This window comes from Bubalus kerabau, chromosome 20, assembly GCF_029407905.1.
Source record: "Bubalus kerabau isolate K-KA32 ecotype Philippines breed swamp buffalo chromosome 20, PCC_UOA_SB_1v2, whole genome shotgun sequence".
Taxonomy (NCBI): Eukaryota; Metazoa; Chordata; class Mammalia; order Artiodactyla; family Bovidae; genus Bubalus; species Bubalus kerabau.
Genome location: NC_073643.1, coordinates 53,323,838 through 53,390,520, shown reverse-complemented (window position 1 = coordinate 53,390,520; position 66,683 = coordinate 53,323,838). Strand labels below are relative to the sequence as shown.

General features: G+C 53.0%; 6 protein-coding genes and 2 pseudogenes across 6 annotated transcripts; all 8 read left to right on the top strand.

The window, feature by feature from the left end:
- The first annotated feature begins 4,677 nt into the window (after window positions 1-4,677).
- LOC129635066 (cathelicidin-4-like) lies at window positions 4,678-7,709 on the top strand (annotated as a pseudogene).
- A 9,397-nt stretch (window positions 7,710-17,106) lies between these two features.
- Window positions 17,107-18,613, top strand: LOC129634997 (cathelicidin-2). The gene is made up of 5 exons (XM_055557578.1): window positions 17,107-17,304; window positions 17,418-17,525; window positions 17,670-17,741; window positions 18,332-18,363; window positions 18,493-18,613. Exons 1-5 carry the CDS (start codon window positions 17,107-17,109, stop codon window positions 18,611-18,613), a joined length of 531 nt encoding a protein of 176 aa, XP_055413553.1.
- An 8,850-nt stretch (window positions 18,614-27,463) lies between these two features.
- LOC129635065 (cathelicidin-3-like) lies at window positions 27,464-29,331 on the top strand (annotated as a pseudogene).
- Window positions 29,332-38,683: 9,352 nt separating this feature from the next.
- On the top strand, window positions 38,684-40,626 carry LOC129635000 (cathelicidin-3). The gene is made up of 4 exons (XM_055557581.1): window positions 38,684-38,881; window positions 39,509-39,616; window positions 39,777-39,848; window positions 40,438-40,626. Exons 1-4 carry the CDS (start codon window positions 38,684-38,686, stop codon window positions 40,624-40,626), a joined length of 567 nt encoding a protein of 188 aa, XP_055413556.1.
- A 5,746-nt stretch (window positions 40,627-46,372) lies between these two features.
- LOC129634998 (cathelicidin-4-like) lies at window positions 46,373-47,670 on the top strand. The gene is made up of 4 exons (XM_055557579.1): window positions 46,373-46,570; window positions 46,674-46,781; window positions 46,919-46,990; window positions 47,602-47,670. The coding sequence occupies exons 1-4, from the start codon at window positions 46,373-46,375 to the stop codon at window positions 47,668-47,670; spliced, it is 447 nt and encodes a 148-aa protein (XP_055413554.1).
- Window positions 47,671-53,228: 5,558 nt separating this feature from the next.
- On the top strand, window positions 53,229-54,586 carry LOC129634887 (cathelicidin-4). Its single transcript, XM_055557326.1, has 4 exons — window positions 53,229-53,426; window positions 53,530-53,637; window positions 53,775-53,846; window positions 54,453-54,586. Exons 1-4 carry the CDS (start codon window positions 53,229-53,231, stop codon window positions 54,507-54,509), a joined length of 435 nt encoding a protein of 144 aa, XP_055413301.1. The 3' UTR covers window positions 54,510-54,586.
- A 5,298-nt stretch (window positions 54,587-59,884) lies between these two features.
- On the top strand, window positions 59,885-61,198 carry LOC129634888 (cathelicidin-1). Its single transcript, XM_055557327.1, has 4 exons — window positions 59,885-60,082; window positions 60,196-60,303; window positions 60,453-60,524; window positions 61,109-61,198. The coding sequence occupies exons 1-4, from the start codon at window positions 59,885-59,887 to the stop codon at window positions 61,196-61,198; spliced, it is 468 nt and encodes a 155-aa protein (XP_055413302.1).
- A 2,895-nt stretch (window positions 61,199-64,093) lies between these two features.
- On the top strand, window positions 64,094-66,430 carry LOC129634996 (cathelicidin-7-like). Its single transcript, XM_055557577.1, has 4 exons — window positions 64,094-64,363; window positions 64,983-65,090; window positions 65,243-65,314; window positions 65,916-66,430. The coding sequence occupies exons 1-4, from the start codon at window positions 64,166-64,168 to the stop codon at window positions 66,030-66,032; spliced, it is 495 nt and encodes a 164-aa protein (XP_055413552.1). The 5' UTR covers window positions 64,094-64,165; the 3' UTR covers window positions 66,033-66,430.
- The last annotated feature ends 253 nt before the right edge of the window (window positions 66,431-66,683 follow it).

The window sequence follows — 66,683 nt, the reverse complement described above, 5'->3', positions numbered from 1 at the left end:
TACTGTTCCCACTGTTTCCCCATCTATTTCCCATGAAGTGATGGGACTGGATGCCATGATCTTCGTTTTCTGAATGTTGAGCTTTAAGCCAACTTTTTCACTCTCCACTTTCACTTTCATCAAGAGGCTTTTGAGTTCCTCTTCACTTTCTGCCATAAGGGTGGTGTCATCTGCATATCTGAGGGTATTGATATTTCTCCCGGCAATCTTGATTCCAGCTTGTGTTTCTTCCAGTCCAGCGTTTCTCATGATGTACTCTGCATATAAGTTAAATAAACAGGGTGACAATAAACAGCCTTGACGAACTCCTTTTCCTATCTGGAACCAGTCTGTTGTTCCATGTCCAGTTCTAACTGTTGCTTCCTGACCTGCATACAGATTTCTCAAGAGGCAGATCAGGTGGTCTGGTATTCCCATCTCTTGAAGAATTTTCCACAGTTTATTGTGATCCACACAGTCAAAGGCTTTGGCATAGTCAATAAAGCAGAAATAGATGTTTTTCTGGAACTCTCTTGCTTTTTCCATGATCCAGCAGATGTTGGCAATTTGATCTCTGGTTCCTCTGCCTTTTCTAAAACCAGCTTGAACATCAGGAAGTTCACGGTTCACATGTTGCTGAAGCCTGGCTTGGAGAATTTTGAGCATTACTTTACTAGCATGTGAGATGAGTGCAATTGTGCAGTAGTTTGAGCATTCTTTGGCATTACCTTTCTTTGTGATTGGAATGAAAACTGACCTATTCCAGTCCTGTGGCCACTGCTGAGTTTTCCAAATTTGCTGGCATATTGAGTGCAGCACTTTCACAGCATCATCTTTCAGGATTTGGAATAGCTCAACTGGAATTCCATCACCTCCACTAGCTTTGTTCGTAGTGATGCTTTCTAAGGCCCACTTGACTTCACATTCCAGGATGTCTGGCTCTAGGTCAGTGATCACACCATGGTGATTAGCTGGATCGTGAAGATCTTTTTTGTACAGTTCTTCTGTGTATTCTTGCTACCTCTTCTTAATATCTTATGCTTCTGTTAGGTCCATACCATTTCTGTCCTTTATCGAGCCCATCTTTGCATGAAATGTTCCTTTGGTATCTCTGATTTTCTTGAAGAGATCCCTAGTCTTTCCCATTCTGTTGTTTTCCTCTATTTCTTTGCATTGATCACTGAGGAAGGCTTTCTTATCTCTTCTTGCTATTCTTTGCAACTCTGCATTCAGATATTTATATCTTTTCCTTTCTCCTTTGCCCTTCGCTTCTCCTCTTTTCACAGCTATTTGTAAGGCCTCCCCAGACAGCCATTTTGCTTTTTTGCATTTCTTTTCCATGCGAATGGTCTTGATCCCTGTCTCCTGTACAATGTCATGAACCTCATCCCATAGTTCATCAGGCACTCTATCTATCAGATCTAGGCCCTTAAATCTATTTCTCACTTCCACTGTATAATCATAAGGGCTTTGATTTAGGTCATACCTGAATGGTCTAGTGGTTTTCCCCACTTTCTTCAATTTAAGTCTGAATTTGGCAATAAGGAGTTCATGGTCTGAGCCACAGTCAGCTCCTGGTCTTGTTTTTGCTGACTGTATAGAGCTTCTCCATCTTTGGCTGCAAAGAATATAATCAATCTGATTTCGGTGTTGACCATCTGGTGATGTCCATGTATAGAGTCTTCTCTTGTGTTGTCGGAAGAGGGTGTTTGCTATGACCAGTGCATTTTCTTGGCAAAACTCTGTTAGTCTTTGCCCTGCTTCATTCTGTATTCCAAGGCCAAATTTGCCTGTTACTCCAGGTGTTTCTTGACTTCCTACTGTTGCATTCCAGTCCCCTATAATGAAAAGGACATCTTTTTGGGGTGTTAGTTCTAAAAGGTCTTGTAGGTCTTCATAGAACTGTTCAACTTCAGCTTCTTCAGTGTTACTGGTTGGGGCATAGACTTGGATTACTGTGATATTGAATGGTTTGCCTTGGAAACGAACAGAGATCATTCTGTCGTTTTTGAGATTGCATCCAAGTACTGCATTTTGGACTCTTTTGTTGACCATGATGGCAACTCCATTTCTTCTGAGGGATTCCTGCCCACAGTAGTAGATATAATGGTCATCTGAGTTAAACTCACCCATTCCAGTCCATTTCAGTTCGCTGATTCCTAGAATGTCGACATTCACTCTGGCCATCTCCTGTTTGACCACTTCCAATTTGCCTTGATTCATGGACCTGACATTCCAGGTTCCTATGCAATATTGCTCTTTACAGCATCGGACCTTGCTTCTATCACCAGTCACATCCACAGCTGGGTATTGTTTTTGCTTTGGCTCCATCCCTTCATTCTTTCTGGAGTTATTTCTCCACTGATCTCCAGTAGCATATTGGGCACCTACTGACCTGGGGATTGACTTGGGAAAAGGATACAATTTGACCAAAAAGCCTCTGAGGCAATACCTGGACTGTGAAACCACATCACACAGAGGCCTACCTCTCTTTCCTTCTCCAAGGCTGATGTGTAACCAGTGCCATCCATCCAGCTGCCACCTTCCGAGGGGCCCTGTCCAAGCCCCCAAGGGTCCCACAGGAACAACTGAGTCCAAGAATTACCCCAGACCTCACAACTACATGATCGTTCCTCCCAAGACCTGTACAAGAATTTCCTTCTTGGCCTGTGGCCCCTCTATTCCTTTGGTTCATTATCCTCCCAGCTGTGTTCTCAAACCGCCTCCACACTGGCCACCCCAGCGTGGTGTCCCAATCAGGGCACTGGACAGAAAGTCACTTGAAGTCAAATCAGAAGAGAGTTCCTGAAGGCTGTGGGATCCAAGAAGTAGAGGTGCCAAGTCTCCTTGGACATCAGGGAAGGCTTCCCAAGGAGGAAGGTCAGGGCAAGCAGAGGGATCAGAGGCAGAGATGGGAGACGAGCAGGGGGCTCCGAGGGGCCTGAGGGGTTGAGGGGGATGGGGCAGCCTGACACCTGAGGCCCGCAAGTCTGGGGTGAGGACAGCTAAGAACGGCAACCATCTAGGCCCTGATGCCAAGCTGGGGGAGCGTGGGCTCGGGAGGCAGTGGTGACGTGGTCAAATGGGTGGTGTGTTGGAGCCCCTAGAAAATAACGTGGAAGGTGGACAGTGATCAGGGAGAGCCTGGTAATCGGGGAGATTGGAATCTTGAGGTTGTGGATTCACTGAGAGGAGAGAAGACTGGAGTAGGCCCAGGGCAGGGGTGCTGGGAGGTCAGCGGAGTGTCCTCAGGAGGAAGAAGGAGCAGGTGGGGCTCCCAGGCTTCCAGCTCAGGGCTCCTGCGGCAGCACCCAGCCAACAGCCCAGTGCGGACCACCAGGGCATTCATGGGAGTCTTGAACCCAGAGACAGAGCCGTGATGCGTGTTCAGGAGAACTGGTGTCTTGAGAAGGGCCGTCCCCAGGAACGTGTGAAGACTGGGAGGAGAAGCAGCCCAGATGCTTCTGAGCCAGCCCTGCCTCCTAAGAGGAGAGTCCTTGGAGGAGACTCAGCAGGAGCCCCCAGGGAGTTGGAGGGGACCCAGGAGAGCAGGGACAGGGGAGAATTGGTCAGGGGCAAGTTCAGGAGGACAGGGGGTCCCCCGAGTCTGTAGAGATGAAGACAAGGCTTGAATGTGAATGTGGATCCAGTGAGGACTGGGTAGCCTTGAGTGTAGAGAGGGCACTAAACTGGGGTCACAGTGCAGATGACCTTTCCCATGCTTGATTGGGGAGGGGTCAGTTGAACACACAATGCCTGTTGGGGGGGTATCTGTGAAGGAGGACTTTACTTTTTACCATTTTTATTTTGTATTGTAGTATAGCTGATTAAGCTAGAGGAGAACAAAGCAACCCACTCCAGTATTCTTGCCTGGAGAATCCCATGGATAGTGGAGCCTGGCAGGCCACAGTCCATAGGGTCTCAAAGAGTCTCAAAGAGTCAGACACGACTGAAGTGACTGAGCACGAATGCATGCACACATAGCTGATTAACAAACCATGTTATGATAGCTTCAGGTGAAGAGCAAAGGGACTCAGCCATCTGTATATATGTATACATTCTCTTCCAACCTGGAGGCGAACTTCCTAACTGAGAAACAGTGGAGATGAATCTAGGAGAGAGGACAGATGGAGCCAAGCTCCTGACAGGCTGACGGCTGGTCCCAAAGACAGGATGGTGTGGGGTTGATGGCTGCCTAGGGACAGGCTGGGTGGGTAAGGCTCAGAAGGGGTTGGTCCTGTCATCCACTCATCAAATGTTAAATGAGTGCAAACTGTGTGCCAGGCAGTGCCTAGAGCTGGAGGTTGAGTGCTGAATACACTCCTTTACCCTGAATCCTGAGGAGCCCATGGTGTGGAGGCAGAGGGGATGCAGACAGTGCCTGGTCCCTCCCTCTCCTGGAGGACACAACCTTCTTGAGCAAGCCTGCCGGTGACACTCCCCATGGGATCTAGGAGGGGCCAAGAAGTTGTCAGGAGATGGAGAAACCATTTCTTCACCTTGCAAATGGGCCTCCCTGCCCACTGCCCAGAAATCCCATGAGGCAACAGCAAGGCTTGAGGTAAGACCAGCCCACACCCTGGGAGGAGGGCAGGGATGGGGCGGGTCAGGAAGACTCCTGGTAGAGCTTTTGCATCAGGGCTCAGCCTGGGCATAAAAGAAGGGTCCCTCAGGCTGGGAGGAGGCAGACTCGGGACCATGGAGACCCAGAGGGCCAGCCTCTCCCTGGGGCGCTGGTCACTGTGGCTACTGCTGCTGGGACTAGTGCCGCCCTCAGCCAGCGCCCAGGCCCTCAGCTACAGGGAGGCCGTGCTTCGTGCTGTGGATCAGCTCAATGAGCGGTCCTCAGAAGCTAATCTCTACCCCCTCCTGGAGCCATCTCCCCCCAGCCTTGGCCACACTGTCGCCCTTTCGCTCAGGCTGGTCCTCCTGTCAGGAAGGCACTTTTCCCTCTAGGTGGGTTCCCATCTCTTCCAGGAAACCTTCCCAGACCTGGGTCATCTCCCAGCACCAGGCTTCCTGCCTTAGCATCTCTGGTGTGGGAACAGGCGCCCTGCACACCTGGCTCAGGCTCCCTGGACTTCTGGGAGCTCCAGGGATGGGGGGGCGGTCACAGGCTCTGTGAGGTGACTTCTCTGCTAAAGTCCCCCTGAACCTTGGTGTCTCTCTGCCAGGGGGAGCTCCATCAGCCTGGAGGCTCCAGTGACAAGGGCCCTCCCTGCAGGCGGCCCTGACCTCCCTCAGCCCCTCTGAGGGGAGGCGCTGCCATCAGCGCTGCTGTGAGGGTCGCTCCTGCTCTCTGTGTGTCCATGAGGCCAGGCACGGGCTCTGTCCCCTCCCCTGTGCTCCCGGCACCAAGCCCAGGGCCTGACACACAGAGGGCTGGAGAGGCTGTCGTCGGGTTGGGGGCAGGGAGACAGATCAGAGAAGGAAACATGAGCCGAGCCCAGTCTCCCCACTTTGATCCTTGACCAGGTGGAGGACCCGGGAGCTCGAAAGCCTGTGAGCTTCAGGGTGAAGGAGACCATGTGCCCCAGGACGACCCAGCAGCCCGCAGAGCAGTGTGACTTCAAGGAGAATGGGGTGAGCCTGGGGGCTGGGAGTGAAGGAGGATGCTTTCCAGGAAGCTGATCCGGGGACTTCAGGGGACAATTTCTCGTCCCTGGGGTGAGGTGGGGCGTGGCTGGCAGGTTATAGCCCAGGAGTTCCAGTTTGACGTCGAGCCTCCTTCTCCAGGTGCTGAAAGAATATGGGGTGACAGTCACCGTGGACCATTGAAACGATGTATTCTCGTAAGCCGTTGAGGTGAGTGGCCCTTTCTGTGGTGTGCAGCTGACAATGCGGTGGTGTTTGGAACGTGCTTTGGATCAATAACCCCCTCCCCAGTCCAGGGCAGACCTTGCCCCTGCCTTCCCGAGCCCTAGGTCTCCAGTCCTGGCTCTGCATACCTTAGAGCAGTGTGGTCTAACGGGGCCCCCAAGAGGAAACTAACAGAGAGGCAGGTTCTTGGCTCCACTCAGACCTCCTGAATCAGACTCTAGGGTGGAGCCCAGGCATTTGGATTTTCACAAAGCCTCCAGGGGGTTGTGAATATGCCAGGTACTGACTGGACTCATGGGCTTTCAGCCTCTGTTCCGTCCAGCTTTGCTGGGATGGGCTTGGACCCTGGAAAGGCCCAGGCTTCCTGTGGGCCTCAGTTTCCTCATCTGTTTATGGGTGTAAGGATTCAATTGCATGTGCCAAGGGTCATAGCCAGAGGTGAACGGGGACCCCAAGATTCCTGGAGTCCACCACAAATGGAATGTCAGATGGGAAGGGATGGGCCATGTCTTGACTGTCACCCAGTTCTCACCAGAAACCTGTTTTTATTGGTTCACAGCTTAAGAGTTTCAGGAAATTTGGCTCATCACCATTCAGTCCCATGAGAGTCCCTGGCAGTGGTTCCCTCTACCAATCTCCCTGCTCCACGGTTAGCTCAAGAAATAGTACCTCCATTTCCATTCCCCAGGCCACAGTTGAACGATATGCAGATAACTGCCTCATAGGGGTTTTTGGTGAATCAGAAGCTCAGGAAGACCTCTTGGGATCAGTTTTGCCCTGCGTCAGCATCTGAAAAATAAAATCTTGTGAAAACAACTTCCTTCAGCCTTCAATTTCAATTGTCTCCCCTCTTCCAACTTACTGCGACCTGTTAGGGATGTGTGTATGTGTTTGTGTTTGTGTGTGTGTGGTTTTTTTGTGTGTGTATGTGTTTGTGTGTGTGTGTGTTTGTGTGTATGTGTGTGTCTGTGTATGGTGTGTGTCTATGTGCATGTGTGTATCTATGTCTGTGTGTGAGGTCACTCCTGTGAACACAGAGAAGCATGAGGCCCCTGTTCCTTCCAGGAGGGCACGAGGCAGGCAGCAGCCCCAGGAGCTCCAGAACTGCATCCCTACCCTCGGGTCCCTCCCGAGCCCTTCACCCGCCCCTGCCCTCCTCCTGCAACACCCAGTAGGACGTAAGGAGACCTGCCATGGGGGCAGAGCTGGTGGGAATACTGCTCCTGCTCTCATGGAGCTGACAGTCCACGAGGGGCCAGGCTTCCTACCTTGTTAAACACTCACAGAGACGAGGTTTAGTCTCAGGGCTGAGCCTGCAGGTGCAACGCCCAGGACGTACTTCTGGCCCTTAATTCTGAAATAGCCTGCCCCTTCTGGTTTTTCCTGTGGCATTGTGACATATCACTGTTTCCTCAGCTGGGTCCCAGATTAAGCATGTGTTTAGGGATCACATGGTTTAAACTTTGCACCATTAAATACAAGCATCTTGTCCATCAGGGTGAAGAGCTCGCACGAGGGTGAGAGGCACAGAGTGACACACAGGTCACATGTCTACTTGCCTGTGTGTTTCAGACACTGCCCATGTCCTGCCCACTCCCCACTCTCCAGCTGACCTTTGCTCTGGGGCAGACTGGAAGCACTGGGGAGTTTGAACCCAGGGAGCAGCTTCAACTAACCATTGGGGGGACTTGATGGAAAAACACTTCCTCTTCCCCGCTCCTTGGGTGGCCAGCTTGCAGATGTTTCATCCCTCTGCCTGAAGTCCCCAGCCGGGTTGAGCCCTTGTCCGCTTCTTCATTGATGTGTTCACTGACACCTCCTTTTCTGATTCAGGTCCTGCCCTGTCTCCCCTCTCTACGTTCCAGCCGGTGCTTTCTGGAATCACCTCCCAAACAAACGACTTCTACTAAATGCTTGTCTTAGGTCTGGTTCTGGCCAACCTGTTCCCAAGAGGGACAGAGGGCAGGATCTCACAGAGCATTTACTTTGTTACCTGTTGGGTTTGTCTTCTCTTGGTGAGCTGGAGGGGCTGGTTTCAGGCAGTTTAGAGGAACCTCATGCTTCTCACTCTCCATCACCCCAAGTTGAGGGAAGAAACTCTACAGAGGAAACCGAGGGGGTTTTGTTGGGTCTGTGCCCAAAGATACAGACTTGCCAGAGCCAACTGATAAATGGTCTGGGTATTTTTGAGCTGGTTGTTATACTCTTGGTAGCTTGAAATCAGCCTTGGTAGGAATATTTACATCATGGAAATTGGCAAACACTCCATATCAATCCTATCACAGTTGGTACGTTCCCACCCAAACGGAGAGGGGGACCACTCATCAGGATGACACGGCATCTGTGCAGGTCACATGTGCCTTCAACTCCTTCCCATGATTGCCCGTCCTGCTTCCATGGCAACCCACCTGTAGCCTCAGGCCTATCTTGCCCTTTCATGTTTTATATCAGTGTGGACCAGATGTCCCTTGGCATGGAGGAGGCACTCAGCTTGCATATGTGACCTCTGATAGCAGACAGGAAAGGATGCAAACAGTTTTTCCATCTCAACCCTTGAGAAGGAGACAGAACTTGTCAATGCCTTCTACAGTGGTTGGGGAGAGAGTCTGCTGCTTGACCTTTTGACCTCTTACCCCTGAGAAGACAAGTGACAGTATTTCATGAATGGTATTGAGCATCTCTCCAAGACAAGCTTGATTTGTCAGTTCTCCTGCAATGGAGGGGACCCAAGCCCAGCAGGAGGGAAAGAAGGTGTTGTGGGGAGAAAATTACTCAGGAAAAAGCACAGTGACTGGAGTGGTAGGATTAGAAGTAACACTCAGTTCAGTGCTCAAGGCAGGCATGCAAAAATAGTGCATAAACTTCCGAATTCTCTATTTTCAGGATCACCTACACTTTGCCTAAAGTGTTGGTTTCTCTCTTTCTCTTTCCCTCCTTCTCTCTCCCACTCTCCCTGTGTCTCTGTCTCCCAGCATTTTCTATGTCCTCAGTGTTTGGCTTTATTCACCTGTGGTCCGAGCCCATCGTTGTGGTCCGAGCTCCCCTAGGTGGGGAGCCCATCGCTGGTGCAGAGTGAGTCTGTTACTCACAGTCCCTGGGGGAGCAGGAGCGGGTCGTGCTGCCCACACAGGAGAGGACAGTCACAGTCCGTGTGATGTTCTCAGGGAAGGAATAGGTGAGGCGGAAGCGTGAGGCTGACCAGGTTGAGGATGGATTAGCTTGAGTAATTTCAGTGGGCTGGTGTGGGTGTGGGGGCTCCCCAATTTGTTGGCACCTGGCCCTGGGGTTACTAGGACAGAGATTTAGAGTCTCAGCGATAGAAAGGGTGGGATGGGGGTGCTGGTCAGTTTGCACGTGAGAGGCGGGCTGAGGGAGAGAGTGTTAGTTAGAGCGTCTACTAACCCTGGGTGGAGCAGTGAGATGTGAAAACATCAGATACAGAAACGAGAAACCCTGGGTAACACAGGACCAATTGTATTACGTAATCATCGACACATCTGGAGTTTAATCTCACATTTTAAAGCTCTTTTATTCATTCAGATAGTACCTTATTCTCCCTTACTTTTCTGTCTTCTTTAGATTATTTTTTAGGATCCTAGCTTGCAGGATCTTAGTTCTCCAAACAAGGATTGAACCCGAGACTCTGGCATTGAGAGCACCAAGTCGTAACCAATGGACGGCCAGAGAGTTCCCCTCTGGATTTTTTTTATGATTCTGTTTTATGTCCACTTTCGGCCGACTATTTGTACTTCTGTTTAAAATACTTTTATGTGATTGTGGTAGGGTTTACAGACAGAATTCATCTGTCATCAACGCATCTGTATTCAATAATATATCAGCATACAGTGGAAGGGACTTGCCACAATATACTGACAACCCTGTCTAGTGTTTTTATGTGTAGGCAATGTTTGTTGGTTGGGAAGCCAAAAGTTTCCATCTAATTGCTCTGCCTTTTGTGTTATCAATAGTGCAGGCATGACTGAACAATAACAATACCTAGAGGCTTTTTCGCTGAGTGAAGTTGCTTGAAACATGAGGGCATTCCACAAAACGGAATCCCTGGAGCATCAATGTGAAATTGCTCCCTTTTATAAAGTAAAGGCAGGAGGAGAAGGGGATTGAAGGCAGAAGGAAAAGGGGGCGACAAAGGATGAGATGGTTGGCATCATCTACTCGATGGATATGAGTTTGAGCAGGCTCCGGAAATCGGTGATGGACAGGGAAGCCTGGTCTGCTGCAGTCCATGGGGTCACAAAGAGTCACTGAGTGACTGAACTGAACTGATAAAGTAAAGACCTTGAAGCTCCTGGTACTAGGACTACCTCTGTGCTGAACATGAAATGCCCTTTCAAAGCTGGTCCCTTTTTCTCTTCGTAGTAAACAAAGCCACACTCCATGGGGCTGTGGCCCCACGTGGTCCTGATGACATCCCTGATGACTCCTCTTTAGGCTGAGATGGTACTATAGGATGTCTTTTTTAGGTCACAAATGTTCCCTTTCAGGATTTCCCCGATGGTACAATGATTAACACTCTGCCCTTCGAATGTAGCGGGCACTGGTTTGATCCTAGGTTGGGGAAGCTCCGTAGCCATTCCGTGTGGCCAAAAGAAAAAAGGAAATAGTGACTTAATCCAACTAGAATGCAGTTAATAAAAGTGTATGATGCAGGGCACCCAAAGTCAGTGCTCTGTAACAGCCTGGAGGGATAGGCTGGGAATGGAGGTGGGAGGGGAGGTTCAGGATGGAGGGGACACATGTATACCTATGGCCGCTTCATACTGATGGATGGCAAAAACCATCACAATATTGTAAAGCAATTATCCTCCAGTTAATACATTGTGTAACCCTTACTGTGAGGGGTGCTGACATTGGGGAAAGCCCAGTTAGGACAGTGACATTCGTACAAATGCCCAGTGGGAGCCCTCCTGATCGGCTTGGCCACATGCGTGCCAGGTTGCTTCAGTCATGTCCAACTCTTTGCGACCCCATGGACTGTAGCCCGCCAGGCTCCTCTGTTGACGGGATTCTCCAGGCCAGAATACCGGAGTGGGTTGCCATTTCCTTCTCCGGGGTATCTTCCCCAGCTCGGCCACATGGTGGCAGTAAAGCAGTTTAGAAGACAAGGGTGGAAGTTTAGGAAGGCGCTCACTGCACAGCAGCTGGAGAGCTGGGGATGCAGAAGAACTTCAAGAAAGCAACTCGCGGGTTGTACAGATGCCGCCCGCTCAGGCCGATCTGCCCTAGGAGCCTTTCCAGTGACGCGTGCGGGGGGACTGAGAACCACACAGCCTGGAGCCCAGAAGGAAGCCAGCAGCAGGCCACGGTCTTCCTGCGGACACGGACACAGCACAAGCCTGACGCTGCAGCCCATTCAAGAGGCGTCACTGGCTTGTTACTGGGCATCAGTGGATGTTCAGAGCCTCAAAGAGCAACACCCCTATCACGGGAAGGGTGAAAATTGAAAATCTCAACAAAATGGCCCTTTCCCGGAAAACGGGAAAATGGGGCATTTGGAGGGAAACATGGGCGGTCACGTTCTAGATGCGGCTGTCTCAGACGTGGAGTCTGTGTCAGCGCTCCCGGGGGGTTGGGGGGTGGGGTTGGTCCACCAGGGTCCTGAAAACCCCTAGCCCTTCATGGATGGATCAGCTAAGTTAAAGGTGGATGTGTGGGCTGTGCCGCTGGGCAGGAGGGGAGGCTGTCCCAGCCCAGGAAGCAGCTTGCGGTGCGGGACCTCCTGGGCTCCTGCAGGCGGGTGGGGTGGAGGGTGCTGGGCTGGACAGGAAGACAGGGGCCCAGTCACGAGCTCCAGATGCCCCCAGGGGTGGACAGCTGGAGATGCTGTGGAGAGTGGAAAGAACACTGATCTGGGAGTCCAGCCCTAGGCTTGCCACGTGCACCCCCTGGCCTTGCTAAGCTCCCTTCTCTCTTGCTCTCCTGGGCCCTGGTTGCCCTTCTGGACAATGGGAGTTGCAAAGGCACTGCTCTTCTCCTGTATTTGTGTGTTCAGAGCCCTACTTTATTTCTTTCTTGCTCCCTCTCTTTTTTTTTTTTTTTTTAACAGAAATCACTTTATGTACTGTACACAGGAAGAGGTTTTTCTTTTTGCTTTTGGCTGCACTGGGTCTTTGTTGCTGTGTGCTGGCTCTGTCTAGGTGTGGCGAGTCGGGGCTCCTGTCTAGTTGCGGTGCATGGAGTCGTTTCTCTTGCTGCGGATCTCAGGCTCTAGGGCACCGGGGCTGCGGCATTTGTGGCTCCCGGGCTCTAGAGCACAGATGCAGTAGTTGTGTCGCATGGGCTTAGTTGCGCCTCAGCATTTGGGATCTTCCCTGACCAGGCATTGAACTTGTGTCTCCTGCACTGGCAAGCAGATTCCTAACTACTTAACTCTGGGTGACGTCCCCTTCTTTACTTCTTAGAGAAGACTTTAGAGAACCAGTTAATCAAAATGACAAGTGCCTGTTGTATTTCCCAGGCACTTAAAACCTCTACTATCTGAGGAACTCCAGAAGCAGGTACTTGGTTTCCTTCTTGCCAACACTGTGTTTTGGGAGCTGGGGACAGGGCCAGCATCATGGGTGTGTCACCAGGGAGGTCACACAGGCCCCTGTGCTCAGGAGGGCTGGGTACTTGGTTTAATGCTCTATATATCCCTGAGGTCTTGAAATTCTATATACCTTTTGGAGCTGGGATGCTACAGTTTCAATTTGCTAGTTGTATAGCTGGTTCTGGGCAGTGGTGACTCCATACCTCCCACAACACATGAAGGAGTCTATGGAAGTCATTCTGAGAAAACTTATTTCCCTGTGAACTTGCCCAGAAGATCCCCGAGTCCTTGCCCCAAGCCTTGAGCAGTCAGAGGGCAGGGGAGAGCCCAGGAAGGGAAGGAAGGGAGTGGCAACACACGTCAGAAGGGGACCCCCACCAGCCCTTCCCTGCACAGAGTGCTTTTGAACTGATGCTCAGCTTTTGAACTGAGTCTTCAAAAGCACCGGGCTGCAGGAGAGAGGCAGGGCAGGTCAGGATGATGGTTGCTGGGGTCGTACAGGGAACCAGGGAGCTAGTCTAAGAGACAGGGAGACCCCAGTGGGCCCCAGGAAACTCACACAGGAACCAGAGCTCTGGGTACCACCATCCACCCTGACTTGGCCAAGACCTCCCTCCCAAGGCCACACCCCACCCCACCCTGGGCCTCAATTTCCTCTCTGGTCTTCTGAGACTGGTCGTGAGCTGTGCTCTGCCTCCTGACAAGAGTGCTGTGAGCTCAGAGTGGGTGGATGCATGGGAGACCATTGTACCCTGCAGGACCACACACCCAGGTCACATCCTTGGACTTACGTCTCCAGACTCCGTAGACAACACAGCCATGGGATGCTGTGAGGTAGGGGCAGGACACCAGAGGCCCCAGGCTCCAGTGTTGTTACCATGACCATCCTAAGGATTAGTGTTAGGGTTGTTGCTTTGGTGACAGGATGGGCCTGGGATCCTCAGTCAGTGCTGCTGCCACTGGCAAATTACTTGGAAGAAAACTCTTTCAATGAGGTTGCCCAAGGGTGCACAGGTGACCCTCAGGGCAGGATCTCCCAGGAGAATGGAGAGGGTCGTCTGTTTCAGGGATAGCAGGGGGGATCTCGCTGATGTCCTCGTAGCTTGGGTTTCACACCATCACAGCATGGCTCCCACCAGCTCGGCTCCACCCACCATGGTTTCTGCTACCCATCAGCCCTCCCAGTCTCCACCCCCACCACCTACCTGCAATCCTAGCTTCCTAGGCTCTTCTTTTGTCTGTTGGTTTAAACAAGATGGGGCTTCCCTGGTGGCTTAGACAGTAAAGAATCTGCCTGAAATGTGGGAGGCCTGGGTTTGCTCTGTGGGTTGGGAAGATCCCCTGGAGAAGGGAATGGCAAACCACTCCAGTATTCTTGCCTGGAGAATTCCACGGACAGAGGAGCCTGGTGGGCTACAGTCCACGGGATTGCAAAGAGTTGGACATGACTAAGCTACTGGCGATGGCACCCACTCCAGTACTCTCGCCTGGAAAATTCCATGGACGGAGGGGCCTGGTAGGCCGCAGTTCATGGGGTCGCACAGAGTCGGACACGACTGAGCAACTTCACTTTCACGCATTGGAGAAGGAAATGGCAACCCACTCCAGTGTTGGGACGGGGGAGCCTGGTGGGTTGCCGTCTATGGGGTCGCACAGAGTCGGACACGACTGATGCAACTTAGCAGCAGCAGCAGCAGCAAGCTACTCTCACTTCACTTTGATCGAGAAGGTAATTTCAGATAGGAAAGAAACACCTAGAGAGGCAGTTTTTTTGCTGGAGACATGATCAGTGGTTCTCAGCTGGTAATCAGAGGCCAGAAAGGTGTCTTTAAAATCTACTGAATTATTTTTGGAAATAAGAAATGTAGGTCTTCCCTGGTGATGTAGACATCGCCCCCCGAGTCTGTTGGGCTTATGTGAGTGGTAGGGTTGGGGAAAGTGTGTTCTGATCAGCAATCTGTCCTTCTGCTCAGGGGTTGATCCCTGCTGTAGTCACTTTACAAAGTGGACCTGACTGGAGCATCTGAAGGGGTAGTTTCTGCCTTCCCAGGACATCTATGTGCAAATGGATTGAACAAGGAAAATCCAGGATGTAGGATGGGATCACCCAAGTACCAGGGACCTGGAAGTGGAAGGGTGTGTGTGCCTGTGTGAAGTGCCCTCTCTTACTCCATCCTCCTGGAAGTTGGGCTCCAGATGGCTTGACCTGCCTCCTGTTTGCAGCACATGGGGGTCCTTCTTGGAATGATACTGCGTGTGGGTCTCATTGACTCTTCAGCTGGTCAGAGAGCTGGTGGGTGTCCCCACAGTCGGGGGCACGGCAGCCTGGGGTTCAGTTCTCTTTCCCATGGAGGGTCTGGACAGGAAGGAAGGGTGAGAGAAGCAAAGGAGGGGGCCATGCAGGATCCTGGCTCATTCCTGAGTGAGTTGGGGGGAAGGGTGCATGCGGATTTCTCAAGGACCAGATGTGCAGTTGGGGACAACGTGCCTGGGGATGAGGGTGTGGTGTCTTTCCTGAGAAGACCTCAGCTCTGACAGCTGTGAGCACTGAACAGGAAAGCTGGTTGCTGGAGGAAGGGAAGGTTCACCACCAACACAGGAGGGGCAGCCTGAGGACCCAGACGCAGACCCTCCAAGGGATCCAGGGAGGATGGGGGAGGGAAATTCAGTTTGACGTGTGAGCAAATGCCCAAACCCAGAGGCAGAAAAGCACAGGGCGGGTTTCAGGCTTACCTAATAGCCAGCAACCATGTGTACTACCAATTGTTTCTGCTGTGGACAGTCTTTCTCCTCCGTTGAGTTGGAAAAAGGATACAGTTTGACCAAGAGGTCGCTGGGGCAATACCTGGACTATGAAACCAGGTTGCACAGAGGCCCACCTCTCCTTCCTTCTCCAAGGCTGACGTGTAACCAGCACCATCTGACCCAGCTGAGGGGCTTTGGCCAAGTCCCCAAGAGTCCCACAAGACAACTGAATCCAGGAAATACTGCAGGCCTCAAGTCACACGACCAGGTGAAAGGAGAGATGGATGAAAATTTGCTTCATCATTTTCAGACATCTTCATCATTTTGGTTCATTATCTTTCCCAGCTGTGCTCTCCCAGCACTGGCCTCCTCGGCCTGCTTTCTCAGCCAGAGCACTGGACAGGGAGATATTGAGGTCCAATCAGAAGGGATGTCCTGCAGGCCGAGTGGGTGAAGAGGAGGAGATGATGAGTTTAGCTGGAGGTCAGGGAAGGCTTCCCAAGGTGGAGGTCAGGGCACAGAGAGGGATCAGAGGCAGAGATGGGAAGATAGCAGGAGGCTCAGAGGGGCTTGGGTGGTCGAGATGTAAGTGGCAGCCTGACACCTGAGGCCCGCGGGGCTGGGAGTGAGGAAAACTGAAAACAACAGCCTTGGCCCTGATGCCTGGAGTGTGGGTGGCTGAAGACAGGACTGGAAAAGGTCAAACTGGTGGTGTGTTGGAACTTCCAGAAAATGGTGTGGAGAGTGGACAGTGGTCAGGGGAGAGCCAGGAAATCAGGGAAGGTGGAGTGTGGAGGTTGTGGCTGCACTGAGAGGAGAGAAGACTGGAGTAGGCCCAGGGCAGGGGTGCTGGGAGGTCAGCGGAGTGTCCTCAGGAGGAAGGAGCAGGTGGGGCTCCCAGGCTTCCAGCTCAGGGCTCCTGCAGCAGCACCCAGCCAACAGCCCAGTGCGGACCACCAGGGCATTCATGGGAGTCTTGAACCCAGAGACAGAGCCGTGATGCGTGTTCAGGAGAACTGGTGTCTTGAGAAGGGCCGTCCCCAGGAACGTGTGAGGATGGGGAGGAGAAGCAGCCCGGATGCTCCTGAGCCAGCCCTGCATCCTAAGAGGAGTCCTTGGAGGAGACTCAGCAGGAGCCCCCCAGGGAAGGGGAGGGGACCCAGGAGAGCAGGGACAGGGGAGAATTGGTCAGGGGCAAGTTCAGGAAGACAGAGGGTCCCCGGAGTCTGTGGAGATGAAGACACAGCTTGAATGTGAATATGGATCCAGTGAGGACTGGGCAGCCTGCAGTGGCCTTGAGTGTAGAGAAGGCACTGAATTGGGGTCACAATGCAGATGATCCTTCTCATGCTTGGTTCAAGAGGGATTAGTGGAACAAGCCATGTCTTGCAGGGGCAGGGGGAGGGTTGTTGTGAAAGAGAACTTTTTCAGTGAGAAAATAGTGGAGATGAATCTAGGAGAGGGCACCAAGGGAGCCAAGCCCTGACTGGCTGAGGTCTCAGCCCAGAGGACAGGATGGTGTAGGATTTATGTCTGCCTAGGGATGGGCTGGAAATGTAAGTCTACAGCAGGAGTTGATGGTCTTACCATTCTAACCACTCAGTGTTAACTGAGTGCCTATTAGGTGCCAGACAGGGCCAAGAGCTGGCAATTGAGACGTGAATACACTCCTTTACTCTGGATCCTGAGGGGCCCTTGGTGTAGAGTCAGAGGGGAAGTAGACAGTGCCTGGCCCCTCCCTCTCCTGGAAGACACAACCCTCTTGAGCAAGCCTGCCTGTGACCCTTGCCATGGGGTCCAGAGAGGCCAAAACACTGTCAGGAGATGGAGAAACCATTTCTTCACCTTGTATAGGGTCCTTCCTGCCCACTGCCCAGCAGTCCTATGAGGCCACAGCAGGGACTGAGGCAAGTCCTTCTCACATGCTGGGAGGAGGGCAGGGATGGGGCAGATCAGGGCCCAGGCTGAGCATAAAAGGAGGGTTCCTCAGGCTGGGAGGATGAGGACTGGGAACCATGGAGACCCAGAGGGCCAGCCTCTCCCTGGGACGGTGGTCACTGTGGCTACTGCTGCTGGGACTGGTGCTGCCCTCGGCCAGCGCCCAGGCCCTCAGCTACAGGGAGGCCGTGCTTCGTGCCGTGGATCAGTTCAATGAGCGGTCCTCAGAAGCTAATCTCTACCGCCTCCTGGAGCTAGACCCTACACCCAATGATGTCAGTTATGAAGGGATCTGGGGAAGGGGCCAGCTAGTTGGGGGGCAGGGAGACAGATCAGAGGAAGAAGAATGAGCCCAAATCCAGTTTCCCCTACTTTGACCCATGACCAGGACTTCGACCCAGGCACCAGAAAGCCTGTGAGCTTCAAGGTGAAGGAGACCGATTGCCCCAGGACAACCCAGCAGCCCCTGGAGCAGTGTGATTTCAAGAAGAATGGGGTGAGCCTGGGAGCGGGGGAGGAGAATGGCAGATGCTTCCCAGGGATTGGACAGCGGGCTTGGGGACGATTTCCAATTCCTGGGAGGAGGCCGGGAGGTTATGACCACAGGGGTTCCAGTTTGACCTTGAACCTCCCCTTCCAGCTGGTGAAACAGTGTGTGGGGACAGTCACCCTGGACCCATCAAATGACCAATTTGACATAAACTGTAATGAGGTGAGTGGCCCCTTCTGGACTGTGGGGTTTCTGGGCAGGGTAAGTATGTGAAACATCCTTTGGACCAATGACCCGCTGCCCCATTGAGGGCAGAGAAAGGCCCTCCCACCCGGGCCCACCTTCCCTGAGCCCCAGGTCTCCAGCCCTGGCTGTGCATCCCTTAAAGCAGTGGTTCTCTAATGGGGTCCCCACCCGGGAACTGACAGGAAGGCAGATTCTCAGCACCACTCAAACCAACCGAATCCGACTCTGGGGTGAGGTCCAGCCATTTGTATTTTCACAAGGCCTGCAGGGGACTCTGACTGTGCGGAAGCTTGAGAGTCACTGACTCAGTATTGATCTTTTATGGCCTGCTTTCCTGGGATGGGTTTGTGATCCTGGAAAGCCCCTTATCATCTGTGGGCCTCGGTTTCATCTCTGTCTGTGGTATGGAGATTTAGCCATATGCTCCAAGGGTCACAGCCAGAGGGTGATCTGGGTCCCCAAGGTTCCTGGAGTCTTCTAGGAATGGGCTGGCAGATGTGGGGGGAGGGGTCTTGTCTTGACCTTCACCCGGTTCTCACAAGAAACCTGTTTTTATTGGTTCACAGCTTCAGAGTGTCAGATTTCCTCCACCAATCCGTCCGCCGTTCTATCCGCCGATCCGCCCGCCGATCATCCCGCCGATCCGCCCGCCGATCATCCCGCCGATCCGCCCGCCGATCATCCCGCCGATCCGCCCGCCGATCATCCCGCCGATCCGCCCGCCGATCCGCCCGCCGATCCGCCCGCCGATCCGCCCGCCGATCCTTCCGCCGATCGGCCCGCCGATCCTCCCGCCGATCCGCCCACCGTTCCGTCCACTCGAAGGACCGTTTCCTGGTAGACGGTGAACAATAGGCAGATAACTCCCTGATAAGGGCTTCTGGTGAATCAGAAGCCCAGGAAAGACCTCTTGGGATCTCTTTTGCCCTAAGTCAGCATCCAAAAAATAAAATCTTGTGAAAACAACTTCCTCCAGCTTTCAATTTCAATTGTCTCCCTTCTTCCAACTTACCATGACCGTTAGGAGTGTCTTTGTATGTGTGTGTGTGTGTGTGTGTGTGTGTGTGTGTGTGTGTGTGTGTGTGATCACTCCTGTAAACACAGAGAAGCGTGAGGCCCCTGTTCTTCCACGAGAGCATGGGGGAGGCAGCAGCCCCAGGAGCTCCAGAACAGCGTCCCCACCCTCGGGTCCCTCCGGAGCCCTTCACCCGCCCCTGCCCTCCTCCTCCAACACCCAGTAGGACGTAAGGAGACCTGCCGTGGGTGCAGAGCTGGTGGGGCTGCTGCTCCTGCTCACGTGGAGCTGACAGTCCACGAGGGGCCAGGCTGCTCACCTTGCTAAACACTCACAGAGATGCAGTTCAGTCTCAGGGTTAAGCCTGAATGTACCATGCCCAGAACATTCCTCTTCCCCATGACGATCTTAACTCTGGAAAGTCCACGCCTCCTGACTTTCCTGTGGCATTCAGACACATCACTGTTTTTCTAGCTGGCTCCCACATTTTAGTGGTGGGTCTGTGTGACGGAATCCAGTGATATAAAACTTCGCATTAAAATGAAGCATTCATTTTCATCGGGGCAATGAGCTGAATACTGTGTGAGACGCAGAAAGTGACACACAGGTCACATCTCTGTTTCCCCGGGTGTTCAGACACTGTCTATGTTCTGCTCACTCCCCATGCTCTAGCTGACCTTTGCTCTGCGGCAGACTGGAAGCACTAGGAAGTTTGTATTCTGGTAGCAGCTTCAACCAACCATTGGAGGGACTTGGGGGAAAAACACCTCCTCTTCCTCACCCTTGGGGTGGCCCACTCCCAGATATGTATATCCCTGTGTGAGATCCCCACCGGGATTTAGCCTAAACCATCTCCATCAGTGACCTCTTCATTGACCCCTCCTCTTCTGACTCATGTCCTGCCCTGTCTCCCCTGTCCACACTTCTGCTGGCTTTTTCTGGAATCTCCTCCCAAACAAACTCCTTCCACCAAAGGTGTGTCTTAGGTCTCCTGCTGGGTGAACAAGACACAGATTGCCTTCTCTGGGAGGGACAGAGGGCAGGATCTCACAGAGCATTTACTCTGAGACCTGTCAGGCTTGGCTCCTCTTCGTGAGCAGGTGGGGCTAATTTCAGGCAGGTTAGAGGAACTTCACACATCTTACTCTAGGGAACATGGCCTCTGATGGCAGTGGAGTTATGGAGAGTCCATCCACTTGTTCCATACGGGTCAGGTGCAGGGCCTGATGTGGAGACAAGAGAGAAGGGCCTGAGGGGTCCAGGGTGGTGGTGCAGGAGTGGGGGGTCCTGGGGGCAAGTGCTGAAAGCCAAGGGGCACTGAAGGTTTCACAATATGGTGAGAGGGGACAGGAGGTCAAGAGGCCCAGGGAGATGACTCCTCATGTTTCTCAGTGTTTGTGTACATGTGAAGGTCACTCACTTCAGGGCAGGGGGCAGCTTCCTTGCTTGGGGGCACTGAAATCAAAGACAGAGTGGAGGAGATCAAGAGATCAGGAAGAGGGGAGCCAATCGGAATGGACCAGAAGGGGCTTCTCCATCCCCCAGACCCATGCTGTGTCAAGGAGGGAAACTGGACTGTTACTAGGCAAGGCCCTTGTGGATCTTGATTGTATTTGTCCTTGCATGAATGAAACTGTAAGATATAACATGCAGCCCCCTGTTCTCCCGTGTGCCACTCTGCCTCTGTGTCATCCCCAGCTGGAGCAGGGTAGGAGCTGTCAGGGGAGGCAGAGAGCTACATTGTCACTTTCATGGCCCCTAGGCACTTTCAACTGTGTGGACTCATTCATCCTCAAAAATGTATCTAATGCTATATTTTACAACACAGTTCAGTTCAGTCGCTCAGTCGTGTGTGACTGTCTGATGCTCAGAGCCTCAAGGAGCAACACCCCTATTATGGGAAGGGTGAAAAATGAAAATCTCAACAAAACGACTCTTTCCTGGAAAAAGAGGAAAACGGGGCACTTGGAGGGAAACATCTAGAGGCAAAGGTGGCCGATCACATTCCAGATGCAGCTCTCTCAGACGTGGGGTCTGTATCAGAGCTCCCTGAGGGCTTTGGTCCACCAGGGTCCTGAAGATGCCTGGTCCTTCATGGGTGGATGTGCTAAGTTAAAGGAGGATGCATGGGCTGTGCCACTGCTGCTGCTCAGCCTCAAAGACATCTTTTGACACCTGTGCCTGAATAAGGCCCCTTGGTCAAGAAACCTTCCCAAATTTACCTGGTTGCATTTCTCACTGTCTCATGGGCAGTACACCAGAGACTGGCAGTGTGATCCTGTGTCTGCCTATGAAACTGGATGGTCAAGCCTCAGTCTCTGGGGGTATCAAACCTTGTTGCAATAGAATGCTCTTCACTCACTACCTCTGTTATAACTCACATTGATATGCAAGGAAAATGACCATTCACGGGCCATGTTAATGGAATCAACAAATGAATTAAACCTGCGCTGGCTAGGTGGGGCCTCTAGGCATGTGGATACACCATCACATGGGACATGGTGATCCGTTTAAATCCACCATCAGACCTCAAAATATTGACAAAGCCTAGTGATGCCAGCACATGAGGCCAAGGAAGCCTGGCCAAAGTGGCTGACTCCCGGCCTCACGACTGAGTGACAAAAGGAATTCCAGGGCAATAACAGGGATGCCATCCCTGTCTGCACAGCATACATGGGATATGATATTCAAAGACTCCCAAACGGTCTGTGTTTCATATCTGGATTCACAGAACACATCCGATCTGCAACAGCATTGCCTTATAGTAAGAAGCTGGATGTGAACAGCTACCCAGATGATTCCCTGGACCTTCAATGCCCCCAATCTCATCTCCAAGTAGTCAGTACCATTGGAAGATGAAATGGACTCTGAGAGGAAACATCGAAAGGATAACTATACACCCAAGGCTCACCTCCCAGTGGAGCACACACTTAGGGAAGGCAACTTGAATTCTAAATGAGCCGATTCCCTGGGAGGCTATCTTCTAGCTAAGTAGAATGTTTAATTTTGAGGCTCGGAAATGAGGGAAGAGGCCCATACTGATGGAAGACTCTCAAACCATATGAGTAATCTTTCTCACCCCACTTGTCTTTTTCCCAGGCACCTCTGGCAGCTCCTAGTATCGGAATTTGGAAGCTGCAAAGAAGACCCACTTGGGGGTGACTCTACCCTAGTGCTCCTTGCACTACCAGCTCTGCTGCTGGAAGGCTATTGATGACAATGATCATGAATATGAGGTGGAAACTCCTAAGGCGATCCTACTGGCGTTTCAGGGCATAGGGAGCTGTTCTATGATGGGTCACGGCATAAAAGGATGAAGCTGCTGAGCACGTAGGGAGGAGTCTGGGCCCATGGTCTAAGACAAAGGGAGGACTGGGGACAGGAGCAGTGATTGCTGAGGGACTGGGCGTTCAGATCACTTGGTTGTGAAGAAAGTAACTACCCTGGTGATGGGAATAGAAGGCCTCTGACTCACAGTCTTGGAGAAGGAAATGGCAACCCACTCCAGTACTCTTGCCTGGAAAATCCCATGAATGGAGAAGCCTGGTAGGCTACACTCCATAGGTTCGCAAAGAGTCGGACACGACTGAGCGACTTCACTTTCACTTTCATGCATTGGAGAAGGAAATGGCAACCCACTCCAGTGTTCTTGCCTGGAGAATCCCAGGGATGGGGGAGCCTGGTGGGCTGCCGTCTATGGGGTTGCACAGGGTCGGACACGACTGAAGTGACTTAGCAGACTCACAGAGTCTAGGGTGGGAAGACGCATCATTCATTGCTCTCTCAGCGTTTTTCTGCAGGGCATGTGGTCACTTCACCCAGACTCTACCTGATCAACAGCCAATGAAGAGTCTTTTTCTAAAAATTATTTATTTATTTAGGGCTGTGCTGAGTCTTCATTGCTGCGCCTGGGCATTCACTAGTGGCGGCGAGTGGGGGTTACTCTTTATTGCGGTGCACAGTCTTCTCATCTCGGTGGCTTCTCTTGTTGCAGAGTATGAGCTCTAGAAGGTGGGCTCAGTAGCATACAGGCTTATGGTGGGCTGGCATGGAGGCTTAGTTGCCCCATGGCATGTGGAATCTTCCCAGACCAGGGATCGAACCCGTGACCCCTGTATTGGCAGGCAGATTCTTAACCACTAGACCACCAGGGAAGTCCTGAAGAGTCTTAATCTAAGGGCTCTTGTTACCTTTCCAACAACTGCCAGCTCCAGGAGTAGACAGCCTCCACTGAACATGACATAACAAGGTTGACCTTCTAGATACTGATAAGATTTTCATAAGTCTCATCATGAAATTTTGAACTCTTTTACATGTGTTGCCCAGAATATGGTAGCTGTTCTAAGCTTAAAGACTTGTCAGATTCTGATATCACAAAAGCAACATCTCTTGCTGATCTAGCTGCTACTAAGTATGTGAAAGTCTGGCCTGGACTTACCCACAACACCCAGATAGTCTCAACTCTCTCTTGTGATGATAAAGAGTATTTTGTGGGCAGGGGGCAAGGCTGGTATCAAAACTGTGTCACCAGTCACACAGGCCCCTGTGCTTAGGTACTTGCTAATGACTTATTTCTGAGGTCTTGAAATTCTCATGATTTTGAACAAGGTGCCCTGCATTTTCATTTTGCAAGTGATGGAGCCAGTGGCTGGCCAGTGGTGACTCCATACTTGAAATAATACAGGAAGGAGGCCCCCGAAACCATTCTGAGAGCAACTTACTTCCCTCCACCCTTGCCCCAGTTCTCCCTAGGGTATTCCCCCAAACCCCAGCAACTTCAGCAGCCAGAAAGCAAGGGATAGCCCTGGAAGCAGTAGAAAAAAGTGGGAGGTGGACCAGGGCAGAACAGGCCCCCAGTTCAGCCCTTCAGTGTCTAGAGTGCCGCTGGTCAAAAAGAAGAGTCTCCAGAACTTCTTAAAGTTCTGAGATTCACAAGAGATACAGGGATCGCCAGAGTGGTGGGTGGTGGGGTCAGAGAGAGGGGTAGGGAGCTGGTCTAAGAAAGATGGAGGCCCTAGATTGGACCGGGGGGCTCCACACTGGACAAGAAATCTGGGTCCTTCTATCAACCCTGATTTGGCCAAGACCTCTATCCCAAGGCCACATATCACCCCACCCTGGGCCTCAGTTTCCTTCTTGGCTTATGAGACTGGTGATGAGCCCTATGCTGCCCTCCTGACAAGAGTGCTGTGAACTCAGAGGAAATGGGTGCAGAGGAGCCTGTTGTACCCTAAAGGACCACACACACAGGTCACATCGTTGGACTCAGGTCTCCAGACTCCATAGGCAATGTGGTTATGCGGAGGCTGTGAGTGGAGGAGGCAGGGGCCTCAGGCTCCCCTTGCAGTGTTGTTACCATGACCCTCCCAGGGATTAGTGTCAGGGTTGTTGTGTAGATGTCAGGATGGACCCAAGGGATCCCACTCAATGTTTTTGTCACTGGCAAAGTACTTGGAAGAAAGTCCTTTCAATGAGATTGCCCGAGGGCACACTAGTGACCATCATGGCAGGAACTCCCAGCAAAACGGAGAGAGTTCCCAACTTAAGGAATGGCGGGGTATCATTCTGGTTTCCTATTCACAGCCAGGGTTTCACACCTACAGAGCATAGCCCCCAACAGCCCCAGCCCTCCCTTCCCTGGTTCCTGCCACCCATCAGCCCTCCCACTCTCCACCCCATTGTAACCTGCAATTCCAGCTCCCCAAGCTCTTTCCTTTTCTGTTGATTTAAATCCTTATGGAGGGAGGTTTTTGCTGGAGACAGAATTGGTGGTTTTCTACAGGTGGTGATTAGGCAGGAAGGTACTTTACAATCTCCTGAATATCTTTACAAAAGAAAGAAAGTCAGGTGCTTACCTGTAACTATTGAGTTGGACCAGAGACCTGTGACAGATTCCAAGCTGGAAAAAAATGGAATCAGTGAGATGGTGTTTTGATCCCCAGTTGGTCTGTCTCTTTTACTAAGAGTTGGTCCCTTCTCTCTTTAATTCCCAAAGGGCATACTAGCTGGCCTGGGCTGGGTGAAGTCTCCAGATGGTGGGCTGTCTCCCCCTTCCCAGGGCACCCATGAGCAGACATAAGACTCCGCTAGGACAAGGCAGCTGTGAGGACTAAATCAGAAAAGGCAGATGCTGGAGACGTGGAGGGCTCACTCCTCATCACAGGAGGTGCAGACTGAGGGCCTGGCAGAGGCCCCTAACAGGATCCAGGGAGGATGGGGAAGGAGACTGTAGTCTGCAATCGTGCAGAGGCAGGAAAGCACAGGGGAGGCCTTGGATAAGAATCTGCCTGCAATGCTGGAAACCCAGAAGCTGCAGATTCGATCCCTGGGTTGAGATGATCCCCTAGAGGAGGACATGGCAACTCACTCCAGTATTCTTGCTGAGAAATCCCATGGACAAAGGAGCCTGGCGGGCTACAGTTCATGGGGTTGCAAAGAGTCGAACACGACTTAGTGAATAGACCACCACCACCAGGAAAGCACAGGGAGGTTTCCAGGTTACCAAACACCCAGTAACCATGTGTGTTGCTAATTATTTGACTCGGGGAAAAGATACAGCTTGACCAAGAGGCCACTGGGGCAATATCTGGGCGGTGTAATGAGTTTGCACAAAACTCACTTCTCTTTCCTTCTCCAAGGCTGAGTGGTCAACCAGCATCTCCCATCCAGGCTGCCACCTTCCAAGGTGCCCTGGCCAAGGCTCCAAGGGTCCCACAGGGCAACTGAGTCCACAACCTCCCCGGGCCTCAGGGGCACATGGTGCTTCCCTGGCATTGATGGATTGGAATGTTCTTGGCTTCAGCACTCCTCGGTCCCTTGGGCATAGTATTTCCCCCAGCTGTGCTCTTTTCTTCCCCATCTGGTGTTCAACCAGAGCACTGGGCAGGGAGTCCTGGAGGTCAAATCAGAAGGGATGTCCTGGACTTCCCTGGTGGTCCTGTGGGTAAGAATCTGCCTGCCAATGCAGGGGATGTGGGTTGGATCCCTGGTCCAGGAAGATCCCACACCAGGCAACTAAGCCCTTGGGCCACAGCTACTGAGACCTCACACTCTAGAGCCTGTGCTCCGCAACAAGAGAAGCCACCGCAACGAGAAGCCTGTGCACCGCAACTAGAGAGTAGCCCTTGCTCTATGCAACCAGACTAGCTGGGGGGCAGCAACAAAGACACGGTACAGCCAGAACTAACTAACTACATAAAAAGCACATTTTACTAAAAAAGCAAAACAGAAGAAGGGATGTCCTGAAGGCTTTGGGAGTCAAGAGGAGGAGGTACCACTTTTGGTTAAGGTCAGGGAAAATTTTGCAAGGTGGCATGTCAGGGCAAGCAGAGGCACCAGCTGCAGAGATGGGGGCCAAGCAGGAGGCTCCGAGATGGCTTGTGGTTGGAGTGGTCAAGGCAGCTTGAGACCTGCCCCACAGGGCCGGGGTGTGGACACTGAGGAGCTCCGGGAGATCCAGACCCTGCTGTCAGGTGGGGATCTGTGTGCTCTGAAGGCGGAGGGTGAAGTGGTCAAATCAGCACTCTGCCATGGCATCTAGAAATGGTGTGAAGGGTGGACAGTGGTCTGGGGAGAGCCTGAAAATCAGGAAACATGGAGTCTGGAGGTTGTGGCATCACTGAGAGGAGAGGAGACGGGGGTCGGCCCAGGGCAGGGGTGGTGGGAGGTCAGGGCAGTGTCCTCAGGAGGAAGAAGGAGCAGGTGGGGCTCCCAGGTTTCCAGCTCAGGGCTCCTGCAGCAGCACCCAGCCAACAGCCCAGTGCGGACCACCAGGGTGTTCATGGGAGTCTTGAACCCAGAGGCACAGTCCAGTATGTGTGTGATGTCTTGAGAAGGGCCGTCCCCAGGAACGTGTGAGGACGGGTAGGAGAAGCAGCCCGGATGCTCCTGAGCCAGCCCTGCCTCCTAAGAGGACAGTCCTTGGAGGAGAGTCAGCAGGAGCCCCCAGGGAGGAGGAGGGGACCCAGGAGGGCAGGGACAGGGGAGAATTGTTCAGGGGCAAGTTCAAGAGGACAGAGTGTTTCCCTAGCACCTGTGAAGACAAATAGGTTGAGTGTAGCAACAGGCCACAACTGCTGGGGTCTTTGGATGTGACGTCTTAGTCTGAGGAAGGCAGAGGAGAAGACTAGGAGAGGGAGCAGGTGGAGCTGAGACCCTGACTGTCTGAGGTTTGTGGAGAAGAGAAGATGGTTTGGCCCAGATGGCTGCCTAGGACAGGGTGGGGGGGTGAGGGGCTAGAAGGGGTTGGTCCTGTCATCCACTCATCAAACTTTAACTAAGTGCCTATTGGGTGCCAAGCAGTGCCTAAAGGAGAAGATCGAATAGCAAATACCCTCCTTTACCCTGAATCCTGAGGAGCCCATGGTGTGGAGGTAGAGGGGATGTAGACAGTGCCTGGTCCCTGCCTCTCCTGGAGGACTCAATCCTCTTGAGCAAGCCTGCTGGTGACACTCCCCGTGGGGTCCAGGAGAGGCCAAGAAGTTGTCAGGGAGATGGAGAAACCCTTTTTTCACCTTGCACAGAGGCCTCCCTTCCCACTGGCCAGCAATCTCATGAAGCAGCAGCAGGAGCTGAGGCAAGTCAATCTCACACCCTGGGAGGAGGGCAGGGATGGGGCAGGTCAGGGCCCAGGCTAAGCATAAAAGGAGGGTCCCTCGGGCTGGGAGGAGGTAGGCTGGGGACCATGAAGACTTAGAGGGCCAGCCTCTCCCTGGGGCGCTGGTCACTGTGGCTACTGCTGCTGGGACTGGTGCTGCCCTCGGCCAGCGCCCAGGCCCTCAGCTACAGGGAGGCCGTGCTTCGTGCTGTGGATCAGCTCAATGATGGGTCCACAGAAGCTAATCTCTACTGCCTCCTGGAGCTAGACCTGCCTCCCAAGGATGTGAGTTGGGGAGGGGCTGAGCCATCTCCCCCCAGCTTTGGCCACACTGTCGCCGCTTCACTAAGGCTGGTTCTCTTGTCAGGAAGGCACTTTTCCCTCTAGGTGGGTTCCCATCTCTTCCAGGAAACCTTCCCAGACCTGGGGCCCTCCCAGCACCAGGCTTCCTGTCTTAGCATCTCTGCTGTGGGAACAGGTGCCCTGCACACCTGGCTCAGGCTCCCTGGACTTCTGGGAGCTCCAGGGATGGGAGGGTCACAGGCTCTGTGAGGTGACTTCCCTGCTACTATCCCACCTGAACCTTGGTGTCTCTCTGCCAGGGGGAGCTCCGTCAGCCTGGAGGCTCCAGTGACAAGGGCCCTCCCTGCAGGCGGCCCTGACCTCCCTCAGCCCCTCTGAGGGGAGGCGCTGCCATCAGCGCTGCTGTGAGGGCCACTCCTGCTCTCTGTGTGCCCGTGAGGCCGGGCACGGGCTCTGTCCCCTCCCCTGTGCTCCCAGCACCAAGCCCAGGGCCGGACACACAGGGGGCTGGAGAGGCTGCGGTCTGGGTGGGGGGCAGGGAGACAGATCAGAGAAGGAAACATGAACCCGAGCCCAGTCTCCCCACTTTGATCCTTGACCAGGTGGAGGACCGGGGAGCTCGAAAGCCTGTGAGCTTCAGGGTGAAGGAGACTGTGTGCCCCAGGCCGAGCCTGCAGCCCCCGGAGCAGTGTGACTTCAAGGAGTATGGGGTGAGCCTGGGGACTGAGACTGAGGGCTGGGATCAATGCTTCTCAGCGTGAGCTGAACAGGGAACTTCAGGGAATGTTTCCAGCCCCTGGCAGGTGAGGTGGGCTGAGCCTGGGAGATTATGGCCCGGGGTTTCCAGTTTGACCTTGAGCTCCCCTTCCAGCTGGTGAAACAGTGTTTGGGCACAGTCAGCCTGGACCGGTCCGATGACCAGTTTGACATAAACTGTAATGAGGTGAGTGGCCCCTTCTGTGTTGGGCATATGCTAACAGGGTGGGTTGAGAAACATCCTTTGGACCAATGACCCGCTGCTCCGTCTAGGGCAGAGAAAAGGCCCTCCTATCTGGGCCCACCCTCCCCAATCCCCAGGTCTCCAGCCCTGGCTCTACATCCTTTAGAGAAGTGGCTGCTAATGGGGTCCCCACCCAGGAACTCACAGTAAGGCAGATTCTCAGCCCCACTGAGACCTCCTGAATCAGACTTTGGGGTGGGGCCCCGGCATTTGCATTTTCACAAGGCCTCCAGGGGATTCTGACGGTGCTGAAATTGTGACACCCTGACTTGAGTCATGGTCTTGAGGCCATGCTCCAGTCCATCTTTGCCCGGATGGGCTTGTGACCCTTGGAAGCCCCTTGTCATCTCTGGGATCAGTTTCCCCATATGTTGTGGGTTTAGGGATTCAACCACATGCTCCAAAGATCACTGCCAGAGGATGATCTGGGGCCAAAGTTCCTTTGGTGGCTCAGTTTGGGGGTTGTTCATGTGGGGAGAGAGTGATCTTCTCTTGACCCTTGCCCAGTCCCACAAGTAATCTCTTCCATTGTGGTTCACAGCTTCAGAGTGTCAGGGCTAAGTGACCTCAGCCTCCCAAACCTCGGCCTCCTCACAGGCCAAGGCCAAGGCCACGGCCATGGTTCCCGCCAAGGTTCCCCGGAAAACGGTGAAGGACTGGCTATCATACCTATTAATGGCTTTTGGTGAATTCCGAGCCTGAGGGAAGCATTTTAAAGATATGATTTGTTCTGGAGCAGACTTCTGGACGGTGAAAAATAAATTTTTGTGAAAACAACTTCCTCCAGGCTTCAATTTCAATTATTTCCCTTTTTCCCACAATGGCACCCCACTCCAGTATTCTTGCCTGGAAAATCACATGGACAGAGGAGGCTGCAGTCCATGGGGTCGCTAAGAGTCGGATACGACTGAGCGACTTCACTTTCACTTTTCACTTTCATGCATTGGAGAAGGAAATGGCAGCCTACTCCAGTGTTCTTGCCTGGAGAATCCCAGGGACAGGGGAGCCTGGTGGGCTGCCGTCTATGGGGTCGCACAGAGTCGGACACGACTGAGCGACTGAACTGAACTGAACTGAGACTGAGTCCTTAACTCTGAGAGGCCTCCTCTGTGTGTGTATGTGTGTGTGTGTGTGTGTGTGTGTGGCTATGTGTATGTGTGTGTCTGTGTGTGTGTCTATGTGTGTGTGTGTGATCACCCCTGTGAACACAGAGAAGCGTGAGGCCCCTGTTCCTTCCAGGAGGGCACGGGGAAGGCAGAAGCCCCAGGAGCTCCAGGACAGCATCCCCAGCCTCAGGTCCCTCCCGAGCCCTTCACCCACCCTGCCCTCCTCCTCCAACACCCAGTATGACGTACAGAGACCTGCTGTGTGTGCAGAGCTGGTGGGGCTGCTGTTCCTGCTCGCATGGAGCTGACAGTCCACGAGGCGCCAGGCTGCTCACCTTGTTAAACACTCACAGAGTCACAGTTCAGTCTCAGGCTTGAGCATGCAAGTACAATGGCCAAAATGTTCCTCTTGCCCTTGACAATCTTAATTCTGGAATAGCCTGCCCCTCCTGGCTTTTCCTGTGGTTTTGAGACACACTACTGTTTCTTCAGCTGGGTCCCAGATTGAAGCAGTGGGCTTGCGTTTAGGGATCACATGACACAAACATTTGCACCATTAAATACAAGCATCCTGCTCTTTGGGGTGAAGAGCTCTGCATGAGGGTGAGAGACACACACAGAGTGACGCACAGGTCACATCACTGTTTGCCTGGGTGTTTCAGACACTGTCCATGCCCTGCCCACTCCTTATTCTCTAGCCAATCTTTGCTCTGGGGAAGACTGGAAGCACTGGTTTGGGGCTGGGGGGCTGTTGGATCCAGGAAGCAACTTCATTCAAACATTGTGGGGACTTGGTGGAAAAATACCTTCTCTTCCTCAAGCCTTGGGTGGCCCGTTTTCAGACATGTCACACCACTCCCTGATATCCACAGCTGGGTTGAGCCCCCGTCTCCCATTTTTGTAACCTCTTCCTTGAAACACATCCTCTTTGACTCAGGTCCTGCCCTGTCTCCCTTCTCTACACTCCTGCTGGTGCTTTCTGGAATCATCTCCCAGACAAAACACTGCGTTAGCCAAAAAGTAATATCTTACCCGAAATCCTGAACAACTTTTTGGCCAACACAATACTTCCACGAAACGCTTGTCTTAGGTCTGCCTCGGAGCCAACCTGAACCAAGACACAGATTGCCTTCTCTGAGAGGGACAGAGGGTAGGATCTCACAGGGCATTTACTCTGCTACCTGTCAGGCTTGGCTCCTCTTGGTGAGCAGGTGGGGCTGATTTCAGGCAGGCTAGAGGAACCTCATGCTTCTCACTCTACTTCATCCAGCATTCTGGGATGAATGCCACAGAGAAACTCGGGGCTGTGCTGTGTCTGTGCCCGAGGATTCAGGCTTGCCAGAGCTACAGGTTAAATGGTCAGGATTTCTTTTTTTGAGCTAGTTGTTAAACTCTGGGTAGCTTGAAGTTGGTGGCTGTTCCTGCTGACAGGTTGATGCCTCCCAAGCTCCATGCCACCCTGCTCCTGCCTGTGCTGCTGAGGCAGTGAAGACTGCAGGAAAGAGAGGTGGTACCTGGAGTCCACTGTTGCCGATGAAACTGAGCAGCATCTTGCAACAGGAGCAGTCCTTCCCCGCTGTCTTTATGGTTGAGTTTGGTGACTGCTCCTCTTCCCAACCTCACTCCATTCTGTGATGTCATCATTGCTCTGAGAGGTTTCCTTGAGCCAACATGCATTTCCTCTTAGGCATGTGAAGATAAATTTCACCCTCGTGGCTCAGCTCTGTAGGTCAGATGCTAGGAGCTATGATGGGTGTCTCTGCTTTCTGTTCACAGGGCCAGTCAAGATGCTGATAAGGCTGGATTCCTTTCAATAACCTCTAGGGGAGAACTGCTTTCAAGCTCGTTCAGGTTGATGGCAGAATTTGGTTCTTTGTGCTTGTAGGATTGAGACCGTGAATCCCTTGCGTGCTGTTGGCTGGGGTTGGTCTCAGTTCCTAGAGGCTGTAACCAGGCCTTTGCTCATCTTTCTCCATCTTCAAAGGCAGCAATGGCCAGTGGAGGCTTTCCCTTTCTCCTAATCTCTCTGACTTCTGAGAGCTTGAATTTCTTAATAATTTTTGATTCAAGGGACATGTATTTTCATCTTGCAAGTTATGCAGCTGGCCCTGGCCAGTGGTGTCTCCACACTTCCCACATCATTTAAAGGAGACCCTGGAAGTCATTCTCAGAGCAACTGATTTCACTCCATCCTTGTGGGGAAAACATCCAATTGTCTTTTTGAAGCCTTGAGAACACAACAAGAAATATAGTTAAAAATAACCAGAGTACCTGGGCTGATTAGCTGAGGTCAGTGAGTCCTGCATGAGCAGTGGGAAAGTGAAAGGTGAGGATTTAGGAATATCGGGTCACCACAAGTTAGAACGCTGCTTGCGAATGCACTATGGGTTCTCTGATGTTCCTGCGGGGATCTTTGCTTCCAGCCACCTGGAGCCCTTTGTACAGAAAATAACATAGAAGTTCCAAAGAAAGTCATTAACTGGGGACGTGACTGGGACCATGGGAAACTTACGTTATCTAAAAAACCAGACACTTTCTGCATACCAAGAGCTCAATAAAAGTGATATCGAATCGGTTAGTGAGGTTCTTGATCCTCGAGATCTTGAGTCCCCCGGTCCCATCTTTAAAACTTTAATTCTGTCTGTAGTTTCTTTTTCCCAAACTGTGTGTTGACCCACTTTCAATCCCTACCCACTGTCCTGGCCACAGCACATACTTACCCAGCTTTTATGTGTTGTCTTCGCCCATAGTCTTGAGCATCCAGAGGACAGGGAACAGCTCAGGAAGGGAAGAAAGAGTGGGAGTTGGCACAGTGCAGAAAGGGACCCCCAGAGCAGCCTGTCAATGCTCATGGTGCTGCAAGTCAAAAAGCCGAATCTCCAGGCTGCTTGAAGCAGTGGGCTACAGGAGCAATGCAGGGCTGACAAGGGTGGTGATGGGGGCCAGGCAGAGGCGGCCTGGGGGTCATCTGAGAGAGAAGTAGGAGGCCTCATATCGGACCGGGAAAAATTTACTCAAGAGCCGGAGCTGAGTGCTGACATCAGCACCAGCCAAGACCTCCCTCCCAAGGCCACACCGCCACCCCACCCAGGGCCTCCGTTTCCTCCCTGGTCTGATGGTGGTAAGCCCTGCCCTGCGTCCTGACAAGAGTGCTGTGAGGACTTCCCTGGTGGTCCAATGGTTAACAATGTGCTTGCCAATGCAGGGGACACTGGTTCGGTTTCTGGTCCGGGAATATTCCACATGCCGCAGAGCAGCTAAGTCTGGGTACCGCAACCACTGAGCAGCCTGCCCTAAAGCCTGTGATCCATGTACCACAACCACTGAGCCACCTGCCCTAAAGTCTGTGGTCTGCAACAGGAAAAGCCACTGAGATCAGAAGCCTGCACACCGCAACTAGAGAGTGGCCCCCCTCGCCACAACTAGAGAAAGCCCGTGCTCAGCAATGAAGACCCGAAAAAAATTAAAAAAAAACTCTGAGGTAGCCAACGCTGCTGCTCCTGTTTAGTCGCTATGTCATGTCTGAGTCTTTCAGGACCCCATGGACTGTAGTCCACGAGGTTCCTCTGTCCATGGGATTCTCCAGGTAGGGATACTGGAGTGGGTTGCCATTTCCTCCTCCAGGGGATCTTCCTGACCCAGGGATCAAACCCGAATCTTCTGCTTGTCAGGTGGATTCTTTACTACTGAGCCACCTGGGAAGCCCATATATCACACACAGCAGTATTAATTATATTTTTTACAAAAGAGTGCTATGAGCTTAAAGGAGGTGGATTCACAGGAGCCCTTTGTACCCTGAAGGACCGCACACACAGGTCCCTTTCTTGGACTCAGGTCTCCAGGTTCCATAGACAACATGGCTGTGGGAGACTAGTCGGGGGGCAGGACACAATGGGCTCCACCCTCCCCTCACAGCGTTTTCCTCATGACCATCCCAGAGATTCATGTTAGGGTTGTTGCACTGGTGATAGGAGGGACCCCAGGCACCTCACTCACTGGAAGGAAACTGGTGCCACTGGAGGAAAGCTCACTTCAATGAGCTCACCCATGGGCAAACAGGTGACTGTGGCGGCAAGGAGCTGTGGAGGGAGCCCCCTGCTTCAGCAGCTTCAGGGACAGTCGGGGGATCTGTTCTGTGCCCACTGCAGAGCTTGGGTTTCACACCAACACAGCATGGCTCTCACCAAACACAGTTCTAGCCCACCCGGTCCCTGCCACTCATCAGTCCTCCCAGTCTCCATCCCCATCCAGTCCACAATCCCTCCTGCCCAGCTTCTCCCTTGTGTGTTGTTTTTAATCAAGGTCAGTATCTGAAAAGAGGTTCCCCCTCGGGGGGCAGTTTGCTGTTGGAGGCATGAGCAGTGGTTCTTTGCTTGTGGTGAGCAGTCTGAAAAGTGCTTTTAAAATCTCCAAATTACTTTGTTCTGTGTTTTTTTTTTAATATAAATTTATTTATTTTAATTGGAGGCTAATTACTTATGAGCTTCCCTCGTGGCTCAGATGGTAAAGCATCTGCTTGCAATGCGGGAGACCCGGGTTCGATCCCTAGGTTGGGAAGATCTCCTGGAGAAGGAAATGGCAACCCACTCCAGTATTCTTGCCTGGAGAATCCCACGGATGGAGGAACATGGTAGGCTACAGTCCATGGGGTCGCAAAGAGTCGGACACGACTGAGTGACTTCACTTTCACTTCACTAATTACTTTACAATATTGTATTGGTTTTGCCATACATCAACATGAATCTGCCACGGGTGTACATGTGTTCCCCATCCTGAAGCCCCCTCCCACCTCCTCCCCGTACCATCCCTCTGGGTCATCCCAGTGCACCAGCCCCAAGCATCCTGTATCCTGCATCGAACCTGGACTGGCGACTCATTTCATATATGATATTATACATGTTTCAATGCCATTCTCCCAAATTGTTCTGTTTTTTCTTTTTCTTTCCTTTTAAAAAATTTAACTATTTATTTATTTTGGCTGTGCCAGGTCTCTTACCGCTTTGCAGTGAAAGGCTACAGCTCTGTCTAGTTGCAACGAATGGGGGCTAAACTCTGGTTGTGGTATGCAGACTCCTCATTGTGGTGGCTTCTCGGGTCGCAGAGCACGGGCTCTAGGCAGGCAGGCTCCACTAGGTGCAGCACGTGGGCTCAGTAGTTTTGGGTCGTGGGCTCTAGAAAACAGGATCAGGAGTTGGGGCCACAGGCTTAGTTGTCCCATCGCATGTGGGATCTCCCTGGACCAGGGATCGAACCTGTGTCTCCTGCTTTGGTGGAAGGATTCTTTACCATTGTATCACTAGGGAAGTCCTTTCTTTTTCTTTCTTTTTTTCTGGTTTAATTTTTGCTGGCTTCCAAATTGTTTTTTGGAAATCAGAAAAGCAAGTGCCACCTGGATCTGTTGAGGTTAAACCTGGGATCAGGAGAAAGGTGGATAATGAGAAATAGAATCAGAGGAGATTGCATTCTGATTTCCAGTCCCTCATTCTCCCCAGGAGTTGGTCCCTTCTGTCTTTCCAAAGTGCATCAGTTCAGTTTCGTTCAGTCGCTCAGTCATGTCCTACTCTTTGTGACCCCATGAATCGCAGCACGCCAGGCCTCCCTGTCCATCACCAACTCCCGGAGTTCACTCAGACTCACGTCCATCGAGTCAGTGATGCCATCCAGCCATCTCATCCTCTGTCGTCCCCTTCTCCTCCTGCCCCCAATCCCTCCCAGCATCAGAGTCTTTTCCAATGAGTCAGCTCTTCGCAAGAGATGGCCCAAGTACTGGAGTTTCAGCTTCAGCATCATTCCTTCCAAAGAAATCCCGGGGTTGATCTCCTTCAGAATGGACTGGTTGGATCTCCTTGCAGTCCAAGGGACTCTCAAGAGTCTTCTCCAACACCACAGTTCAAAAGCATCAATTCTTCGGCACTCAGCCTTGTTCACAGTCCAACTCTCACATCCATACATGACCAAAGGAAAAACCATAGCCTCGACTAGACAGACCTTTGTTGGCAAAGTGATGTCTCTGCTTTTGAATATGCTATCTTGGTTGGACATAACTTTCCTTCCAAGGAGTAAGCGTCTTTTAATTTCATGGCTGCAGTCACCATCTGCAGTAGATGGCAAAAGCTCGGATGAGCTGCTGGAAGTGTTTCTACCTTCCCAGGGCACTCATGGACAGATGGAAGATGTCCACTAGGACAAGCCAGTCAGTGGGAAGGGAACACAGAGGCACCCGGGGAGGAGTGTGTGGGCTTCGTGTGAAGGGCCCTGTCTTCCTCCATCCTCACAGAAGTTCATGTCTGGATGGGCTCAGCTCACTTCCTGTTTGAAGGTCGTGGTCTCCAGGAGGCTAACCCTGAGATCCTGAGGGTTTGCAAGTCTTTGTCCTGGTAGAAGAATGAAAGAGGATTTGCTTTTCTGATGTACCCAAGGTATCCAGGGTCCTGTCTGGGGAGAGAACATCCCCTCAGTCTCTCTGCTGACAGGTCTGGCCTGGGCTCCCAGCTGCCCTCTCTACACCCACGTCCCCAGTAAAAACCCACTCACAGGAATGGTACCCATGCCCCACAGTCTGTTCACTGCCTGGGGCTGGCCCTGAGCCTGGTTCTCTTCTGCAAAACTCAGGCACCTTCCTGCTCAGCCCCCACCTGGGCCCAGGTCACCTTGTCACACGGTCCCTGATCCAGCGGAGAGGAGCTGATAGGATGTTTGCTGTGCTTGGTGGTGGTGAGATTTGGAGCCTGAGCTTGGCTCAGCTGAGGCCCTTGGAATCACTAGGCTCAAGGCTGACTCTGAGCAGTCACCTCGATGCCCTCCAAGTACTCTGGCTATGGTGTGGCTGGTGCAGCCTCTGTTGGTTTTATGTCCCCCCCTCCCCCCAGTACCTGGGGGTGGGATGGTGCTGCCCTCCTGCCAGCTGATCTGCTTCATCAAACCCCGTGCCTGGGAAACCCCAGCCTAGCTGAGGAGTTTCCAGGAGGGCTTAGCCTCCCCATCTCTTTGCTTCACCTGAAGTGGTCAGTGGGGAGGAGGAAGTAGACCCTGAGCAGAGAGAGGGTCCTGATGCTCAACCGTCCTTCCCTGTTTCTTGCAGAGGGCAGGAGGGAGGACCAAATTGCCCTCCACTAGTTGCCGAGAGGTACACAGCGTGCTGGGTCAGTGGAGGGATTGGGTCCCCCAGTGGGTCTGCCATTTCCTAGTGAGGGGGGGTGTCCTTGATTGAAAGATTTGCCTGTGGGTCTCATTTTCCTTGACAACTGATCTACACAGAGAGCTGGTGGGTGTTTCCAGAGATCTGGGGCCCTGTTTAGAACAGGGTTTCTGTTCCGATTGCCCCAGACTCTCGGGGACCCGAAGGGTGGCTGGGAAGAGAAAAGGAGGGGGTGATGCAGGATCAGGGCTCCTACCTGAGTTTGTTGGGGGTGAAAAGTGTATGTGGATTTTCTAAAGACTGGATGTGGAGTTGGGGGCCACCTGGCTGGGGACAAGGGCGTGGTGTCTTTCCTGACAAGAGCTCTGTTCTGACAGGCTGTGAGGACTAAAGCAGGATCCTGGAGGCATGGGAGGCTCACACTTGGCATCACAGAAGGCACAGCCTGAACCTGGCAGAGGACACGACACTGCATCCAGAGAGGATGGACGAGGGGACTTCAGTCTGAAGTCTGAGCAAAGGCAAGGGCGCAGAGGCAGGAAAGCATAGGGTGGGTGTCAGGATTACCAGTCACCCTGTAAGCATGTGTATTGCTCGCTATTTTCTATTGCAATCATCTCCCTTTCCTCCTTTTACTTGGGAAAAGTATACAGCTTGACCAACGTGCCTCTGGGGCAATATCTGGGCTGTGTAACCAGGTTTCACAAAGCCCAACTTTCTTTCCTTCTCCAAGACTGAGTGGGCCACCAGCACCATCCATCCAGGCTGCCACCTTCCAAGGCGGGCTGGCCAAGCCCCCAAGGATCCCACAGGGCAACTGAGTCCACCAGCCACCACGGGCCTCATGGGCACATGGTGCTTCCCTGCTGGTGATGGATTCGAATGAGCTTCATGGTCTCAGGATCCTCTGTCGCTTGGGCACATTCTTCCTCCAGCTGTGCTCTCTTGTCCTCCCAGTGGGCCCCGCTTCCCCCTCGGTGTCCAATCAGAGCAGTGAGCAGGGAGTCACTGAGGTCAAATCAGAAGGGATGTCCTGAAGTCTCTGTGAGCCAAGAGAAGTTTCCTTGTGTGGTTGAGGTCAGGGAAGGCTTCTCAAGTTGGAAGACAGGTCAAACAGAGGCATCAGGTGCAGAGATGGGAGGAGAGCAGGAGGCTCTGAGTGGCTTGTGGTTGGGGTGGATGGGGCACCCTGACACCTGAGAACCACAGGGCTGGGGTGTGGACAATGATGAGGATCAATATCCAGACCATGGTGCCCCTGCTCAAGGCAGCTGGTCAGTGGCCACATCAGTGGCTGGCAGGAGCCCTAGATGACGGTGTGGAGGGTGGACAGTAGTTAGGGAAGAGCCTGGAAAACAAAGAAGTTGAACTGTGGGGCTTGTGGCTTCACTCAGATGAAAGGAGATGGGGGGAGGAGCTGGGCAGGACTGGAGGGAGGTCAGAGGGGATGTAGACACTGTCTACTCCTTCCCTCTTGGAGGGCACAACCCACCTGAGCAAGCCTTACTGTAACACTTCCCATGTGCCCCAGAGATGCCAAGGTATTAAGAGAGATGGAGAAACCATTTCTTCACCTTGCACAGGGGTCTCCCTGCCCACTGCCCAGAAAACCCATGAGGCAACAGCAAGGACTGTGGCAAGACCAGCTCACACCCTGGGAGGAGGGCAGGGATGGGGACGGTTCCTCATTGAACCTTTGCATCAGGCCCAGTTGAGCATAAAAGAAGCGTTCCTCAGTGGAAGGAGGCAGACTGGGGACCATGGAGACCCAGAGGGCCAGCCTCTCCCTGGGGCGCTGGTCGCTGTGGCTACTGCTGCTGGGACTGGTGCTGCCCTCGGCCAGTGCCCAGGCCCTCAGCTACAGGGAGGCCGTGCTTCGTGCTGTGGATCGCATCAATGATGGGTCCTCAGAAGCTAATCTCTACCGCCTCCTGGAGCTAGACCCGCCTCCCAAGGATGTGAGTTGGGGAGGGGGCTGGGGACAGGCCCTTCTCCTGCCTGCTTTGGCCACACTGTCACTCCTTTCACTCAGGCTGTACCTCTGTCAGGAAGGCACTTTTCCCTCTAGGTGGGCTCCCACCTCTTCCAGGAAACCTTCCCAGACCTGCCCCCCCCCCCCCCCAGCACCAGGCTTCCTGTCTTAGCATCTCTGCTGTGGGAACAGGCGCCCTGCACACCTGGCTCCCTGGACTTCTGGGAGCTCCAGGGATGGAGGGCTCACAGACTCTGTGAGGTGACTTCCCTGCTACTATCCCACCTGAACCTTGGTGTCTCTCTGCCAGGGGGAGCTCCATCAGCCTGGAGGCTCCAGTGACAAGGGCCCTCCCTGCAGGCGGCCCTGACCTCCCTCAGCCCCTGTGAGGGGAGGCGCTGCCATCAGCGCTGCTGTGAGGGCCGCTCCTGCTCTCTGTGTGTCCATGAGGCCGGGCATGGGCTCTGTCCCCTCCCCTGTGCTCCCAGCACCAAGCCCAGGGCCGGACACACAGGGGGCTGGAGAGGCTGCCGTCTGGATCAGGGGCAAGGATACAGATCAGAGAAGGAAACATGAGCCTGAGCCCAGTCTCCCCACTTTGATTGTTGACCAGGTAGAGGACCGGGGAGCTCGAAAGCCTGCAAGCTTCAGGGTGAAGGAGACTGTGTGCCCCAGGACGAGCCAGCAGCCCCTGGAGCAGTGTGACTTCAAGGAGAATGGGGTGAGCCTGGGGCCTGGAGACTGAGGGCTGGGATCAATGTTTCTCAGGGAGCTGAGCAGGGGCCTTCAGGGAAGATTTCCAGCCCCTGGGATGTGAAGTAGGGTTAGCCTGGAAAGTTATGGCCCGGGGGTTCCAGTTTGACCTTGAGCTCTCCTTCCAGCTGGTGAAACAGTGTGTGGGGACAATCACCCTGGACCAGTCCGATGACCTATTTGACTTAAACTGTAATGAGGTGAGTGGCCCCTTCTGGTTTTGGAGGGTTCTAGGGGGTAGAGTGTGGAGCATGCTTTGGACTGATGACCCGCTGCCCCATCCAGGGTAGAGAAAGGCCCTCCTACCTGGACCCCTCCCCCCCAGTCCCAGGTCTCCAGCCCTGGCTCTGCATCCCTTAGAGCAGTGTTTCTGTAATGCGGTCCCCACCCCGGAACTGACATGAGACAGATTCTCAGGTCTGAGAGCTCCTGAATCCGACTCTGGGGTGGAGTCCAGCCATTTCTATTTTCACAAGTCCTACAGGGGATTCTGACTGGGCTGAAGTTGAGAGGAATCGACTCAGTAATGATCTCTAATCTGCTGCTCTAATCCAGCTTTGCTAGGATGGGCTTGTGACCCTTGGAAGCCCTATGTTGTCTGTGAACCTGTTTCTCCCTAGGTCTCTTTATATAGGGTTCAATCATATGCTTCAAAGATAACAGCCAGAGGGTGAACAGGACCCAACACTCGTGGTGTCCCAGTTAGAGGGCTGTTCAGGTGTGAAGTGAGGGATCTTGTCTTGACCCTTACCCAGTTCCACAGCAAATCTGTTTTGTCATGGTTTACAGCTTCAGAGTGTCAGGAGATTTCGTCCCCGGCGCCCACGTTTGCCAAGGCCAAGGCCAAGGCCATTGCCATTACCATGGCCTAGGCCAAGGCCAATTCCAAGGCCACTGCCATTACCATGGCCTGGGCCAAGGCCAATTCCAAGGCCACTGCCATTACCACGGCCTGGGCCAAGGCCAATTCCATTGTGAAAATCATTGGGAACGCCAACATCAAGGTTAGCACTACGGCCAAGACCAGCGCCGAGCCCACATCCATTCCTGCTGACATCTCCTATTCCAAGGTTTCCTGGAAAACAGTGAAGGATTGGTTGACATCACACCCATTAAAGAATTTTGATGAATCCTGAGTCCACAGAAGGGTCCTAAGGGTCTGATTTGTTTGGCTTAGACTTCTGGACGGTGAAAAATAAATTCTTGTGAAAACAACTTCCTCCAGGCTCCAATTTCTACTTTCTCGCCTCTTCCCACTTATTGAGACTGAGTCCTTAACTCTCAGAGGGCTACTCTGTGTGTGTGTGCCTCTGTGTGTGTGTGTGTCTATGTACATGTGTGTCTATGTTTCTGTGTGTGTCTGTGTGTTTGTCTATGTGTGTGTGTATGTATGTGTGAACACAGAGAAGCGTGAGGCTCCTGTTCCTTCCAGGAGGGCACGAGGCAGGCAGCAGCCCCAGGAGCTCCAGGACAGCGTCCTCACCCTCGGGTCCCTCCCGAGCCCTTCACCCACCCCTGCCCTCCTCCTCCAACACCCAGTAGGACCTAAGGAGACCTGCTGTGTGTGCAGTGCTGGTGGGAATGCTGCTCCTGCTCGCATGGAGCTGACAGTCCACAAGGGGCCAGGCTTCCCACCTTGTTAAACACTCACAGAGACTGTTCTGGGCATTGCAGCTGCAGGCTCAGCCCTGAGACTGAACTGCGTCTCTGTGAGTGACACACAGATCACACCACTGTTTGCCTCAGTGATCAGACACTGCCCATGTCCTGCCCACTCCCCATTTTCTAGCTGACCTTTGCTCTGGGGCAGATGGTAGCCCAGGGGAGTTTGAATCCAGGGAGCAGCTTCAACTAACCATTGGGGGAACTTGATGGAAAAACATCTCTTCTTTCTCCCTCCTTGGGTGTTCCACTCCCAGATGTGTCACACCTCTGTCTGAGGTCCCCAACTGGCTTTAGTCTCAGCCACGCACTTCAGTGACCTCTTCATTGAACGTACTCTTCTGACTCAGGTCCTACCCTGTCTCATGTCTCTACATCCCTACTCGAGCTTTCTGGAATTGCCTCCCAAACAAACTACTTCTGCTAAATGCTTGTCTTAGGTCTGCTTCTGGGTCAACCTGAACCAAGACACAGATCCCTTTCTCTGAGAGGGACAGAGGGCAGGATCTCACAGAGCATGTACTCTGCTACCTGTCAGGCTTGGCTCCTCTTGGTGAACAGGTGGGGCTGAATCAGGAAGGTTAGAGGAAAACAATAGAATGGGAAAGACTGGAGATCTCTTCAAGAAATTTAGAGATACCAAGGGAACATTTCATGCAAAGATGGGTACCATAAAGGACAGAAATGGTATGGACCTAACAAGCAGAAAATATTAAGAAGAGGTGGCAAGAAATACACAGAAGAACTATACAAAAAAGATCTTAATGACCCAGATAATCAGGATGGTGTGATAACTCACCTAGAGCCAGACATCTTGGAATGCGAAGTCAAGTGGGCCTTAGGGAACATCACTAAGAACAAAGCTAGTGGAGGTGATGGAATTCTAGTTGAGCTATTTCAAATCCTAAAAGATGATGCTGTTAAAATGCTGCACTCAATATGCCAGCAAATTTGGAAAACTCAGCAGTGGCCTCAGGACTGGAAAAGGTCCGTTTTCATTCCAACCCCAAAGAAAGGCAATGCCAAAGAATGTTCAAACTACCACACAATTGCACTCATCTCACACACTAGTAAAGTAATGTTCAAAATTCTCCAAGTGAGGCTTCAACAGTATGTGAACTGAGAACTTCCAGATGCTCAAGCTGGATTTAAAAAAGGCAGAGGAAGCAGAGATCAAATTGTCAACATTTTCTGGATCATTGGAAAAGCAGGAGAGTTTCAGAAAAATATTTACTTCTGCTTTATTGATTATGCCAAAGCCTTTGACTGTGTGGATCACCACAACAAACTGGAAAATTCTTAAAGAGATGGGAATACCAGACCTCTTTATCTGCCTCCTGAGAAATCTGTATGCAGGTCAAGAAGCAACAGTTAGAACTGGACATGGAACGATGGACTGGTTCCAAGTTGGGAAAGGAGTGCGTCAAGGATGTATATTGTCACCCTGCTTATTTAACTTATATGCAGAGTACATCATGAGAAATGCTGGATTCAATGCTGGATGAAGCACAAGCTGGAATCAAGATTGCTGGGAGAAATATCAATAACCTCAGATATGCAGATGACACTGCCCTTATGGCAGAAAGCGAAGCAGAACTAAAGAGCCTCTTGATGAAAGTGAAAGAGGAGAATGAAAAAGCTGACTTAAAACTCAACATTTAAAAAACTGAGATCATGGCATCCAGTCCTATCACTTCCTGGCAAATAATTGGGGAAATAATGGAAACAGTGTCAGACTTTATTTTCTTGGGCTCCAAAATCACTGCAGATGGTGACTGCAGCCATGAAATTAAAAGATGCTTGCTCCTTGGAAGAAATGCTATGACAAACCTAGACAGCATATTAAAAAGCAAAGACATTACTTTGCCGACAAAGGGCCATCTAGGCAAAGCTATGCTTTTTCCAGTAGTTATGTATGAATTTGAGATCGGACCATAAAGAAAGCTGAGCGCCAAAGAATTGATGCTTTTGGACTGTGGTGTTGAAGAAGACTCTTGAGAGTCCCTTGGACTGCAAGGAGGTCCAACCAGTCAATCCTAAAGAAAATCAGTCCTGCATATTCATTGGAAGGACTGATGCTGAAGCTGAAGCTCAAATACTTTGGCCACCCTACACAATGAACTGAGTCATTGGAAAAGACCCTGATGCTGGGAAAGATGGAAGGCAGGAGGAGAAGGGGATGACAGGGGATGAGATGGTTGAATGGCATCACCGGCTCAATGGACATGAGTTTGAGCAAGCTTCGGGAGTTGTTGATGGGCAGAAAAGCCTGGCATGCTGCAGTCCATGGGGTTGCAAAGAGTTGAACATGACTGAGCAACTGAACTGACTGAACTGAAAGGAACCTCATGTGTCTCACTCTACATCACTCCTTCCTGTGGGAGGAAACCCTATAGGGAAACTGAGGGCTCCGTTGTGTTTGTGTCAGTGATACAGGCTTGCCAGAGCCAATTGTTCGATGGTCAGGATTTTTTTTAGCTGCTTGTTAAGCTCTTGGTGGCTCCCCTGGAACTCAACTGGTAGAGAATCTTCCTGCAATCCAGGAGATCCTGGTTCAATCCCTGGGTTGGGAAGATCCCCTGAAGAAGGGAAAGGCTACCCAGTCCAGTATTCTTGCCTGAGAATTCCATGGACCGTACAGTCCATAGTGTTGCAAAGAGTCAGACACGACTGAATGACTTTCACTTTCATTTTAAGCTCTTGGTAGCTTCAAACCAGTAGACGTTCCTGCCAGAGTATTGATGCCTCCTATGCTTGTCCTGCCCTGTCCTGTCTGTGCTGCTGAGGCAGTGAGAACTGCAGGTAGGAGAGTTGGTACCTGAACACACAGCTGGAGTCCGCTGTTGGTGATAAAACTGAGTAGCATATGTCTTTACTTCCCAAAGCACGTACTCGTCAAAACCTGGGAGGACCTGCTGGAAGGGCTGTTTCTACCTTCCCAGTGCACCCGTGGGCAGACAGAAGACCTCTGCTAGGACAAGCCAGTCCATGAGGAGGGAACACAGAGGCACCCAGGAAAGGGAGGTGTGTGGGCCTTGTGCGAAGGGCCCAGTCCTCCATCCTCCCAGAAGTTGATGTCTGGATGGGATCAGCTCACTTCCTGCTCAAATGTCATGGTCTCCCAGAGGCTCACTGTGAGATCCTAAGGGCTTGCAAAGATGGGAGAGAGGACTTCAGTCTGAAGTATGAGCAAATATAAAGCTTCAGAGGCAAGAAGGCACAGGGAGGGTTTCAGGCTTACCTAGTAGGCAGTAATCATGTGTATTGCCAAATCTTTTCTACTGTGAACATCTCCTTTTCCTCATTTGAGTTGGGAAAAGGATACAGTTTGACCAAGAGGCCACTGGGAAATACCTGGACTGTGAAACCAGGTTGCACAAAGGCCCACCTCTCCTTCCTTCTCCAAGGCTGATGTGTAACCAGCACTATCCATCCAGCTGCCACCTTCTGAGGGGCCCTGGCCAAGTCCCCAAGGGTCCCACAGGAACAACTGAGACCAATAGCAAACCCAGAACTCACAATTACATGACAATTCCTCCTGAAACTTGTACAAGAATTTCTTTCTTGGCTTGTGGCCTGTCTATTGCTTTGGTCCATTATCCTCTCAGCCAGCTGCGTTCTCAAAACCCCGCATGCTGGCCACCCCAGCGTGGTGTCCCAACAGGGCATGGGACAGGAATTCACTTGAGGTCAAATCAGAGGAGACTTCCTGAAGGCTGCGGGACCCAAGATAAATGAGGTGCTGAATCTCCTTGGACATCAGTGAAGGTTTCCTAAGGAAGAAGGTCAGGGCAAGCAGAGGGGTCAGGGGAGGAGATGGGAGACGAGCATGTGGCTCTGAGGTGCCTGAGTGTTTGGGATGGACAGGGAAGCCTGACACCCAAGGCCTGCAGGCAGTGGGAAAGGACAACACTGAGCATCAAGCTCCAAACCTTGTTGCCCTTGACTCAAGGCAGCGGGTGAAATGGTCAAATCAGTGGTTTGCAGGATCCCTAGACAATGGTGTGGGGGGCAGACAGTGGTCAGGGAGAGCTAGGAACATACTCTCTAGAAACTGTGTAAAGAGAAGGCTTTAACCTAACCTAGTTATTTGGTGAGGACTGTCCATCCTGTGGTTGCCTTCACTGTGAGAGAGAAGAACTGTGGCCGTGATACAGATGACACTTCCTCATACTTAGCTGGGGAGGTACCAGGGTAACAGCCCAGGCATCTGGCCATAGGAAATATATGACTGAGAAAGTCATCAGAAGAGTGCAGAAGAGGGGACAGATGGATCCGAGCTCCTGACTGGCTGAGAACTGACCCCATAGGACAGGATGGTGAGGCCTTGATGCCTGCCTCGGTACTGGCTTGGGGTGGGATGGGGTGGGGGGGGGAGTTAGGCTCTAGACATGATGATACTGTCAATCATTCATGAAAGTTGCTGAGTGGCTACTGGCCAAGAGCCTTGAGCAGATTTATTATTGAATATACTCATTTAAGGGCTTCCCATGTGAAGCTAGCGCTAAAGAACTCGCCTGCCTGTTAGGAGATGTAAGACGTATGGGTCTTCCCTGGATAGGGAAGATCCCCTGGAGAAGGGCATGGCCACACACTCCAGTATTCTAGCCTGGAGAATCCCATGGACAGAGGAGCCTGGTGGACTCCAATCATGGGGTCACAAAGAGTTGGACGTGCTGAAGTGACTTAGCACGCACGCATGCAAAGTCCTTCAAACTGTTGTCCGGTGTGCAGGTGTAAGAGATTGCTGACTCCCTCCCTCTCCAAGGACTCAACCGTTTTGAGCAAACCTGACGGTGACACTCCCCAGGGAGTCCAGAAGAGACCAAGAAGTTGTCAGGGAGATGCAGAAACCATGTCTTCACCTTGCACAGGGGCCTCCCTTCAAACTGCCCAGAACCCCATGAAGCAACAGCAGGGGCTGAGGCAAGTCCACCTCACGCCCTGGGAGGAGGGCAGGGATGGGGCGGGTCAGGAAGACTCCTGGTTGAGCCTTTGCATCAGGGCCCAGGCTGAGCATAAAAGGAGGGTCCCTCACCTGGGAGGAGGCAGACTGGGGACCATGCAGACCCAAAGGGCCATCCTCGTGCTGGGGCGGTGGTCACCGTGGCTTCTGCTGCTGGGGCTTGTGGTGTCCTCGACCAGTGCCCAGGACCTCAGCTACAGGGAGGCCGTGCTTCGTGCTGTGGGTCAGCTCAATGAGCGGTCCTCAGAAGCTAATCTCTACCGCCTCCTGGAGCTAGACCCGCCTCCCAAGGATGTGAGTTGGGGAGGGGACTGCCTAGGTGAGGGGCAGGGAGACAGATCAGAGAAGGAAAAATGAGCCTGAACCCAGTTTCCCCCGCACTTTAATCCGTCACCAGGATGAAGATCTGGGCACTCGAAAGCCTGTGAGCTTCACGGTGAAGGAGACTGTGTGCCCCAGGACGACTCAGCAGCCTGCGGAGCAGTGTGACTTCAAGGAGAAAGGGGTGAGGCTGGGGGTTGGGGGTCAGTGTTTCCCAGGGAGCTGAACAGGGAGCTTCTGGGAAGGTTTCCTGTCTCTGGGGTGAGGCTGGGAGGTTATGGCCAAGGGGATTCCAGTTTGACCTTGAGCCTCTCCTTCCAGCGGGTGAAGCAGTGTGTGGGGACAGTCACCCTGGACCCGTCCAATGACCAGTTTGACCTAAACTGTAATGAGGTGAGTGGTCCCTTCTGGACTGGGGGGTTTCTAGGGAAGATAGTGTGTGGAACATCCTTTGTACCAATGACCCGCTGTCCCATCCAGGGCAGAGAGAGGCCCTCCTACCCTGGCCCCTCCTTCCCTAAGCCCCAGGTCTCCAGCCCTGGGGCTGCCTCCCTTAGAGCAGTGGTCCTCTACTGGGGTTCCCATCTGGGAACTGACATGAGATGGATTCTCAGGACCCACTCAGACTTCCTGAATCTGACACTGGAGTGGGGCCCAGCCATTTGGATTTTCCCAAGACCTCCAGGGAATTGTGACTGAGCTCAGCTTACAACACACTGACTGCAGTCGTGGGTTTTCAGCCTCTGCTCTCATCCAGCTTTGCTGGAATGTGCTTGTGACCCTGGGAAGCCCCATGCCATCTGTGGGCCTCAGTTTCCTGTCTGTCTGTGGTATGGAGATTCAACCACATGCTCCAAGGGTCCCAGCCAGAGCGTAACCTGGGGTTGCAAGGCTCCTTGGGCAGCCCAGGAAGGTAGAGGTGTGGTGTGGTGTGTGTGGGGGGGGTTGTCAAGTGTTCATCTTGAGTCAGTCCCAAAAGAAGCTTGTGGCTTCCTTTTTCACAGCTCCAGAGTGTCAGGATACGCTTTCCATGGCCATGGCCATGGCCATGGTGGCGCAGATTCCGAGGTTGATGGACAAGAACTGTTGGATCCCGAGCCTGGGGAAGAGTCCTAAGTGTCTGATTTGTTCAGATTCAGGCTTCTGGACAGTGAAAATAAATTCTTGTGAAAACAGGTTCCTCCAGGCTTTAATTTCACTTGTCTCGCCTTCGCCCACTTATCAGGACCATATCCCTAACTCTGGGAGGTCCCCCACGTATGTGTGTGTGTCTATGTGTATGTGTGTATGTGTGTGTGTGAGATCACTCCTGTGAACACAGAGAAGCCTGAGGCCCCTGTTCCTTCCAGGAGGGCACGGGGGAGGCAGCAGTCCCAGGAGCTCAGGAACTGCCTCCCCACCCTCGGGTCCCTCCCGAGCCCTTCACCTGCCCCTGCCCTCCTCCTCCAACACCCAGTAGGACGTAAGGAGACCTGCCGTGGGTGCAGAGCTGGTGGGGCTGCTGCTCCTGCTCACGTGGAGCTGACAGTCCATGAGGGGCCAGGCGCATCACCTTGCTAAACACTCACAGAGACGAAGTTCAGTCTCAGGGATAAGCCTGCAGGTGCAACGCCCAGGACGTACCTCTTGCCCTCGACAATCAATTCTGAAATAGCCCATCCCTCCTGGCTTTTCTGTGGCATTTAGACTCAATACTGTTTCTTCAGCTGGGTCTCAGATGTCAGGGGTGGGTTTGTGCTTAGCGATCACGTAGTATAAAAATTTGTACCATTAAAAAGAAGTATCCTGCTCATTGGGGTGAAGATTTCTCCACGAGGGCATGAGAGACAGAGTGACAGAAGGTCACATGTCTATTTCCCTGTGTGTTTCCAACACTGTCCGTGTCCTGCCCACCTCCCATTCTCTAGCTGACATTTGCTCTGAGGCAGACAGGAAGCACTAGCGAGTTTGTATCAGGGAGCAGCTTCAACTAGCCATTGGGGGAACTTGCTGTAAAAACATCTCCTCATCCTCACTCCCTCAGGGGCCCACCTCCAGACGTATCACACCTCTGCCTGAGGTCCCCTGCTGTGTTGAGCTCCTGTCATCCAATTTACTGCCTGCTTATTGGCACGTCTTCTCACACATCCTACCCTGACTCCTGTGTCTACACTTTTGCTGGCTTTTTCTGGAATTACCTCGCAAACAAACTCCTTCCACTAAAGGCTTGCCTTGAGTCCCCTTCTGGGCCACTGTGAACCAAGACATATTCCCCTGTCTGAGAGGGACAGAGGGTAGGATCTCACAGAGCATTTACTTTGTTACCTGTCAGGCTTGTCTCCTCTTGGTGAGCAAGTGTGTTGATTGCAGACAGGTTAGAGGAAGCCTGTGCATCTTCTTGGGAGAAGGCAATGGCACCCCATTCAAGTATTTTTGCCTGGAAATCCCATGGACGGAGGAGCCTGGTGGGCTGCAGTCCATGGGGTTGCTAAGAGTCGGACACGACTGAGCGACTTCACTTTCACTTTTCACTTTCATGCATTGGAGAAGGAAATGGCATCCCACTCCAGTGCTCTTACCTGGGGAATCGCAGGGACGGCGGGGCTTGGTGGGCTGCCATCTATGGGGTCGCACAGAGTCCGACACGACTGAAGTGACTTAGCAGCAGCAGCAGCAGCAGCAGTGCGTCTTCTCTACATCGTCATATGCTGTGGCGGCAAGCCCTACAAACTCAGAGCTGTATTGTGTCTGTGCCCGAGGATCCGGGCTTGGTAGAGCCAAGTGTGAAATAGTCAGTTTTGTTTTGTTTTTTGAGCTGGCTGTTACATTCTTGGTAGCTTGAAATCAGCCACGGTGGAAATATTTACACCATGGAAACTGGCAGATGCTCCACATTAGGCCTGTCACCGCTGGCACATCCCAGCCCCACCGGAGAGAGGGACCACTCGTCAGGATGACATGACATCTGTGCAGGTCACTTCTGTTTTCAGTCGTTCCCCATGATTGCCCATCTTGCTCCCAGACCTGCCACCTGTAGCCTCGGGCCAGTCTCGTCCTTTCATATTCTACATTGGCGTTGACCTGACGTTCCTTGCTGCGGAGGAGGCTCTCAGCATGAGCAGGTAACCACTGATAGCAGAAAGGGGTGGATGCTCACATTGGTTCCATCTGAATCCTAGAGCAGGGAGCTGAAGTGGTCCCTGGCAGGGAGGTCTGCAGGCCTACTCAGCGCCTTCTAAGGGGATTGGCTTCTGAGTGTCTGCTCTTCAATCCCTGGACCTCTTTCTCCCCCAGAGAACAAATATCAGGTCCTTCCATTAATGGCTTTGAGCATCAGGCCAGGGCAGTGGCCCCGAGAGGAGGGAGGAGCCTCTCTAGAGGCTGAGAGAGTGTGGGGCTGCCTGGGATGAGGTACTGAAGACAAAATAAGGCAGGTTGGTGCCCTGACAGGCTGGACCATGCAGGCGTGGGTTGTGAGAGCACGGTCCTAGGCTGCTCGGTGCCTGGGGGTAGGTACGAGATGTGTGTGGGGGGAGATGACAGTTCAGTATTGACCCGTTTGGTTGGGGTGGGCCCGAGGGATGCTGGTCTCTGGGTGGGGCGCTGGGCAGTAGGCATTGTTAGTGTCCTGCTCAGATCCTGTCACTGGGCGGCTGCCCTGAGGACCCTCAGCTGTTGGGACTGTGGGAGGTAGATGGTAATGGCTCTCAGGTCCCTTCAGAGCTGCCTTCACAGCTTCCCCCTCCCCAGGAGACGGCTGGGATACTCTGTCTCCTATGCGCTTGGCCTGTGTAAGTGACTGCCTGTGAAGGGACATGAGAGCCCAGCTCCCTCCTCAGTGAGTCCTAAAGCAGGGGTGCAACACCAGTTCCAGGGCTTTTGGGGTGAGGTTTAAGCTCGTCCCAGGGTAGAGCGCCTCCCTGAGGGAGGGTTTGGGTCACCCTGCTGAGTCTGCCATTTCCTAGTGAGGGGGGTCCTTGATTGAATGGTTTACCTGTGGGTCTCATTTTCCTCATTAAATGACCTACACAGAGAGCTGGGGGGTGTTCCCAGAGGTCTGGGGGCACTGTTTGGGACTGGATTCTGGTTCTCCTTGCCCCGAGTCTCATGGACAGGAAGGATGGCTGGGAGGAGCAAAGGAGGGGGCAATGCAGGATCAGAGCTCCTACTAGAGTTTGTTGGGGCAAAGGTGCACGCGGGTGTCTCAAGGATCAGATGCGGAGTCGGGGACATGCTGGCTGGGGACAAGGGCTGTGCTGTCTTTCCTGAGAAGACCTCAGCCCTAACAGGCTGTGAGGACTAAGCCAGAAAAGCTGGTTGCTCAGGGCATGGAAGACATGCTCCTCACCATGGGAGGTGCCATGAAGGACCACATGAGGACCCTACACAGAATTAGGGAGGATGGGGGAGGGGACTTCAGTCTGAAGTGTGAGCCAATGCAAAGGCCCAGAGGCAAGAAAGCACAGGGAGGGTTTCACGCTTACTTAATAGCCAGTAACCATGTGTATTGCTAGTAATTTTTATTGTAATAACCTCCCTTTCCTTCTTTGACTTGGGAAAAGGATGCAGCTTGATCAAGAGGCCACTGGGGCAAGACCTGGGCTGTGTAACCAGGTTGCACCGAGGCCCACCTCTCCTTCTCTCTCCAAGGCTGATGTGTAACCAACACCATCCATCCAGCTGCCACTTTCCGAGGGGCACCAGCCAACTGCCCAGAGTCCCACAAGTCAACACATGCCAAGAGCTACCCCTGGCCTCCAGTCACATGGCTATCCCAAGGCAAGCCTTATTAGAATTAGCTTCATGGTCTCTGAACCCCTCTAACACTTTGGCTGCTTATAGCTCCCATCTGTGCTCTCTCTACCACCCAGCACCAGCCCTCAAGCCTGGTGTCTCACCCATACGACTGGACATGGAGTCAAATGAGAAGAAACTTTCTCAGGGCTGTGAGAGCCAAGAGGAAGAGATTCTGAGTGTTCTTAGAGATCAGGGATGCCTTTCCAAGGAGGAAGGCCAGGGCAAGCAGAGGGACCAGAGGCACAGTTGGGAGATGAGCTGGAGGCTCCGACGGGCCCGAGTGATCAGGGTGGCCTGGGACCCGATACCTGAGGCCTGTAGGGTGGGGAGTGAGGATAATAAAGAGAGCCAACCATCCAGACACTATGCCCCTGGCTCAAGGAGGTGGGTGAAATACCCAAATCAGTGATTTGCAGAAGCCCCCTAGACAATGCTATGGAGAGTGGACAGTGGTCAGGGGAGAGCTAGGAACATGCTCTCTAGAAACTGCGTAAAGTAAAGCTTTAACCTTCCTGAAGGCTGCGGGACCCAAGATAAATGAGTTGCTGAATCTCCTTGGACATCAGTGAAGGCTTCCTAAGGAAGAAGGTCAGGGCAAGCAGAGGGGTCAGGGGAGGAGATGGGAGACGAGCATGTGGCTCTGAGGTGCCTGAGTGTTTGGGATGGACAGGGGAGCCTGACACCCAAGGCCTGCAGGCAGTGGGAGAGGACAACACCGAGCATCAAGCTGCAAACCTTGTTGCGCTTGACTCAAGGCGGCAGGTGAAATGGTCAAATCAGTGGTTTGCAGGATCCCTAGACAATGGTGTGGGGGCGGACAGTGGTCAGGGAGAGCTAGGAACATACTCTCTAGAAACTGCGTAACGTGAAGGCTTTAACCTTACCTAGTTATTTGGTGAGGACTGTCCATCCTGTGGTTGCCTTCACTGTGAGAGAGAACAAAGAACTGTGGTCATGATACAGATGATACTTCCTCATACTTAGCTGGGGAGGTACCAGGGTAACAGCCCAGGCATCTGCCCATAGGAAATATATGACTGAGAAAGTCATCAAAAGAGTCCAGAAGAGGGGACAGATGGAGCTGAGCTCCTGACTGGCTGAGAACTGACCCCATAGGACAGGATGGTGAGGCCTTGATGCCTGCCTCGGTACTGGGTTGAGGGGGAGTTAGGCTCTAGACATGATGATACTGTCAATCATTCATGAAAGTTGCTGAGTGGCTACTGGCCAAGAGCCTTGAGCAGGAGATTTATTATTGAATATACTCCTTTAAGGGCTTCCCATGTGAAGCTAGTGCTAAAGAACTCGCCTGCCTGTTAGGAGATGTAAGACGTATGGGTCTTCCCTAGATAGGGAAGATCCCCTGGAGAAGGGCATGGCCACACACTCCAGTATACTTTCCTGGAGAATCCCATGGACAGAGGAGCCTGGTGGACTCCAATCCATGGGGTCACAAAGAGTTGGACGTGCTGAAGTGACTTAGCACGCACGCATGCAAAGTCCTTCAAACTGTTGTCCGGTGTGCAGGTGTAAGAGATTGCTGACTCCCTCCCTCTCCAAGGACTCAACCGTTTTGAGCAAACCTGCCAGTGACACTCCCCAGGGAGTCCAGAAGAGACCAAGAAGTTGTCAGGGAGATGCAGAAACCATGTCTTCACCTTGCACAGGGGCCTCCCTTCAAACTGCCCAGAACCCCATGAAGCAACAGCAGGGGCTGAGGCAAGTCCACCTCACGCCCTGGGAGGAGGGCAGGGATGGGGCGGGTCAGGAAGACTCCTGGTTGAGCCTTTGCATCAGGGCCCAGGCTGAGCATAAAAGGAGGGTCCCTCACCTGGGAGGAGGCAGACTGGGGACCATGCAGACCCAGAGGGCCAGCCTCTCGTTGGGGCGGTGGTCACTGTGGCTTCTGCTGCTGGGCTTAGTGGTACCCTCGGCCAGCGCCCAGGACCTCAGCTACAGGGAGGCCGTGCTTCGTGCTGTGGATCAGCTCAATGAGCAGTCCTCAGAAGCTAATCTCTACCGCCTCCTGGAGCTAGACCCGCCTCCCAAGGATGTGAGTTGGGGAGGGGACTGCCTAGGTGAGGGGCAGGGAGACAGATCAGAGAAGGAAAAATGAGCCTGAACCCAGTTTCCCCCGCACTTTAATCCATCACCAGGATGCAGATCTGGGCACTCGAAAGCCTGTGAGCTTCACGGTGAAGGAGACTGTGTGCCCCAGGACGACTCAGCAGCCTGCGGAGCAGTGTGACTTCAAGGAGAAAGGGGTGAGGCTGGGGGTTGGGGGTCAATGTTTCCTAGGGAGCTGAACAGGGAGCTTCTGGGAAGGTTTCCTGTCTCTGGGGTGAGGCTGGGAGGTTATGGCCAAGGGGATTCCAGTTTGACCTTGAGCCTCTCCTTCCAGCGGGTGAAGCAGTGTGTGGGGACAGTCACCCTGGACCCGTCCAATGACCAGTTTGACCTAAACTGTAATGAGGTGAGTGGTCCCTTCTGGACTGGGGGGTTTCTAGGGAAGATAGTGTGTGGAACATCCTTTGTACCAATGACCCGCTGTCCCATCCAGGGCAGACAGAGGCCCTCCTACCCTGGCCCCTCCTTCCCTAAGCCCCAGGTCTCCAGCCCTGGGGCTGCCTCCCTTAGAGCAGTGGTCCTCTACTGGGGTTCCCATCTGGGAACTGACATGAGATGGATTCTCAGGACCCACTCAGACTTCCTGAATCTGACACTGGAGTGGGGCCCAGCCATTTGGATTTTCCCAAGACCTCCAGGGAATTGTGACTGAGCTCAGCTTACGACACACTGACTGCAGTCATGGGTTTTCAGCCTCTGCTCTCATCCAGCTTTGCTGGAATGTGCTTGTGACCCTGGGAAGCCCCATGCCATCTGTGGGCCTCAGTTTCCTGTCTGTCTGTGGTATGGAGATTCAACCACATGCTCCAAGGGTCACAGCCAGAGCGTGACCTGGGGTTGCAAGGCTCCTTGGGCAGGCCAGGAAAGTAGAGGTGTGGTGTGTGTGGGGGGGGCTGTCAAGTGTTAATCGTGAGTCAGTCCCAAAAGAAGCTTGTGGCTTCCTTTTTCACAGCTCCAGAGTGTCGCCATACCCTGGATATTGATATGGCGGCTTTTGTTCAAAGGTTGATGGAGAAGAGCTGTCAGATCCTGAGCCTGGGGAAGAGTCTTAAGTGGTCATTTGTTCAGAATCAGGCTTCTGGACAGTGAAAATAAATTCTTGTGAAAACAGGTTCCTCCAGGCTTTAATTTCACTTGTCTCGCCTTCTCCCATTTATCAGGACCATATCCCTAACTCTGGAAGGTCCCCCACGTATGTGTGTGCATCTATGTGTATGTGTGTATGTGTGTGTGTGAGATCATTCCTGTGAACACAGAGAAGCCTGGGCCCTTGTTCCTTCTAGGAGGGCACGGGGGAGGCAGCAGCCCCAGGAGCTCAGGAACTGCCTCCCCACCCTCGGGTCCCTCCCGAGCCCTTCACCTGCCCCTGCCCTCCTCCTCCAACACCCAGTAGGATGTAAGGAGACCTGCCACGGGTGCAGAGCTGGTGGGGCTGCTGCTCCTGCTCATGTGGAGCTGACAGTCCATGAGGGACCAGGCGCATCACCTTGTTAAACACTCACAGAGAAGAAGTTCAGTCTCAGGGATAAGTCTGCAGGTGCAACACCCAGGACGTACCTCTTGCCCTCGACAATCTGAATTCTGAAATAGCCCATCCCTCCTGGCTTTTCTGTGGCATTTAGACTCAATACTGTTTCTTCAGCTGGGTCTCAGATGTCAGGGGTGGGTTTGTGCTTAGCGATCACGTAGTATAAAAATTTGTACCATTAAAAAGAAGTATCCTGCTCATCGGGGTGAAGATTTCTCCACGAGGGCGTGAGAGACAGAGTGACACAGAGATCCCATGTCTATTTGCCTGTGTGTTTCAGACACTGTCCGTGTCCTGCCCACTCCCCATTTTCTAGCTGACCTTTGCTCTGAGGCAGACAGGAAGCACTACGGAGTTTGTATCAGGAGCAGCTTCAACTAACCACTGGGGGAACTTGCTGTAAAAACATCTCCTCTTCCTCACTCCCTCGGGGGCCCACCTCCGGACGTATCACACATCTGCCTGAGGTCCCCAGCTGGGTTGAGCTCCTGTCATCCAATTTACTGCCTGTTTATTGAAATGTCTCCTTCTCACTCATCCTGCCCTGACTCTTCTGTATACACTTTGCTGGCTTTTTCTGGAATTACCTCGCAAACAAACTCCTTCCTCTAAAGGCTTGCCTTCAGTCCCCTTCTGGGCCACTGTGAACCAAGACATATTCCCCTGTCTGAGAGGGACAGAGGGTAGGATCTCACAGAGCATTTACTTTGTTACCTGTCAGGCTTGTCTCCTCTTGGTGAGCAGGTGGGTTGATTGCAGACAGGTTAGAGGAAGCCTGTGTGTCTTCTTGGGAGAAGGCAATGGCACCCCATTCAAGTACTCTTGCCTGGAAAATCCCATGGACGGAGGAGCCTGGTGGGCTGTGGTATGGGGTTGCTAAGAGTCGGACACGACTGAGCGACTTCACTTTCACTTTTCACTTTCATGCATTGGAGAAGGAAATGGCAACCCACTCCAGTGCTCTTACCTGGAGAATCCCAGGGACGGCGGGGCCTGGTGGGCTGCCATCTATGGGGTCGCACAGAGTCGGACACGACTGAAGTGACTTAGCAGCAGCAGCAGCAGCAGCAGTGCGTCTTCTCTACATCGTCATATGCTGTGGCGGTAAGCCCTACAAACTCAGAGCTGTATTGTGTCTGTGCCCGAGGATCCGGGCTTGGTAGAGCCAAGTGTGAAATAGTCAGTTTTGTTTTGTTTTTTGAGCTGGCTGTTACATTCTTGGTAGCTTGAAATCAGCCACGGTGGAAATATTTACACCATGGAAACTGGCAGATGCTCCACATTAGGCCTGTCACCGCTGGCACATCCCAGCCCCACCGGAGAGAGGGACCACTCGTCAGGATGACATGACATCTGTGCAGGTCACTTCTCTTTTCAGTCGTTCCCCATGATTGCCCATCTTGCTCCCAGGCCTCCCACCTGTAGCCTCGGGCCAGTCTCGTCCTTTCATATTCTACATTGGCGTTGACCTGACGTTCCTTGCTGCGGAGGAGGCTCTCAGCATGAGCAGGTAACCACTGATAGCAGAAAGGGGTGGATGCTCACATTGGTTCCATCTGAATCCTAGAGCAGGGAGCTGAAGTGGTCCCTGGCAGGGAGGTCTGCAGGCCTACTCAGCGCCTTCTAAGGGGATTGGCTTCTGAGTGTCTGCTCTTCGATCCCTGGACCTCTTACTCCCCCAGAGAACAAATATCAGGTCCTTCCATTAATGGCTTTGAGCATCAGGCCAGGGCAGTGGCCCCGAGAGGAGGGAGGAGCCTCTCTAGAGGCTGAGAGAGTGTGGGGCTGCCTGGGATGAGGTACTGAAGACAAAATAAGGCAGGTTGGTGCCCTGACAGGCTGGACCATGCGGGCGTGGGTTGTGAGAGCACGGTCCCGGGCTACTCGACACCTGGGGGTAGGTACGAGATGTGTGTGTGGGGAGATGACAGTTCAGTATTGACCCCTTTGGTTGGGGTGGGCCCGAGGGATGCTGGTCTCTGGGTGGGGCGCTGGGCAGTAGGCATTGTTAGTGTCCTGCTCAGATCCTGTCACTGGGCGGCTGCCCTGAGGACCCTCAGCTGTTGCGACTGTGGGAGGTAGATGGTAATGGCTCTCAGGTCCCTTCACAGCTGCCTTCACAGCTTCCCCCTCCCCAGGAGACGGCTGGGATACTCTGTCTCCTCTGCGCTTGGCCTGTGTAAGTGACTGCCTGTGAAGGGACATGAGAGCCCAGCTCCCTCCTCAGTGAGTCCTAAAGCAGGGGTTCAACGCCAGTTCCAGGGCTTTTGGGGTGAGGTTTAAGCTCGTCCCAGGGTAGAGCGCCTCCCTGAGGGAGGGTTTGGGTCACCCTGCTGAGTCTGCCATTTCCTAGTGAGGGGGGTCCTTGATTGAATGGTTTACCTGTGGGTCTCATTTTCCTCATTAAATGACCTACACAGAGAGCTGGGGGGTGTTCCCAGAGGTCTGGGGGCACTGTTTGGGACTGGATTCTGGTTCTCCTTGCCCCGAGTCTCATGGACAGGAAATATGGCTGGGAGGAACAAAGGAGGAGGCCATGCAGGATCAGAGCTCCTACTAGAGTTTGTTGGGGTGAAAGGTGCACGCGGGTTTCTCAAGGATCAGATGCAGAGTGGGGACATGCTGGCTGGGGACAAGGGCTGTGCTGTCTTTCCTGAGAAGACCTCAGCCCTAACAGGCTGTGAGGACTAAGCCAGAAAAGCTGGTTGCTCAGGGCATGGAAGATATGCTCCTCACCATGGGAGGTGCCATCAAGGACCACATGAGGACCCTACACAGAATTAGGGAGGATGGGGGAGGGGACTTCAGTCTGAAGTGTGAGCCAATGCAAAGGCCCAGAGGCAAGAAAGCACAGGGAGGGTTTCAGGCTTACCTAATAGCCAGTAACCATGTGTATTGCTAGTTATTTTCTATTGTAATCATCTCCCTTTCCTTCTTTGACATGGGAAAAGGATACAGCTTGACCAAGAGGCCAGTGGGGCAAGACCTGGGCTGTGTCACCAGGGTGCACCGAGGCCCACCTCTCCTTCTCTCTCCAAGGCCGATGTGTAACCAGCACCATATCCACCTGCCACTTTCCGAGGGGCACCAGCCAACTGCCCAGAGTCCCACAGGTCAACACATGCCAAGAGCTACCCCTGGCCTCCAGTCACATGGCTATCCCAAGGCAAGCCTTATTAGAATTAGCTTCATGGTCTCTGAGCCCCTCTAACACTTTGGCTGCTTATAGCTCCCATCTGTGCTCTCTCTACCACCCAGCACCAGCCCTCAAGCCTGGTGTCTCACCCATACGACTGGACATGGAGTCAAATGAGAAGAAACTTTCTCAGGGCTGTGAGAGCCAAGAGGAAGAGATTCTGAGTGTTCTTAGAGATCAGGGATGCCTTTCCAAGGAGGAAGGCCAGGACAAGCAGAGGGACCAGAGGCACAGTTGGGAGATGAGCTGGAGGCTCCAACAGGCCTGAGTGATCGGGGTGGCTTGGGACCCGATACTTGAGGCCTGTAGGGTGGGGAGTGAGGACAATAAAGAGACCCAACCATCCAGACACTAATGCCTCTGGCTCAATGAGGTGGGTGAAATGCCCAAATCAGTGATTTGCAGAAGCCCCCTAGACTATGGTATGAACAGCGGACAGTGGTCAGGGAAGAGCCAGGAACACAGAGGAGGACTTTGGGCATTCTGGCTCCCCGGTGGAGGAGAGAAGATGGGGTAGGACCAGGGAAGGAGTGGTACGAGGTCTAGGAGTGTCCTCAGGAAGAAGGCGCAGGTAAGGCTCCCAGGCTTCCAGCTCAGGGCTCCTGCGGCAGCACCCAGCCAACAGCCCAGTGCGGACAACTAGGGTGTTCATGGGAGTCTTGAACCCAGAGCCATGTGTGCATGAGAACTTGTGTCTTGAAAAGGGAAGGGATAGCCCCTGGAACATGTGAGAACTGAGAGAAGAAGCAGCCCGGATGCACCCGAGCCAGCCCTGCCTCCTAAGAGGAGACTCCCTGGAGAAGACTCAGCAGGAGAACCCACAGAGGAGGAGGGGACCCAGGAGAGAAGCGACAGGGGAGAATCAGTGTTTGGAGGACAGATGGACTCTGCAGCCTGTGAAGAAAAAGATAAGGCTTTAGTGCGGCCCCTGTACTTAGGGTGGGCTGTCCAGCTTGCGATGGCCTGAGGGTGAAACAGAGCAAAGAAGCGTGCAGATGACTGTTTCTCAGGCCAGATGAGAGGCAGCCAAAACAATAGGCCAGGTTTGGTAGGTTCTGGGGCCAGGACATTTTTAGACTGAGAAGAGCAATGCAGAGGAATCCAGGAGAGGAGACAAATGGAGCTCACTGTCTGAGGGCTGGACACAGAGACGATGGTGTGGCCCTGTGTCTACCTAGGGACTGGCTGGTGTGTACATCTTGAGATGTAGTACTGTCATCCACTCACCAAATGTCAAGTGACTCTCTACTGGGTTCCAGGCAGTGCCAAGAGGTGGAGGCTGACTGCTGAATACACTCCTTTACCCCGGATCCTCAGGAGCCCATGGTGTGGACTCAGAGGGGATGTAGACAGTGCCTGGTCCCTCCCTCTCCTCAAGGACTCAACCCCTTTGAGCAACCCTGCCTGTGACACTTCCCATGGACCCCAGGAGAGGCCAAGATATTGTCTGGGAGATGGAGAAACCCTTTCATCACCTTGCACAGGGGCCTCCCTGCCCACTGCCCAGAAATCCAATGAAGCAACAGCAAAGCCTGAGTCAAGTCCACCTCGCACCTGGGAGGAGGCCAGGGATGGGGCGGGTCAGGTTGAGTCTTTGCATCAGACCTAGGCTGAGCATAAAAGGAGGGTCCCTCAGGTGGGAGGAGGCAGACTGGGCACCATGGAGACCCAGAGGACCAGCCTCTCCCTGGGACAGTGGTCACTGTGGCTGCTGCTGTTGGGACTAGTGCTCCCCTCGGCCAGCACCCAGGCCCTCAGCTACAGGGAGGCCGTGCTTCGTGCTGTGGATCAGCTCAATGAGCAATCCTCAGAACCTAACATTTACCGTCTTCTCGAGCTGGAACAGCCTCCTCAGGATATAAGTCAGGGAGGGGGATGGGGAAGGGACCCTCTGGGTGGGGGAACAGGGACACAAAGCAGAGAAGGAAGCCTGAGCCCAAGCCCAGTCTCCCCACTCTGATCCTCGAGCAGGATGAAGACCCGGACAGCCCGAAGCGGGTGAGCTTCAGGGTGAAGAAGACCGAGTGCTCCAGGACCACCCAGCAGCCCCCGGAGCAGTGTGACTTCAAGGAGAATGGGGTGAGCCTGGGGGCTGGGGGCACAGGAGGCTGCTTCCCAGATTGCTGAACAGGGGGCTTCGAGCAAGGTTCCCAGCCCCTGGTGTAAGGCTGGGAGCTTATGGCCTGGGGGTGGGTGGTTCCACTTTGACCTTGAGCCTCCCCTTCCAGCTGCTGAAACGCTGTGAAGGGACAGTCACCCTGGACCAGGTCAGGGGTAACTTCGACATCACCTGTAATAATGTAAGTGGCCCCTTCTGTACTGTGGGAACTGCTGTGGGGGTGGGTTGTGGAACTTCCTTTGGACCAATGACCCACTGCCCCATCCAGGGCAGAGAAAGACCCTCCTATCCTGCCCCCTCCCTCCCCAAGCCCCAGATCTCCCTTCCTGGCTATGTGTCCCTTAGAGCAGTGGTTCTCTCCTGGGGTCCCCACCCAGAGAACTTGTCAGAAAGGCAGATTCTCAGCCCCAGTCAGACCACCTGAGTTGGACTCTGGGGTGGGATCTGACCATTTGTCTTTTCCCAGGACTTCCAGGGATTCTGACTGTGCTCAAGTTTTGAGAGTCACGAGCCCTCAACCTCTGCTCTCTTCCAGCTTTGCTGGGATGGGCTTGTGACTCTGGGAAGCCCTTGTCTTCCTTTAGTCTCTTCATCTATTTGTGAGTGTGGGGATTCCACCCCATGCTCCAAATATCACAGCCAGAGGTGAACTTGTGCCTGAGGATCCTGGTGTGACCCTGAAACAGGAAAGGCCAGGTGGGGAGGGATCTTGGGTTGATGGTGATGCAGTACCAACAAGCAGCCTGTGTTTTTCTTGTTTCACAGCACCAGAGCATCAGGATTACAAAGCAGCCATGGGCACCACCACAGGCAGCCCGATTTTGTCGATTCGTAGTGATAAGGGTTTGCAGATAATCAGCTCTTGTAGATTTCTGTCATAAGCCAGCAAAGAGTCCTAAGGGTTTTCTTACTCTGCCTCAAATAATACTGGATCTGAAAAATAAATTCTTGTGACATGATATCCTCAAGGTCTCAATTTCACTGTCTCCTCTCCTCACAGTTATCCAGAAAGAATCTTGAACTATTCCATGTCTTGTGTGTGTGTACCCGTGTGTGTGTGTGCCTATGTGTCTGTGTGTGTGTCCATGAGTGTATGTGTGTGTGAGATCACTCCTGTGAACACAGAGAAGGGTGAGGGCCCTGTTCCTTCCACGCGGGAGGCAGTAGCCTCGGGAGCTCCAGGACAGCGTCTCCATTCTTGGGCGCCTCCCGAACACTTCACCCGCCCCACTCTGCCCTCCTCCTCCAACACCCAGTAGGACCTAAGGAGACCTGCTGTGTGTGCAGTGCTGGTGGGAATGCTGCTCCTGCTCGCATGGAGCTGACAGTCCACAAGGGGCCATGCTTCTCACCTTGTGAAGCACTCAGAGAGACGCAGTTGAGTCTCAGGGCTCAGCCTGCAGGTGCAATGCCCATGAGTCTCATGGACATGACGCTGGCTGGGAGGAGCAAAGGAGGGGGCGATGCAGGACCAGGGCTCATACCTGAGTTTGCTGGGGAAAAGGTGCATGCAGATTTCTGAAATACCAGGTGTGGAGGCGGGGGCAACCACTCTAAGATGAGGACTGTGATGTCTTTTCTGAGCAGACCTCAGTTCCGACAGGCAGTGAGGACTAAACCAGGAAAGCCGGAAGCTTTCACCTTTCACATCACAGGAAGTGCATCCTGAGGACCCGGAAGTGGACCCTCCTAAGGATCCGGGAAGGACGGGGGAAGAGGGCTTCAGTCTGAAGTGTCTAAGAGTGAAAGGCCCAGAGGCAGGAAAGCAAAGAGAGGATTTCAGGGTTACCAGAACCTGTCACTACGTGTATTGCTGATTATGCTCTATTGTAATCAAGTCGCTTTCAGCCTTTGATTTGGGAAAAGGATACAACTTGACCACAGTGCAGGGTCAAACCTGGACAAGGAAACCAGGCTGCCCAGAAGCCCACCTCTCGTTCCTCTCCAAGGCTGAGTGTGTAACCACCACCATCCATCCAAGCTGCCATCTTCCGTGGTGTCCAAGACAATTGTCCCGAGTCCCAGAGGCCCACAGAGGCCATGAGCTACCCCTTGACGGCAGTCACGTGGCCATCCCAAGGGAAACTGGATTCGAATTTGCTTCACGGCCTCTGGGCCCCTTTAATATTTTGGCTTATTATCTTTCCCAGTTGCACTCCCTCCACACCCCAGCGCTGGCCACTCTGCTTGGTGACTTGTCCAGATGACTGGACATGGATTCACTTGGGGGTCAAATTAGAAGGGATGTCCAGAAGATTGATGTCCTATGTCAGAAAAGAGGAGGAGGTGCCTTCTGTGCCTGCAGATCCCTGCAGGCTTCCCAAGGAGGTAAAGCAGGGCAAGCAGAGAGATATCAGGGGCAGAGATGTGGGGAGAAGCAGGAGGCTCTGAGTGGCCTGAGGGATTTGGGTGATGGGACAGCCTGACACCCGAGGCCCGCAAGTCTGGGGTGAGAAAAACTATGAATAGCAACCGTCTAGGCCCTGATGCCAGGGTGGGGGGTTGTAGGCTGGGGAGGCAGGGTCAAACGGGCAGTGTGTTGGAGCCTTAGAAAATAGCATGGAGGGTGGACAGTGGTCAGGGAGAAGCTGGTATTCGAGGAAGGTGGTGTCTGGAGGTTGTGGCTTCACTGAGAGGAGAGAAGACAGGGTAGGCCCAGGGCAGGTGTGCTGGGAGGTCAGGGGAGTGTCCTCAGGAGGAAGAAGGAGCAGGTGGGGCTCCCATGCTTCCAGCTCAGGGCTTCTGTGGCAGTACCCAGCCAACAGCCCAGTGCGGACAATCAGGCTCTTTATGGGAGTCTTGAAACCAGAGGCAAAGACCGTATGTGTGTGATGGGCACTGGTGTCTTGAGAAGGGCCATCCCCAGGAATGTGTGAGGAGTGGGAGGAGAAGCAGCCTGGATGATCCTCAGCCAGCCCTGCCTCCTAAGAGGGGAGTCCTTGGAGAAGAGTCAGCAGAAGCCCCCAGGGAGGAGGGGACCCAGGAGGGCACAGCAAGGGAGAATTGGTCAGGGGCAAGTTCAGGAAGACAGGGGGTCCCCAGAACCTGTGGAGATAAGACAAGGCTTGAGTGTGGCCTCTGGATCTAGGGAGGGCTGCTCAGCCTAATGTAAGCCAGCAAAGAATTGTTGGAGGTGGTGTAGGTAACACTTCCTCAGGCTCTGTTGGGGAGGGGCCAGGACAACACACCATGTTTTGTGGGGTCTGAGGACAAGACGTTATTAAACTGAGAGAATGAATGAAGAGGAATCCAGGAGACGGGAGAAATGGGACTCACTCTCTGAGGCTTGGGCACAGAGTAATAGATAGTGTGGGCTTTGTGTCTGCCTAGGGACTAGCTGTGTGTGTAAGTCTTAAGTTGTGAATAGTACTGTCAAGCATCATTAAATGACTCCCTATTGGGTTCTAGGCAGTACTGAGAGCTGAAGGTTGAGTGCACAATGCACTTCTTTATCCTGAATCCTGAGAGACCATAGAGGGGAAGCCGAGGAGATGTAGACAGTGCCTGGCCCTTCCGTCTCCTGGAGTACTCAATCCTCTTGGGCAAGCCTGCCTGTGACACTTCCCATGGACCACAGCAGAGCCCAAGACATTGTCAGGGAGATGGAGAAACCATTTCTTCACCTTGCACAGGGGCCTCCCTGCCTACTACCCAGCAATCCCATGAAGCAACAGCAGGGGCTGAGGCAAGTCCACTTCACACCCTGGGAGGAAGGCAGGGATGGGGAGGGTCAGGAAGAGTCCTGGTTGAGCCTTTGCATCAGGGCCCAGGCTGAGCATAAAAGGAGGGCCCCTCAGGCTGGGAGGAGGCAGTTTAGGGACCATGGAGACCCAGAGGGCCAGCCTCTCCCTGGGACGGTGGTCACTGTGGCTACTGCTGCTGGGACTAGTGCTGCCCTCGGCCAGTGCCCAGGACCTCAGCTACAGGGAGGCCGTGCTTCGTGCTGTGGATCAGTTCAATGAGAAGTCCTCAGAAGCTAATCTCTTCCGCCTCCTGGAGCTAGACCCGCCTCCCAAGGACGTGAGTTGGGGAGGGGGCTGGGAAGGGGATCTGTCTCCTGACATCCTCGGCACTGTCGCCCTCTTCACTAAGGCTGGTTCTCTTGTCAGGAAGTCACTTTTCCCACTACATGGGTTCCCACCTCTTCTAGGACACCTTCCCAGACCTGGGTCATCTCCCAGCACCAGGCTTCCTGTCTTAGCATCTCTGCTGTGGGAACAGGCGCCCTGCACACCTGGCTCAGGCTCCCTGGACTTCTGGGAGCTCCAGGGATGGAGGGGGTCACTGAGGTGACTTCTCTGCTAAAGTCCCCCTGAACCTTGGTGTCTGTCTGCCAGGGGGAGCTCCGTCAGCCTGGAGGCTCCAGTGACAAGGGCCCTCCCTGCAGGCGGCCCTGACCTCCCTCAGCCCCTCTGAGGGGAGGCGCTGCCATCAGCGCTGCTGTGAGGGCCGCTCCTGCTCTCTGTGTGCCCATGAGGCCAGGCACGGGCTCTGTCCCCTTCCCCTGTGCTCCCGGCACCAAGCCCAGGGCCGGACACATAGGGGGTTGGAGAGGCTGTCGTCGGGTGGGGGACAGGGAGACAGATCAGAGAAGGAAACATGAGCCGAGCCCAGTCTCCCCATTTTATTCCTGGATCAGGATGGGAACCCAAACATCCCAAAGCCTGTGAGCTTCAGGGTGAAGGAGACCGTGTGCCCCAGGACGACCCAGCAGCCCGTGGAGCAGTGTGACTTCAAGGAGAATGGGGTGAGCCTGGGGGCTGAAGGAGCAGGAGAATGCTTCTCAGGGAGCTGAACAGGGGGCTTCTGGGAAAGAATTGCAGTCCCTGGGGTGAGGTGGGGTGTGGCTGGGAGATATTGCCTGGAGTTTCTAGTTTGACTTCAAGCCTTCTTTTCCAGCTGGTGAAACAGTGTGTGGGGACAGTCACCTGGTACTGGATCAGGGGTGATTTCGACATCACCTGTAATGACGTAAGTGGCCCCTTTTGTACTGTGAGGACTGCTAGAGGGGTGGGTTGTGGAATTTCCTTTGGCCCAATGACCCGCTGCCCCATCCAGGGCAGAGAAAGGTTCTCCTACCCTGGCCCCTCCCTCCCCCGAGCCCCAGGTCTCCAGTCCTGGCTCTGTGTCCCTTAGAGCAGTGGTTCCCTACTGGGGTCCCCAACTGGGAACTGACATAGAGGCAGATTCTCAGCCCCACTCAGATCTCCTGAATCAGACTCCTGGATAGGGGGCAGCCTTTGTATTTTCACAAAGCCTCCAGGGGCTTCTTTCGATGCTGAAGTTTGAAACTCATTGACTCAAATCATGAGCTCTCAACTCCTGGTTCCCTTCCAGCTTTGTTGGGATGGGCTTGTGACCCTGGGAAGCCCCCTGTCACCTAAGGGACCTTGGTTTGCTTATCTATCTGTGGTGTGTTGATTTAACCACAGGCTCCAAACATCATATGGGAGGTAAACTGGGGCTCCAAGCTTCCTGATGTGGCCCAGGAATTGGAGTGTTCAAGTGGCAAGGGGTCTGGTTTTAATGCTGAGCCAATCCCCCAAAGCAACTATTTCCACCTGGTTCACAGATTCAGAGCGTGGGGCTATTCAGACGGCTGTGGGACTCAGTCCGGAGAGGTGGGCAGAAAATTCTCGAAAAAGCATGGAGAATTGGTGGGAAAATCGGAGATATCTTCAGGGGATGAAGTCCTTTGGATCAGGTTATCCTGGCTCAGACTTCTGGACTCTGAAAAATAAATTCTTCTAAAAACAACTTCATCAACATTCAAATTCACTTCTCTTCCCTCTCAGTCATACCAGGACCAGGTCCTTAACTCTGCGAGTCCTCTTGAGTGTATGTGTGTGTGTGAGAGACAGACAGACAGAGATCACTCCTATTAACTCCCGGATGGGTGAGGCAGGCCTCCTTTCAGGAGGGTATGCGGTTACAGGGATGTAATGACAACCATAGCTAACACGGATGTATGGTATATTTGAAAGTTGTTAAGAGAGTAGAGCCTAAGTGTTCTCATCACAAGGAGAAGACCTCATTTGTTTTTTGTATCTCTATGAGATGACGGATGTTAAGGAAACTTACTGTGGTACTCATTTTACAATATAGGTAAGTAAATTCGTTATGCGTACACTTGAAATTTGTAGTGCTGTATGTCAATTATATCTCAAATGAAACTGGAAAAAATATTTAAAGAGTGTGAAAGGATTATTACAGCAAAAAGTTTGTGAACTGCTACATAGAGAACTCTCCATGGGTGTGCAGGGAGACATATATGATAATATCCAATTGGAGTGTTGGTCTGTTTCTTCAATAGATACCAAACAGCAGTGAACACAAATAA

Excerpts from the sequence above, each read along its gene's own strand:
- LOC129634888 (XM_055557327.1), top strand. The coding sequence starts at position 59,885 with ATGGAGACCCAGAGGACCAGCCTCTCCCTGGGACAGTGGTCACTGTGG. Across the intron at positions 60,083-60,195 it reads TGGAACAGCCTCCTCAGGAT|GATGAAGACCCGGACAGCCC; the intron begins ATAAGTCAGGGA and ends ATCCTCGAGCAG. Across the intron at positions 60,304-60,452 it reads GTGACTTCAAGGAGAATGGG|CTGCTGAAACGCTGTGAAGG; the intron begins GTGAGCCTGGGG and ends CTCCCCTTCCAG.
- LOC129634997 (XM_055557578.1), top strand. The coding sequence starts at position 17,107 with ATGGAGACCCAGAGGGCCAGCCTCTCCCTGGGACGGTGGTCACTGTGG. Across the intron at positions 17,305-17,417 it reads TAGACCCTACACCCAATGAT|GACTTCGACCCAGGCACCAG; the intron begins GTCAGTTATGAA and ends ACCCATGACCAG. Across the intron at positions 17,742-18,331 it reads TTGACATAAACTGTAATGAG|CTTCAGAGTGTCAGATTTCC; the intron begins GTGAGTGGCCCC and ends ATTGGTTCACAG.
- LOC129634998 (XM_055557579.1), top strand. The coding sequence starts at position 46,373 with ATGCAGACCCAAAGGGCCATCCTCGTGCTGGGGCGGTGGTCACCGTGG. Across the intron at positions 46,782-46,918 it reads GTGACTTCAAGGAGAAAGGG|CGGGTGAAGCAGTGTGTGGG; the intron begins GTGAGGCTGGGG and ends CTCTCCTTCCAG. Across the intron at positions 46,991-47,601 it reads TTGACCTAAACTGTAATGAG|CTCCAGAGTGTCAGGATACG; the intron begins GTGAGTGGTCCC and ends CCTTTTTCACAG.
- LOC129635000 (XM_055557581.1), top strand. The coding sequence starts at position 38,684 with ATGGAGACCCAGAGGGCCAGCCTCTCCCTGGGGCGCTGGTCGCTGTGG. Across the intron at positions 39,617-39,776 it reads GTGACTTCAAGGAGAATGGG|CTGGTGAAACAGTGTGTGGG; the intron begins GTGAGCCTGGGG and ends CTCTCCTTCCAG. Across the intron at positions 39,849-40,437 it reads TTGACTTAAACTGTAATGAG|CTTCAGAGTGTCAGGAGATT; the intron begins GTGAGTGGCCCC and ends CATGGTTTACAG.
- LOC129634887 (XM_055557326.1), top strand. The coding sequence starts at position 53,229 with ATGCAGACCCAGAGGGCCAGCCTCTCGTTGGGGCGGTGGTCACTGTGG. Across the intron at positions 53,427-53,529 it reads TAGACCCGCCTCCCAAGGAT|GATGCAGATCTGGGCACTCG; the intron begins GTGAGTTGGGGA and ends ATCCATCACCAG. Across the intron at positions 53,847-54,452 it reads TTGACCTAAACTGTAATGAG|CTCCAGAGTGTCGCCATACC; the intron begins GTGAGTGGTCCC and ends CCTTTTTCACAG.
- LOC129634996 (XM_055557577.1), top strand. The coding sequence starts at position 64,166 with ATGGAGACCCAGAGGGCCAGCCTCTCCCTGGGACGGTGGTCACTGTGG. Across the intron at positions 64,364-64,982 it reads TAGACCCGCCTCCCAAGGAC|GATGGGAACCCAAACATCCC; the intron begins GTGAGTTGGGGA and ends TTCCTGGATCAG. Across the intron at positions 65,315-65,915 it reads TCGACATCACCTGTAATGAC|ATTCAGAGCGTGGGGCTATT; the intron begins GTAAGTGGCCCC and ends CCTGGTTCACAG.